The sequence below is a fragment of the Amphiura filiformis genome, chromosome 18, assembly GCF_039555335.1.
Source record: "Amphiura filiformis chromosome 18, Afil_fr2py, whole genome shotgun sequence".
Taxonomy (NCBI): Eukaryota; Metazoa; Echinodermata; class Ophiuroidea; order Amphilepidida; family Amphiuridae; genus Amphiura; species Amphiura filiformis.
In genome coordinates, this window is record NC_092645.1 from 61170661 (window position 1) to 61231608 (window position 60948).

The window sequence follows — 60948 nt, forward strand, 5'->3', positions numbered from 1 at the left end:
ATCTTCCTAATGAGCAAAACACGATAAAACACCGGTTGGGGTTCGACCCCACACAACATTGTGATTATAAAACTAAGCCCGTAACGAAAGGCCACCGCGCCCTATATCCAAACTCCAAAGATCTGCTCTTTAAAAAGTGGCATCCTAACATTTATGAAGGCAATCAAACCATTAAACTGTTACAAGGGATAAATATCTCCCTAGTGGTACATCCAAAACAAGAGCTGGAGAGAATAGGCATTGTTTTTTAGTATGCATTGGTATTGAATCACCATAAAAGCTTCATATTAGCCAAATAGTTCTTTAAGGCAGCTATGTACTCTAGACATTGTTTCTTTCGCAAAATTGAGTTTTTTGATATGTTTGTACTTTGTTATGTTTTTTTATATATACAAGGAATGAAAATCCAGATTTGTAAACTCCAACTGCAATATTTTAAGGATTTTATTTTACTATTCCACTCGTGTTTGAAATTGAAAAGGAAAGAAAATCTTTGTTGTACCAGAAGGGTACACGCGCGCAACAACGCATCGCGTTGCGTATCGCGCAATTTGTTAACGCACAAATACGCTACGCATACGCGACGCTTATCTGCAAGCGCGGCGCATCTTATGGAAACACCACGGAAGCACAAAAACCTAGTGGTCAAATGGCTCCGTTTTAGCTGATAAAATGTGGGTTTTTTCAAGTTCTTTCCCCCCATTTAAATATCAAGTCATGTGCAAGTTATGAATGGATTTCGCTCAAACTTCTCAAGGGGTCGTGGATTTACCCGATGTTTATGTAATGTAAGGTAGAAAAATAAAAACTGCCGCATTCTCCTGCGAGATTCGATGAAAGTGCAAAATGTGACCACTTCAAACTTTATCAAACGGCCATTATTTCAATGTTCATTTTCTCGGTAAAATGACTATTTAGGTACACGATAACTCAATAAATACAGCATCTATAGGTAAGCAAATATGATCATCGTAAAAAGCATGATCGACTCAAGAAACGGTTTTCTCATTTTTTTATTTTTTGGTCTATTTCCGATTTTAGGCATCATTTTGTGCAAATAGGCGTTTGTGAATTTTAAAAGTTCAATTTGATGCCTTATATGGTCAATATCTCAAAAATAAGGCCAATATCAAAAAAATAAAAAACCGGTTTTTGGAATGGAGCCTCAAGATTGAGCTAATAAAAATTCCTTTAAAAAAGGAATGGGCGCCCAATGTGAGCTGGACGGGATATGATGATCAAATACGAGAGAAATGCTTCATGGAATGAAGCTTTCGTGTCAATTTGCGATTATGTGGGGTGGGAGTTCTGTTTTGGGGGCCTATTGTAGTGAAGATATTGCTTTGGATATTGAATATTGTTGAATTTTGTTATGCAGGGCCTAGGGTATATGATGGATAGTATAGAAGATACAAATAAGTAAGCTCCCCCTAGTCATCTATACACTCATTATTGTCACACGACGAATTTCAACAAAGTCATGTAAACGTAATTTCGTTTTTCACCCGACCTCCGTCCACAAACAATCCTGAAATGTTGAAAACCTGGGGTCAGCGCACTCAGGCCAGTTTATCCTAAGGTATACTTTGTGTCTTTTGTAGCCAACCCTGTGGCTAAGCTAAGAGAGGCTAGGAAATACTTAGAACTAATACAAAAAAATCATACCCTCCTTTCATATCAAACAATTCTAAGAAATTGACAGGCCTGTTAAATCAAGGGTAAGATCGATCGTTATTCTTCATGAGACGGGCACAGCCCATTTTTATGTTATTAATTCTGCTAAAAATAGTAATTAATAAATAACAAAATTACGTCATAATTATGACTTTAAATCGGCCATAGAACTCTATTTTAAGCGGACAAAATAGCCATTGGGGTTTCTTTCAATTTACCTTGCTAGGAACCCTTCCCAGCAGTTAGGCATATTACAATAAATATTATTTCATTCAGCATTTTGGGTAAACACTCAAAATGATGTAGGCCTAAATCGTACATTATTGCTTTAAACTGCCCAACAACGGTGAACCACGAGTTAAAAGTCGCCTAATTGGGCTACCATATCGCGGGGTTAGCAACTCGGGTTGCAAATACACTTCTGACCTTCTTTCAACACAATCGTGTCTTTCGAATTTATTCCTTTCTCTGCTGAGCAGAATTGAAATTCGTTAATTAATGTTTTTTATAAGAGATAGTCACCACAAAGATACTGAGCTGTGTTCTAATATCAGTCACAATCAGTTAGCAGTGAAGCACATAAACCAATTAGTGATTTCATGATTGGTCAGTGGTTGTTTTGTTTGGTTTAAGGATTAGGCGTGCAAAGGTCACTATGGACCACAATGGCCTCATTCCAGTGGCATACTATCAATAACCTCAAATAAACAATCATAGTGCAAAATTTGACCTTAAGTCGCAGAGTATGAGTTTTTGTACTTACATTTTCAAAGGTCATTCAATGAATGCACAAATGTATTGGGTTAAAGAACTGTGCCCTGATAGATGAGCATGTTGTAGATTCTTCACACTGTAAACAACTAGTTCATGTGCAAACATGTTCAAAACATACATAATTAGAATGGTCAAATGTCACCGTCTATCGGGTTCTAAGAGGCGGTAAACTGCAGTTTAAACCATATCTGACCATACAAAGGTCACGGTGTATTTGGTGTTTTTATAAGTCCATTAATTTTGTATTTTAAACAAAGAATATACGCACAACATTTTATCCCGTGCACATCAGAAAACAATAATAAAATAAAATCAAAGTATATTGTGGTTTTATTTCTAAGCTGGGCATAATTTTAAGCAAAACAGTTTCGAAGTAAATCTAGCAAGACTGAAATTAGAAGCTTTTTGCAAAGTCAAGCCAAATAATGGGGGACGCCGCCGTAGCGGGCTTCCCAATAATGGGGGACGCCGCCGTAGCGGGCGCCCCAAAAAGCAAAATAAAATATTTTGGCAAGAGCGTTTTTGTTATGATGTACCTAACAAATATTGCCAAAAACTCACTTTTTGTGATTTTCTTCATAATTGTTGTTTTTACCCCAAATCTGTATTTATATTAAGATTTATTGATGTCTTGCCTTCATAAAAATGTATACTTTAATGTCTTGCACGAATAATCAGAAAGTTATTGTACTTTTACTACATGCATGTCTGAGAGTACACAGCCTCCTTAACTAAAGGTACATTTTAAACTCTTAAAACCTGTTATTTAATAAAACAAATACTAGTACGCTTTTCTTATGCTATTGTTTATATTTCTAGGTGTGGTCATATGGAGTATAACAGGTGTGGCAGGATTTTTACTCATTGTTACACTACTGACCGTTATCTTGAGTGTCAGGTAATGTATAGTCATATTACCATCTGTATAATGTCAAAAGTGTGGAAGCGAAGAGCACAACTCAGCCTGGGACATGGCTATCAAACAAGAGGAAATGATGCCATGTGGGAAAGAAGGCTAGACACAAACCTTAAAAGTTGGCATCATCTGCTACGGTGGGTAACACCATACGTACCCACCGTGGTACGGGGAAAGTGTTATTTAGAATGTTGATTAGCATCCCGGGGGGTATTCAAGTTTGGTTTTGGTAGGGACGTGCCGCTGAGAATTTGAAAGTGGACCCATAAATATACCAATTTTTCAAGAAATAAGGACCCCAGCAAACACAAAAACATTTTTAAAACGTTTTAAATAAGTTATATTTTGGCTTTTGGTTTAGGTAAAAACGTTTTAATAACATTAAAATGTCGGGTTATATAAAGGTAATGATAACGTTTTAAAACGTTTTGTATGAAAACACACTACAACAATATTTTTAAATGTTTTCACAAAATGTTATTGTAAACTATTTTTACAAACATTTTTGCCAAATATTGTGTCAATACGTAAATAACATTATGTTAAAATGTTTGAACCCAGCAAACACACAAATGTTCTTAAAATGTTTTTTTCAAACCCTTTTAATAACATTTAAATGTCGGGTTATACAAAGGTCATGACAATAACATTCTGTTTAGAATGTTTTGTATCAAGTTTTCAAGAATGTTTTTGGAATGTTATTAAAACGTTTTTATACCCTTTATATAACCCGACATTTAAACGTTTTCTGTAAAACATTTTTGTTTGCTTAGCAGTAGATTATCATAAAATGTTTTTTAAGGTTATGAAAACGTTTTATACTCTTAATATACCCTTTATATAACCCGACATTTAAACGTTTTCTGTTAACCTTTTATAACCTTTTGCGAATGATGTCGAAAACGTTTTGTGTTTGCTGGGGACCCATAAATATACCAAAAGTCATAATTTTCGGCCGAATTTAACCCAAATTGTCCTAGTTTTTACAAATTTTCCCAAAATTTTGGCTAAATTAACGAAAAATTAGGATATTTTCCGAAAAAATTGAGAAAATTTTGAAAAAAGGACCCATTCATATACCAAAATAGGGTTTGAAAAAGGGGTCATTGATATACCAAGAGGCTGAAAATGCTACCCATATTTGCGGCACGTCCCCGTATGGTCATTTGTACTGAGTACCCCCCCCGGATTAGCATATAGGGATGAATATTTATAGTTCAGCAAATTATTGAAAACTACTTGAGATGTATAATCATATAGATTCACCCGTTTATTCCCGGATACCTCGGCAAGAGCCATTAGAGAAAAACACAAAAACAGTTGTGGTGTGTACTGGTGGCGACATGAGTTTGTCTTACTTAGATAAGGGCAATTCACGGTCTTGAAATACGGCCCCGTGGCCAATTACACTACCTTTATACACAGTGCCACATTATTGTAATTTAAAGTGCTATTAATTTTTACATAAGAGGCTGGTAATATATATTAAACAGCGTGAATGAATTTTTAGAAAAAACACCTGTTTCCGTTTATTAACTTTTAAATAATGTGACAATGACTAAGTGAACACCATTAGTAACAACTTTACATTAAGTTGCTGTATCAAATAACAAACGTGTTCTTATTTCTTTGATTCCAATACTAGGTCAAAGCATAGACGAAATTCAGGTGAACCGGAAGAACATTCTGTTGATTTTGACCTTGAACCTGCAGGTCCTACCGGAACTTATCGACACTCTATGCATAGTCTCCATCTTCTTGATACCATACAAGACAATAAAGAAAACGCGACACAGGAGAAACAAGCGAAGACTGTTATGTATTTAAGAGAAGAAATGAAAGAGGGCGTCGGCATGCAAACTAATGCATTAGCAGTGATCCCATTAAGAGATGAGGAAGACATGGAATGGGATGAAGATATTGAACTTGATTCCGATCTTGAAATTGATCCAAGAACTTCGTCTATCGAGCATGTTGGACGAACTGCACTATAGAATTGACACATTTTGTACCAAATATGGATGGTTGTTTATTTTGCCACATTTTATTGTTGTATAAAGAAAATATCATTATGAAGCCGATCCCCCATGTAGCACAGATAGAGATAATGACAAATTATAATAGTGTCATTTTTTAAGTTCAATGTACGTATAGAAGCTCATAAGAATTATGTAAAATTTACCTAACCTATTTCGATGTTCGTATAAAAGCTCATAACGTTTGCGTAAAATTTTACCTAACCTGTGTTTTGTAAAAAAAAAAAAAAACCTAGCCTGGAATATTACTCAGTATAAATGCAAGGGTTTTGTTATCGAATTGTTAGTTAATGTCTTTACCTAATTACTCTATCATTTTTATGTGATTCGTCGAAAATTTTATTTGTTTATGCGGCTCTATAGACGAATCCAAATACACGCATTCCTACACCTGACTAGCAGCCTTTAGTTGGGTAGCCGTCGGCTACAATGCACTCAAAATGTGAAATGATTCGGCCTTGGCGGAAATTTTAAACTGCATTCCATCACCCGTTTTACACCTTCCGCGAAAACACAGGCAGACAAAAGAATAACACAATACAGTTCCCTTCGACAAACTTCACACAGCTGGTCTATTCGCTGTTGAAGTCACATAATAATCGGATTAATACACGCGGTATCTATGCATTGATGTACTTGCGAACAAAAGGGCTATATGTATATGAATAGATGCGACGGGATTACCTGCGGAATTATCTCCATTATATATATTATTAGCTGTTATTCTATTAACCCTCCTCGTCCTTGCATCTTCTCTAGGTGTTAGACGGCTTTTATTTGCACAATTGGACGCTCAAAGCACCAGGTTGGTGCTAGCGGCTACCCAAAGATGTCCGACCAAATCCTGACCATGACTTGGCTACTTGGATTCTTCTATACGTGTATCTGAATTGTGTGAAATGCATACAGTTTCTGTAATACTTAAGGTCCGTTCATACTACTCCGCAATTGCTTTGCGATTCGGTGCGTTGTCGCGCCGCACCATAGACGAATCCAAATACACGCATTCCTACACCTGACTAGCAGCCTTTAGTTGGGTAGCCGCCCGTCGGCTACAATGCACTCAAAATGTGAAATGATTCGGCCTTGGCGGAAATTTTAAACTGCATTCCATCACCCGTTTTACACCTTCCGCGAAAACACAGGCAGACAAAAGAATAACACAATACAGTTCCCTTCGACAAAACACACAGCATGGTCTATTCGCTGTTGAAGTGATATAATAATCGGATAAACTACACGCGGTATCTATGCATTGATGTACTTGCGAACAAAAGGACTATATATGTATGAATAGATGCGACGGGATTACCTGCGGAATTATCTCCATTATATATATTATTAGCTATTATTCTATTAACAACAACATTTATTTTCATTTTAGACTTTTTATAGTCTATATTTTCTTCATTTCAGCTTAATTTAGCAGTTGTCATGGTTGTGTGCAAATTCCTATTACTATACTGCGTCAGCTACATTGGCTTCCGATCCAGGATCGCATATGCTTCAAGATCCTACTCACCGCTTACAATGTCCGCCATGGTCTTAAACCAAAGTACATAATGTGAACTGTTATCGAAATACTCCGGCAGTAAATCTTCGCAGTTCTTCGCAGCTCCTCTTCAGACCCGGGCCTCTAAGACCAAGTACGGTGATCGGGCCTTCGCCGTCGCAGCACCCCGTTTGTGGAACAACATCCCAAAGACAATCCGGGTGCTTCATCGGTTATAATTTTTAAATCTAAATTGAAAACATTTTGTTGAAATAATTTTGGTCACAACATTTTTTTTTGCTTAAAGAGGAAGCCCCGCCAGAGCAGTTCTTCTGGGGTGAACCAAATGCAGGGAGTGAAATGTCCTTGATCATGTTAAGAAAATGTTGCCAAATAAATGACCATGGCCTGGTATAAATATAGGCATTGGCTATAAATCGCTTGTCAATTGTCACTGATTAATTTGGAAACCAGGCAGGTTTGTTAAGAAGCAATATTAGAATGTGAGCAAGCTTAGAATCATGGGACTCTATGCACCGCAAACTACTAGATATTAGTGAACATTACTGGGGTTGCGTTGCAAATTGACCAAAAAATCAAAGGCTCAAGACGCAACCCCCTTCACAATATTTCCCAAGTAAGTTTAAGTCGGACCATCCAGAAAACAATGAATTACACGAGTTATAAGATTTGATGGTTATACGATGACGTATAATTGGAGAATAAACAGTGATAAAGGCATTGTTTTTAGCCGCTGGAGTGCATCATCATTTTTGGCCTAAAACAAATCGGCTCGCTGTTTTACTTAAAGTAATGATTTCGCCCGTGTTATATGAGACGATAGATGCACGAAAGTGGCTAAAAATATTACCTTTATTCTCATTCTTAAACACTTCAATTCAAATATAAATATAAATATATATCATAAGTATACAAAATTCTAATCAAATTAAATCCTACATTTTACAAGGAATTACCTAGGGCTTAGAATCGATCAGTCCCGTTGTTGCTATGCACGATTGGTTCAAATAGATACGATTCAAATACATACGAGTGCGACTCGCACGGTACGATGAGTTATCCATACAAGCTGCAGCGCCGCCATGGATTTTGCATTTGATTAAATATAGCGCCACACACTACAGACTATAACAATAAAAGTATATACTGTGCATTTGCAATTTCGCTTAAAAAAATAAAAATAAAAGAGATCGTGGCAATAATGTTTTATGCAGTGGAATTAGTAACATCTTAGCCATGTTAGCTAACAGAAAAGCTCGGTTACTTTACTAATTCAGGCTCAAGCGCTATGCTCACAATAACTTAGGGGGTATTACACCCCTGTGGTAATCTTGTGACTATTTTTGCATTTTTCTCAAAAATAATAACACACTGGTAACAAAAGTTATGTATATTATTGGGGCAAGGAATCCACTTACTACACTGACATTTCTGTGACTCAAGACAAGCGGTTTAGTATATATGATAGGAAACGAGGTACATTCTAGCGGTACCTCTTTTCTTATCATAAATAATGAACCGCTTGTCTTGGGTCACTGAAATTTCAGTGTAGTAATTGGATTCCTTGCCTCAATAATATACATAACTTTTGTTACCACTGTGTTAATAGTTTTAGATAAAAATGCAAAAATAGTCAGGAATTTATCGAGGGGTGTAGTACCACCTTAATCGTCCAGAAAACAAGTTGGACCACTTTTGACATTTTCGTGCATATCAAGCTTTTATCGAGTAATATTAACTTTCATTATCAATTGCATTTTTGTTTTTCAGAAAAACAAAAGAGGTTATGACGTAAATTTGATATGTAGTAGAATCAGTTAGACCAAGCTAACAGAAAAAAAACCAGTACTTGATATCTTTCTGAGTTCAGGTTCAAACGCTATGCCCGGTTTTACTTAATCCGCCCGAGTTGGGCTACTTTCGCCATGTTGGCACATATCAAGTTTGTACCACGTAAAATGAACTTTTATGCTTATCATCAACGATTTCAGAACAAAAGCAACCGTTTTCATGTTTTTCTTTTACTTAATTGACATTAGTAAATAAACAGTATGATATTTATTTCAAATTTATAAGTCAAAATAACACTTCAAATGCCCCATCACCATGATCACCGACCAGATGGTTCATAACTCAACTCAATTCAATCACTTTTGCTCATGAAAGTGGCCCAAACTGCTTTTAGACTACTTAACACAATTGGCCATATCTTCGCTTGTAGACTAGTTTTTATTTTATAAGTTTTTATATTAACACCGGAGATCTCCGGTTTATTCAGACTTCACCGACCGAGTGGTGGCTTAACCCAGCAAACACAAAACGTTTTCGACATCATTCACAAAACATTAGAAAAGATTGCCAGAACTGTCGGGTTATATAAAGGACATATTGTGTATAAAACGTTTTCATAATATTCAAAAACATTTGTTGATAACCTACTGCAAATATTCTAACATAATGTTATTGAATTGTTGATAAATATTTGGCAAACAATGTTTGCAAAAATATTTTACAATAACATTTTGAAAACATTTTAAAAATATTTTTGTAGTGTGATTTCACGCAAAACGTTTTAAAACGTTACAAATGACCTTTACATAACCCGACATTTGCTGTTATTTAAACGTTTTTATCTAAACCAAAACCCAAGGTATAATATGTTTAAAAAGTTTTACAAACATGTTTGTGTTTGCTGGAAATAGAACTCGTGCATGTGTATTATTGAATCATTGAATTAGTGCCGTATAAACTGTGTGCATATCGCTATTCGTCTTACGTCTTGCAAGTCGTCCATAGCTATATCTACAACAAGTCGCATGAGCTGAGAGTGTCTGATAGAATTTATTTCTTGAAAGGTCTGCATTTTTCATTTTGGGATATCATTCTCTCTTTCAAAACATTGGTCACAAGCAGGTAACACGGTTTTGTATTTGTCAGCGGATTCTTTACAAATTTCCGACAAAAGCACCACAAACAAGTGTGTACTTTTTGATTCAGCCTGTATTACAACGTAAGTTCCACAACATGCTCATATGTCAGGGCACAGTTCTTTAACACAATACATTTGTACATTCATTGAATGACCTTTGAAAATATGCGCACAAAAACTCTTACTCTGCAACTTGAGGTCATATTTGCACTATGATTGTTTAGTTGAGGTTATTGAACTATGCCATTTGGATGAGGCCATTGTGGTCCATAGTGAATTGGTTTCACACATAAAAGTTGGTTGTTGTTCAGATTTTTGTTTGGCTCTCATATGCATATGCCGTGACGGACCAGGGTTTCAATCTTCAGGTTATTGACATAAGTCAATCCATAACTGCATGAAAACGAGTTCCTGATTGGCTGCCACTGAATGTTGTCGGTGACATTTCTGGATTGTCAACTGTGCGCAATATGACGGTGTAAATTATGTTATGAGGTGTCACTGGAGCTTGAACATCTTTACTTCTCCGGCGAATTATCTTGCTTTTGCATTAAAGAAAACAAGAAATAACAGTGACGTACATTTTCATGTCTGCACAAACCCAACACAATAAGACTATTAATTGTGATGCTTGCAATAACGCGTAATTTGCTCCTCCATGTATAGTCGGTAATATAAATGTGGAGGTGGTGTGGTAGTCGGTGACATAGCGACGGACGCCACCCTTAGGGAGCGCCGAATTGGCCAATTCAGCGTCGATTCTGCGCCCCTCCAAGCGATGAATATCAACATTTTCGCGCGCATTTAGGCACAAAATCACTTGAAAGATCAATTTAAGACCGATATTCAACTTAATTATAACCATAATTATCAGTGATAGGCCCTAATTGTCCAAATTTTTGCGCACTCCGCGCGCAATCGTATCGAAAATGGGGGGCGTTATGTATCCTTAGCCCCGTGCGCTAAAACCTCTAGCTACGACACTAGTGGTAGTTATTGTTCAGATACGATGGTAAGCTGATCAAAGAGCCAAAATTGTTATAGATGTTTAGAATAAAGTCAATCTGGCCGAACCATCAATAAAACCCGTCTATTCGCATGAGTTTTACATAAGAGGAGTAAGTTGAGTTGAGTTGAATTCAGACATCTAAGTTGAAAAATCTACCTTCACCCCAAACTGCCCATACTATAATTATTATTATATCTCCCACCATTCTATATCTATCCATTGAAATTACTTTTCCCATGATTCATCATAATTAGGTAAATCAAATGTCAAAAACAAAATCCCTCTCAGTAGATCACGCGCTAATAAATGCATGTTTAATGACCAGATTTGTCATATAGGGAGAATTGTGTTCAAAGGTAAATGTCAAAAAAGAAAAAATACTTAGTATTTCAATAGATTGCATTTAAATATTTGCTATGACAAATTAGCTGCCAAATTGTGTGAAATGACAAAAGACATTGACGTTGTAATATGAATAGAATCTCGAGGCCCTGGTCACGGTTGCGTTGCGATGAATGGTTTCTGATTTATATGACTTCCTTCACTGGATGTGGGAACTCTCTGTCTTTCCTGTTTAAAGTCATAATGTACGATCTTTTTTCAGAATTTACCTTTATTTTTTTCAAAACCGATTTGTTTGGCATATTTGTAATACTTACACATGTTCTAACTTAAATCTATGAGCAAACTGTCAAATTCGTCCTATTTGTAGTAAAACGGACGATTTTCTGTTGGTCCGACATAAAGTCATAATTTTTAGATTATGACTTTATGTCAGCCACGATCGCAAACCGTAGTCTCGTACAAAACTAGCTTGGTTACGCTCCCTCCACATGTGGAGGGAGCGTAACCAAACTGGCCGCGTAGGAGACTAACTCTGAGGCCGCACTCGCTGTCCTAATCCAAATAGTGCGAGATGTTTCGAGTGATAGAGGTGAAGTTTATGATGTTGTTTCTTTGCAAATTCCCAATGTTTATAGCGTCCAAATGTATTGGGAACTTTCATAATGATTGCATATTATCATTTTAGAAGAAAAAAGTAAAATCTAAAAATTTGAAAAGATCGTACATTTTAAACTGTTGCGATTTGGTAGTTCACAGCATCTTGCGAATGGTAGTGAGCTTTGGCAAAACTGCATTTTATAGCGAATGTGTAGAAGAATTCAAAAATACCACAGATATACTTTTGTAGGTCCTGTGGTTTATCCTGTGAGATATGTTGTAAAGAGGGCTGAAACAACAACACTTTTGTAAAATGTACATTACTCATTAAGCAAATTAAAGTATATGATTTGTAGATTTTGACGCATTGTCTGTCGAAACCCACTTAACTGACTTGTGCGGGGATATCGCATCGCTATATCATAATTCCTGAAATTGCATCCCACTGTCACGGTGGCGCATACCCGTAGAACCCCCCGGAAAATATTTGCTGTCAAGACATATAAATATTGTCATAGATGTGCATAAGTGGTTTAATGTCAAATGCACAGAGACCTAAACTAGACTGGTCCGGTTCATCATCGCGGAGCGCGCCAGCAATATTACCATTTATCATGTTATATATATATTACCTTTTTGGTGTTACCTTTCCTTGAACCTTTGTTGTGTGTATTGTAGACCTTTAAATGCGGCCTTTATTGATATCGGGACCCTAGACACAAGAGTGGATACAAAATCTACCATTGTGCCCTGGAATTTACCCGCCACTCGAATCATAATTGATTGTGTATGCGTCGCAGTAGGTACTAGCATTTTACTTAGGGACCGATCGTTATTTACGGCAGGGGGGCATGGGCGTTTTGGAAAAAATATCGACAACAAATTCCGCGTTCCCCCCTAGCGTCCGCTCAAATTGTCGCGTTCCCCCTTGTTTTCCCAATTTTCTCCATTTAAAATTTAACAATCCCCCCTCCTGGTTCAACTAAAATTTCAGGTTCCCCCTAAAGACAAAAAAAAAATCGTGTTCCCCCTAAATTCGTCCCCCCCCCCCTCTGTCATAAATAACGATCGCTCCCTTAGCAAATTTAATGTCAGTGATATGTATTATTAACACATAACCTGCGGTTAAAGCTCAGGATCATTTACACCATTCATTTACCATGTTTACATGTACAAATAACACAAAGTGCATGAAAATGAGTTTCTCAATGCTGAGAAAGTGTCGGTGACATTTGTGGATTAGCAGCTGAGCACAATATCGCGGTGTTCATTTATGTTATGAAGTGTCACTGGAGCTGGAACATAGTTTTTAATCGTAGTAATAACTTACCGGGGAATTATCTTGACTTTGCGACAAAGAAAACGAGAAATTTTTCATAGAGCTGTTGCAGTAATGATGATAATACTATTAATTGTGACGCTTGCAATTGCGTCAATCGCTCCTACAGCTACAATCGGTAAGATAAACGTGGTGTTATTGTTGTTGATACTAATGGTGGCGGTGGTGGTGGTATTGGTTGCGACAATAAATCAGGAGCCTCTCCCCACCTTCTGACCTAGGTTGTGACTGATGTTATCATCCCTCCTTCCCCTTTCTCCTTGCACTTTTTCATATTATTACACCCCTGCCCAATTTTGTGTATATTTTTGCATTTTTCTCAAAAATTATAGAGCATTGGTGACAAGTAAGATATGTATATTATAGGGGCAAGGACTACAACTGCTACACTGGAAATTTTATTTCAGCACAGACAACAGTTGCGGAGTTACAGTCAAAAATGAGGGAAAACCAATATTTGATCAATAAGTCAATAACTACTTGCCTTGAGTTGCTGAATTTTCAGTGCAGTAGTTGTATAGTCCTTGCCCCTATAATATACATATCTTACTTGTCACCAATGCGCTATAATTTTGAGAAAATGCAAAATAAGCACAAAATTGGCCAAGGGTGTAGTACCCTCTTAACGATTAGGTGTCATTATTTTGATCTCGTATATTGTCGTACGCTAGTTTGTAATTTGAATGTTTCTATATCCCAGTGTAGTATGATGCATAAGTCTCTTCCCTTGTTTGGAAGACTATATTAGGCTGGCGGATAAGCATCATTAATCGATCTCCTGGTGTTTTTTATGTCGGGCATATCTAGGCATTAACATCTGAAATCTAGGAGATAACGCTGACGAAACTTCGGCCAGGCACAAGTAACCTTGTGAACGAAGGGGGTTGCCGTAGATAGCTGGTCGGGGTATTTTTACAGGACAGGCAATTGTGGCCGACAATCAGGCGTTACCCTGATTGGAACCGCCTGAAACGAGGTCTTTATCATGGTACATCTGCCCCGCCATTACCAGATGAACCACGGGGAGAGCGGAGATTTTTTAGTTTTTGGTCCTGCGGGGAATTGAACCCTCTCGCACCAAAGGCAAACACCTTAACCAGTGTGCCACGCTGCTCTCTAAAGATTACAGTGCAATCCAATTCTAAACTAAACTATTGATTTCGAATCTTTCAGATTTATTTTGAAATAAGAGTGCAGAATTGTAAAATTCGACCAAGCCATCAATAAAATCCTTCCCCTGATTTGCTAGTAAATGTGAGGAGTAAGACTGTAGCATACGTGTACGAATATGGCACATTTTCCTACTTAGAGGCGTAGGGTCACGGGTGGAATCGATTTGAAAATTTAGAACATCCCACAGGAAAATTGCCAAAAGACGGGATGTGTCCCTCAACAGCCCCCATCATGATATGTGTCCTCATATAGGATGACTCACGCTAAGCTACTGTTAAATGCTACTTCTTTTTAGTTTTGGTCAACACGTTTTATAATATTTAAATATCGAATTATTATGTAGGTCAACACTGCAATATTCTAAAAATGTATTTTAAAATGTTGTTGTGTAATATTTTATGACAAACATTTTTTCAAAACATTTTGTCAAAACTTATATAACATACTGTTAGAATTAATAACCTTTATACCCTTTATATAACTCGTCATTTACCTTTGTATAAGTTTTGTGACTCGCCCTTAAGACTTGTGATCTTGTGATTCGACTGTTTTCAAATATAGAGTAAATTATTAATTTCTTATTATTATGTTTTATTGTTAAAACAGCTCAAAATCCATGCGCTAATCATAGGTGTCGGAACGGTGGCCAGTGTGTGGCTTACCCCGGATCATTGTTTCAGTATGAGTGTTCATGTGCACCGTGTAACTATGGAAGATTCTGTGAACGCCGTAAGTATAACTATTTTATTTTAAACGTAGTAATATTTTAACCTTAGAACTACGAAGGGGAGGGGTTGTACCAACCCTACGATTTTGTATGCGTCATAAAAAAACCGCGAGTGTTTACGCCCAAACGACCTAAGAGAATCGTAGATCCATCTTTTGCGCTTAGTGATAGTGTTTTTAACCCAGCACCTGGGTTAAGAATTCTTAAGGGTCAGGAGTTCTTGACCTATGACCTTTTAACCTTAGGTCTGACGAAATGGTCATCGTAGAAACTTTTGTTTGATAGTCCAAGGTCAACGCAATGGCATGGCTAGATTTGCCATTTAAAGTGTTTGAATTTCGATTTCAATTGAACTTGACCCCGTCCTTGACTTTTGACCTTAAAACATATAAACTCGTTCGTCCTCATAAATAAATAAATAACATTAGTCTCCAGCAGGAGACTAGCGTTCTAAGTGTTCTACGGCGAATTATTGCTCACGGTTCAATATTCTGTCCAGGAGAGGGCCAACTATGGAACTTGAATAATGCAAAAATGCCCTCCTGGGAATCTCATTATCTCCCGATGTAACCTCTAGGTTAGCCAAATGATGTACATGTATCAATGAGAAAAAAATGATAGCATAGCTTCATAAGTTTGTGTAAGTATATGTTTCCTACTTGTTCATAGCAATTTCTATAATTTTTTAACATGATCTTTTAAAATTTGACCTCTATTTTTTGTGTAGGGATTGATCAATGCCTGAACCATAAATGTAGAAATGGTGCAATCTGCCAACGGGTGCAAAATAGTTGCACTGATTATATGTGTGTCTGCAATGGATGTTTTGAAGGCGAATTTTGCCGTTACAGTAAGTAGTCAATCAAGTTAGCAAGCAAACCTGAACCATTAAGTAAGCAAGAAAAACAATGATCAAATACATGTAGTTTGATCTCTTAATATTACTCTCAACATTCAAGAAACTATTAAAGAGAAACTACATTATTGACACAACATAGCATAAACCCGTTCTCACCAGCAATTAGTTAGTTAATCTTAATAAGTTAAGCATACGACTGTGCTCAAGCTCAAACGAAGATAAGAGTCCCGTCCACACCTAGCGTAACTTAAAGCCATAATTTGCTTCACAGCGACGCCCTCAATTTTACGCGGATTTCTAATTTTTACATAATTATAATGCCCAGTGCTATACTAAAATACCACGTAAAAGACTCAGCCTGAAATGCTTTAATAACAGTGAAATTTACCTTTTTGTATTAAAACCGGGTCGATCCGGTTTTATTCAGAGTTCAACGATCGAGTACTTGCTAACATGTACCGTGGATGTGGATGTACACACGTCGAGCGCGATGCTCCGTGCAGTTACATGTAATACGATCGGCGAGCGTAGTACACGCATTGTAGGCGTTGGAATGAATCGCAATTTTCTTCGTTATACCTCATTTGTTTGGCTCAAAATTAAAAGGGATAATGTGATCAGTGAAAACAAACATTTAAATAAGAATCTATTCTTTATGCAAATCACACATTATTGCTTTAATGAAGATCGAATGAAGTGTGCGCATGTGCAGTTGCATACCCAGAAAACACACAACCATGTGACAACGTTTTTCAGAAAAGATTTAAATGAGTATTTTGTGATCCTAGCATCCTCTTTTTATGACATTTATCAGTAGATATCCACACAAAAAAACTTATTCACAAAATTTCAGTTGATTTCGATTTTCTGTTTTTGAGTTGTGCATGGTTAATTACACTGCTCCATAGCCCACTGTGTGTAATTTCGTTCTGGTACACCAGAACGTAATTCAAATTTTGCGATATTTTTGCTAAACGAATTAATCTGCAAGAAATATTTGTTACATAAACATTATGTAGCCAGAGGTATCCAGTGGTGTAAAAATCTCAACTTTTTAGGGAAAAGTGGGGGATGAGGCTGTGGATCACGAAATGCCCCTTTAAGCATACGACTGTGCTCAAGCTCAAACGAAGATAAGAGTCCCGTCCACACCTAGCGTAACTTAAAGCCATAATGTGTGATTTGCTTCACAGCGACGCCCTCAATTTTACTCGGATTTCTACTTTTTATATAATTATAATGCCCAGTGGTATAATAAAATACCACGTAAAAGACTAAGCCTGAAATGCTTTAAATTAATAACATTGAAATTTAACTTTTCGTATTAAAACCAGGTCGATCCTGTTTTATTCAGAGTTCAACGATCGAGTACTTGCTAACATGTACCGTGGATGTACACCCGTCGAGCGCGATGCTCCGTGCAGTTACATGTAATACGATCTGCAAGTGTAGTACACGCATTGTAGGCGTTGGAATGAATCGCAATTTTCTTCGTTATACCTCATTTGTTTGGCTCGAAATTAAAAGGGATAAATCATATTTCTTCATATACTCAAGAATATTTATGACCGCCTTTCAACCTGCAGTAGTTTTTCACTATGCTCGTTTGTTGTGTAATGTGTAAATGTTTACTCTAGTAGTGTTTTATTTTATTTTTTTCTTTGTAAGTGAAATTGCGCACAATAAGACGTCAAAAACGAAATGCTCGCGCTACAGGAAACAAACTTGGTTGTTTGTTTGTTGTTGTTGTTTTTTTTTGGGGGGGGTTATAATACCAATTTTAAAAGTATAAAGATTAGTACAAACAACTAACATCCACATCCAGCATGTCCGGTCATCTTGGTATCGTATCACTCATACAATAATGGTTTACAGCAATACAACAGTCAAATAATTTATGTCTATTTAGTCTGTTGTAGTCTCAAAAACCATTATATTGGGCTTATACTGTACTCAAAAAACAAATAACCGCGCACTTTGACTGGAAGTTTGACGGGCGCGTAGAGAAATAATACGGAGGTACATATTAAGTTGCCTCCATGAGCGACACACACACATGGTGATGTTGGTACTCTTTTTTTATTGAAAAAAGCAAACCACAAACACATGATTGGAAAAAATTAGAACAAGTATACATAAATCATTAAACATCAATCAAATCACAAACATACACAAATGTTCTGTGACCAAACATATCAGATTGAACCATGCGAACATACAAGATTTACCTGCCACCACAAAAGTGGGCATACTTAAATTACATGTACATGTACAGGAAGAGCATGTAAAAGGTGATTTGTAAACAGTACATTTACAACCAAAAAGTGAAATCAACACTCCATTTACGGATGTGTTGAGATAGTTTCCCTTTTTTCAGAGCAATTTGATACTCAATCTTACGTTTGATAATGATAAAGGATTTAAGACCACTAAACGAAAGAGAGACATTTTGGAATTTACATTTGTAAATAAAAAATTTGTAGCATAAAAATAAGAATGTCAAAAAGGGTTCATCAGGTACACCAAACATTACATCAATCTGGTTGAAATTGTAGTCAGAATGCAGTTTCATATTAATACAATTTTGAAGAGCCTGCCAAATGGGATTTACTTTTTCACAATCACAAATAGTTGGTACTCATTGATTCTACCTCATTGGTTGATATTGATATCATTTCAGCTATTCCAGACCCATGCACCAACCGCCCCTGTGTAAACGGAGGTCAATGTTCACGTGTTCAAGGATGTTGTCATGCTTATGAATGTTCTTGCCCACCTGGATTTGAAGGCGCGAACTGTGAAATCGGTAAGAAAGGAAACTGCTGCATTTTCACAGTAACAATTTTTAAATCGTTCGTTAAAGATGTGATATATTGAACTGTTTGAGAATTATAATCATATAAAAGGAACACGCATAGCCCATTCAGCTCAGATCCACGTGCTGTATAGAATATTAAATCACAAGTCTATAATGCAATGCACCATATCGAGACACTGGCAACTTTCTTTATCTGCGTCAATAATAGAAGATTGATTTAAATAGAATTCAATACATCTCTACATTTTGAGTTCGTACTTTATCACTGAGCGATCTAGCGATCGATTTCTAGCCAATCAGATAGGACTCCTTTTTTTGTGTTCGGTGAAATACCAATCGCCCGTCGCTCACCAACGGAGTATTAAGACGTGATTCATCGCAGGGAAAAAAAGTATTTATAATACATGGTGTCGACACTGTGACCTGCCTATCTCACCATCCTATCCCGGGTGCCACTCACATAAATGGTCTGTACGCATGCATGACCATAAAACAAGTAAAAAGGGGTGTTTTTTAGGCAAGGCAAGTTACGCGCGTGACGCATTGAAGGTCTAAAAACACAAGAATAAGGGTAATTTTCTGTAACTGAACAACTTGTTTAGGGTACTTTTTCAAATTTTTGGTACATTTGTTGCATGTTATTATTAAGGGGCTCAATTTGCGGGCAGGGTAAAACAAATTGAGATTTCTCTCTCCAAATGCATATTTCTAAAAAAAAAGGAAGAGGAACAGTTGAAAGCAACCGCTCTTACTGAATGTCTCCTTTAAAAAAAATGTGGGATTGACACCTACTTTTGTACCATTCGTACCATTCTCATTCGCCGATTGACCCGCATTTCATCCAAAAAATCTATCACCGATTGCACTTTATACTTTGCAGTTCTGACTGATCATCCCTGTCACTTAATGCATAAGTGCTCCCGGTTGCGGGGTATTTGTCGATACGTCATTCAGCCAAGATGTAAACTGTATCACATCAAACAGGATAGCTCCACTAACATAAGAAAAATATCTACCTTCTCCTTTCTTTTGTTTTTAATAATAGAAAGAATAAGCTGCGTAGGCGGGTGTCAAAATGGCGGAACATGTGCTTCCGAAGAATGTTGCACCTGTAATTGCCCACGAGGATATGTCGGTACCCGCTGTGAACAAGGTAGGTAAATGATGTCTAATCTTTATGTTCTTCATTTTTATACAGTTTGTCCACTTTGAAGTACGAAGTAAAGTGCGCAGTAACGTTTCTGCCCACAAATCAGTGTACTTCGGTTATATCTATAAATGCGCTTTTATAAATATCATCAAATTTAAGTATTAATTGAATTGCAAAATTATTACACATTTTGCAAATCTGAATTTGTAATATGTTACCAAAAACAACATTTTGAAAGTATTTGACGACGGAAAAAATTATTCAACAACGGAAACGTTTACAATATAATCACAAAGTTGGACAAAATAGCCAGTTTTGCTGCACATCAGTCTCGTGTTGTTCCGCCTTTGCATTCAAATGTATAGAAAGACCACTCGCTATGTAGAAGGTCACTTTCGAGACTTAAAGATAAAGCGCATTTATATATGTAACCGAAGCACACCACTGCATGGGCGTCTTTTTAAAATACGCAATGCACGATACGGATACGCAAAATGCGTACCTTATTCCGTACTTCAAAGTGGACAAACTGTAGTATAATTCATCAACGACATGAAATTTGGCAGAAATATCGCCTCACATAAAATAGTCCATTTTGCTTCAAAGTTTCAGTACAATTTCACCCAAGATTTAACCTTTATTTTTAACTGATTTTTGTCGGCATATTGATGTCGGGTATAGTTACCCTTTAATTAGAGTACAATCTGTGAGATTAAGGTACCATTTTTTGATACCCTAATGCTGGTTTCATACTTTCTGCCGCTTGCACTTGACTGCAAGCGGGCGGTACACCGCTGAGCGGCAGCGGCGTGACTCTGAAAGCCACTCTTGCCGCTAGGCACCGCTCCAAAATCATATTTTGTTCTCATGCGTCAGAGCGGCACCGCTCCGAGTTTACTTGAATTCCCCGGCAGAAGCGGTGGGGTGATCGATATATGGGTTTGCCGCTGGTCACCGCTAGCGTTTCTGGGGCGACTGCGCAGTGAAGCAAAATTATATTCAGAGCGGCAGGAAAGTATGAAACCAGCATAATGTTAGTTTCATAGTTTCTGCCGCTTGCCGCTGAGCGGCGTGACGCTTGATCATGCCGCTTGCACAAGTCATGTCTTCAAGCGGAGCGGCACACCGCTGAGAGGCAGTGGCATGACTCTGAAAGCCACTCTTGCCGCTCAGCACCGCTCCAAAATCGTATTTTGTTCTTATGTACGTCAGAGCGGCACCGCTCCGAGTTTACTTGAATTCAACTCCTAGCGGTGCTGCCGCCGCGGCAAAGCGGTGGAGTGATCGATATATCGGCTTGCCGCTGGTCACCGCTAGCGTTTGTGGCGCAACTACGAAGTAAAGCAAAATCATCTTCAGAGCGGCAAAGCGGCAAGCGGCAGGAAAGTATGAAACCAGTATAAGCGGTGATATACAACTTGGAATGTAAGTGGCCCCCTGGTTCATCAATAGACCTACGCGATTGTTATGGGTAGTAATTTTACTCATAATCTGTTTCACTTAATTGTTGACAGACTGTTTGCTAGGACAGTTGGAAGATTCACAGGTAATATAATGATGATTTTATTGATATGCAGGGTAAAGTGGAAGTATGGGGCTATTCCATTTCAAATCCACACTCCCCCTGTGGTAGATTTTGGAAATATCTTCCACGGGGAGAGTATGAATTTCAACTTGAATGAGCACATTAGGCAGATCCATTTTAATTACATATACCCTCTGAGAAAAATTTAACCTGAATGTTCCCTGAGGGAGAATGAGTTTCAAATGAAGCTGCTAATGTGTTAATTCCATTTGAAATTCACCTCCCCTTGTGTCAGATATTTTAAAATCTTCCACAAGGGTAGCGTGGATTTTAAATGGAATGACCCATTTGGAAGACCCATGAGCGGACATGAGCAGAGCTAATGATGGTAATAGTACATGTAGAAATCGAGGGTTCAGAACCAGAAAGTCTTTTTGGCCATTTTAAGATTTTGGTACCAATATAATTATCAGTACCCACAGATCCTTCCAATCATAAAACTTTAACCAATCAAAGTTCATATTGCAGATATAGCACAATTCTACTTAGCCTCATCTCAGTATAGACAATTGCAGTTAGCCAGAAAGCCTCAACTCGCTAAGTTGAGGCTTTCTAGCCTGAACTCAATTTGGCCAAACATTGATGTAAGTTTTTCTGGTCTGCACCATTATATTGCTATATACATCAGGCACAAAAAGAAACTCGCCAGTTATATTCATCTTTGCTGTTCAACATCCTGATAATTTTGGATTATTCTGAAATATACATAATGTTAATTTGACTTTGCTTTCTCATGTGACACCCTGTTCGCGAAAATAGAATAAGAATTGACCAAGATATGCGCCTCCATTAAAAAACGTTGAGATTTTTATACCACTGGAAACTTCTGACAACATAATGCTTATGTACAAAATATTTCCCGCAGATTAATTCGTTTTGCAAAAATATCGAGAAATTTGAATTACGTTCTGGTATACCAGAAGAAATTACAACACATTGTTTATGAGAGCAGTATAATACACATATTCATACATAACTCGCTAACGCAAAATCGAAATCAACTGAAATTTTGGGAATAAGCTTTTCGCGTCTGGCCCCAAGGGGCCAGATGCATTTAGTGTCGGGATTAAATCCCCAGGGAGTTCCAGTGACACATTCTAGAAGTTATCTGTTATAACTTAGCTGAAGATGTGATCATTGATACTGAGACAGAGACTGAGGCAGAGATGGGATTTGACCGACCAGCCTTTTATGACTCTTTAGGGTAAGGCGGCTTATGGTGTCATAAATTTAGTAGGAAGAATTGTGGCCATAATAGGTTCATAGGTCAACGCTAGAAAGTACAATATAATAAATCAGAAGATTATATGAACATAGTCCTGTGTTGCCATAATATTAATGTATTACATTATATTGCTGTAATTTTTGTAATAATGTTCCTCCAAACTTAATGATATCCCGGAATGATATGAAATAGTATAATTTGAAACTATTTTTGTTCTCTAATTATATTACACAAATTGTGAAGCACGCTGGTAAAGTAATGCACTTCATTTCACAAAGTGATCATTGAAAGCAGAGATGGGTTTTGACCAGCCTAGATTTAATTAATTAATAAATAAATAAATTAATTAATTAATTAATTTTGTGACAGGGATTGGTTAAATATATTAACCCTTAATAAATGGAGACAGAAAGAGTTTTATAAATAAATAAATAAATAAATAAATAGATTTATTTAATTAATTATTTAATTAATTAATTAATTAATTAATTAATAATTAATAAATTAATAAATTCCATCCGAGGTCAAAGGTTATCAATCAGAAGTCATCCGGGGTCAAAGGTCATATGGAGGTCAACGGGGTGAAACAGAATTTACAGTACCACTATCATGCCGCAACTAGGAGTATACCATTTTGTGCCAGGGTTGCATTATAATATTAACCTTTTTAAAGAAGAAAGAGTAGTCAGTTAAATAAATAATTAATTAATCAATGTCATCAACAGAGGTCATTCGGGGTCAGGTTATATGGGGTCAACGAGATGAAACAGTGTCGCTATCATGAGTACATATCACTTGAGTACATATGTCCAATACTATCAACAATAAAAAGTAATAATTCTCAAAAAATTATTTAAATACCACCAACTATATTCATTTTTATATTTATGTCGATTAATAAAAAGTCATGAGAATATACTAGTACTTGGATCCTGATTCGTCAAGTCTGTTTCCATGACCACAACGCATCCAATCTTTTCTCTGGACCAGACGCATCCCTTTTTAAAGGGATTTTTATTTAGTGCACTCATAGAAATTGTTCGTTGGTATTGATGTAAGTCGTTGCGTCAACTTTCCGAGTACTGCCAACGCGTACTCGTACAGTTTTGAGTAACGCTGACTCGATATCATTATGTTGGTCGCACTCATTTGCACTTACTTTATTGAGTTGTTACAACTCAGAAAATGAAACTAGGTTAGCATAATTTTCTAGAGGTGTGCTATAGTATACAAAATTTTGCACTGATTACAAAAATAAATATTTGAATACTGCTAATTGTGCAGAAAATGATCAAATTACGTGAATTAAGTAACAAAGTACCAAATTGGAATAACTCAAAACAATAAGTACCAGTAACTTAATATGAACGAGTTACATCAACTTACATGTTGAGTTACAATAACTCAACTAATTGGTTCTGAACTTGAATTCCGAAGTTGGCATTACTTAAAAAGTTGACGTAACGACTTACATCAACTTTTTAAGTAATGCCAACAAAGTTGATTAGTTGACGGAACTTTTTGAGCCTTTTCAGCATTTTTTAAGTTCGGATAACTAAAATGAATTTTGTTTTGGCAACTTTTACACTATTTTTGAGTTGTCCAAACTTACTCCTTTTGAATCGCGCCAACAAGGCGAACAAGTCATTTCTATGAGTGTGGTACTGAAAAATGTCATAAAAAGGGGATTCTATGATCTCGAAATACTCCTTTACATCAAACTTTTTATACATTGTTAGTTATAAATAAGTTTAAATAGGTTTAGTTCGCAATAAATATTACAACTTGTTTTTCTCTAAATGGCATTTCTTTCTGGTTCTCAACACTCTTAATCGCGATGGTTGTTCTGTTAAGAGATCGGGGTGGAATCGGGGGGTTGGACCAGCAAAGTATTGTTGTAATTGGAAGCTACCGGGTTGCTACATTAATCTAGCCCAGTATGCCCAGTGGGCTTCCAAATCAAACTTCCGAGGTTGGGGCAAATTAATAAAGGCGGCGATGGTTTTGTTGGTGGAAGTATAATAGTGGTACATGGTCATGTAACCCATATCACCCGTCATGAAATAATTCATTTGTTAACCTTATTTGTTCTATGTTGTTTGTGTTATGTCTTTCTTCTTCTAAAATTATAATATTGATAATGTAAGATGTGTAGTGGTAGCCGGTGGATCCATATTGTATGTTTTTCTTTCAAACCACCAGCTCCAAGTACAGGGAATAAAATGTACGGAAAAAAAATAATGTAAATATACATTTCGAGGTTTCACAAGCAACTGCTCCCACAAAGTCAGCATAAAGTCGCCAGCGCACTGTAAGAAATACAACCCATTAAATAGAAAACAAAAGACATTGTATAGAGGAAATATTGGTTTTTGAAGACAAAAGCAAGGAGCCAACTTTAAGAAAATAAGACTTGTGGTTAATTAGAAGCAAGCAAACCACGAATTTATTTCATTCATACACATTGGACAGAAAAAAATCTATAATTTGCAATAATTGAGACGTAAATGGCATGGCAATGTGTCACCATCACGCGATGTCTATTCAACATGTCCATAATTGTCTACATGAATGATGAGCTTCAACTTGGCATGTTGTTCAATATTCTTTTGAAAATCTAAAAATAAATTCGGTCTTTTAGTTTGATCCTTTCCTTATATTATTTACGACCCTAAACATAGAAATCGACAAACAATGATACATTGATAGATAGGCCTACTTCATATTAAGGTTACACAAAGAGACGTATAAAAAACGTATAAAAGACGTATAAAGTTGTTCTCTAAAACAGAGTTTTCTCAGTAATCAGATATCGCAGCGAGTGAAATGTTGGTGCATTGGATGTAGCTTAACATTTTGTGTGTGTTATATACAAATTATTAGAATAAATTTGAAAATCCTTCGTTTAAAGCATTTTTACCCACCATGTTCACAAGATCAAAAACACGTTCCATGAGGTTTTTTTCAAATGTGCGCTCCGTATAAATCCACACTGAGCGATTGTTTTCTTCTTTTTCGTATTGTATTACAAATCGATCAAAGAAATAATGTTGCCATGGGGAAGAACCAAATGCAGTACCGATTAAATTTTAAAAGCCCGTTTTGGAGGAAAATTTTGGAGAATTTGCTTGAGAAAAAGCTGGTTTGTGAAATTATCGATATCTTGATTACGAGACGTTAATTTAGACATCTGAATACCTACATTATTTCTCAACATTCTGCCAATTGCTATTCCATTTGATTTTCACTCCAAATTGAAGCTAGTTTTGCAAAAACGAGGTTTTCCTCCATCAGTTCGTTCAAAATTTCAGCGCCGACATGCGTGTTTATTCTAAGAGCCATAATGCGGACGCGATTGTAATCATTGTAATTGCATCCAATTATAGAAATATCATCCGCTTTGAGAACAGTCAATTGCGTGAGGTGATATATGGCCGAGTGGATAGAGTTCCGGACTGGGAATCTAATATGAATTTTTTTCGTGGGTTCGAGTCTCCGTGTGGCTGAATTTTCTTTTTTTTCTCTTTTCTCATTTTTACTTCCTTTCTTTCCTCTTTTCTTTCTCCCTTTCTTTTTTATTTTCTTTTTTTTTTTCTTTTCTTTCTTTCTTTTTTTTTTCTTTTTCTTTCTCTCTCTTTCTTTCTCTTTTCACTATTTCTTTATTCTTTCTTGCTCCTTTCTTTTTAGTTTTATTTGATTGATTCGCTGAGTGCAGTGAATCGTGATGGATTGTTTTTCACTTTATATAATTCATAGTTGATTTTAATCCCAAATTCGATTTACAAATAATTGCTTTTTGATATTGTTGTTGTTGCCTACCCTTAGGCCTACATTGTAATCAGTGGAATAGCAGCATTGATTTCATCAAAGATATCAAGGCTATAAATTCAAAATCAACACATTTTCCAGGGCGTAGCTTGACGAAGTGCCCCCAATCAATTTTAAAATTTATAAAATCCTTGTGAAAATTGCCGAAAACGGCTTGTGCCACCCCCGGCATCCGAGCTCCGGGCACGAGCTAAGCCAAGTTTCATAGCCTTTTCATGTCTTGACCGTGGATCGATATTCTATTGTAAGTAGGCCTACGGCCCGGTACGCTTGTTAATTTTCTGCATGGCTGTTTCTGTTATGAACTTACGCCCCTCTGAAATCAAGCGCATGAAAAACTCTCGGCTAACCTTAACAATGAACTTTAATAAATGACGTGTTTGAGTCTCTGGCAAACTGACATGTGAAAATTTTGAGAGAGAAAAACATCAGAACTCAGCGGGGATTGAAGCCCGGTCACTGGATTACCGGTGTGGGGCCCCTTCCATAATCCGTGGTCTACCACTGCACTACGTGAGTTCACAGTCGGCACTCGGATAAGCTCAACTAAAGTCCCCATGATAACTCTCTCATTGTGTCTCAGCGACCAAGTATGTTTGCCCCAGCCCAAACACGTCATTTAAATCACAATTTCTCGGGCTTGCATCGTTTACTTCTGATCCTCGCACATAATAATTTGTGTCTAACAATGAACTTGACACGAAGTTTGATATTTTGCAATAATTAGTACTATTGCTGTGATGCTTAGGTTTAGATTTCGTTTGATAACAAACAAATCTGCCAGCCTACTTATAATCTATTAATAGTAGATCGCTTTCAGGTTTGTCTTTTTACACCTTTTACTAAAATACGTTTATGTTGTTCAAAAAATGTAAACAAATTTGTACAATTAGAAAGAACAGGTATGAAAAATTATCATTATAGGTCTACCTTAACAACATTGGCGAGTTTCACCCCCTTTATTGGAAAAGACCGAAACCGTTACGACAATCACATTTCTAAACCCCGGATATGTCTCTCTGTTGGAAAGGCCCCAGGCTACTTGACTGGCATGGTCTTTCTCCTTAAAACCGTTTTAATTTGATCTGCCGACGTCTCAGGTCGACATCTCACAGTGTCAACACGCTGTATTATAATTTTTTTTTCATAAAGCTCCATTACTCCGTTGGTGATCAATATTCTATTGTTGACACAGATAAAGAAAGTTTACATATGCATTGTGATATACACGTGTGATCGAATTTTCTATTATACAAGCACCTGGATCATAAATGTGTTCCTTTATATAATTGTAATTCTCAAAATTAAATATATCACAATTTTAACTTTTGATTTAAAAATCGTTACGCCAAAAATGCAGTAAAAATGTATCCAGAGCAAACAGTGATGGCCGCTAATTAGTGTATTTAATTTCAAGTTAGTGTATTTAAAACAAAACCTTGGTTTTACTTCAAAACAAATCGAATTTCCTTGTAATAGCAACACCATATGGGATACTAGAGCATGCGCAAATCGTAATAATGTGTAGAATAGAACTTAAAGGGGTCGATCTTTTGTGCGTAATTATAGAGGGCCAGGGGATTCACTCTATCATTAAAAAAATTATTTGAAGAAGTCAAAGAGCCCTAGGAATAAAAACTGTAGTGTAATTCACGCCAGATACAATTATTTCTTTATACGACAAAAATAAATTTTTGTAATCGATCAATAAACAAACGTTTTATATCAATTTTAAAAATAGCCTGAATCCGTAAATATGGTACCTCTCGCCCTTTTTGGGCGAATTACGCGAAGCGTAATTCGCTCTTATTGCGATGGGTTTTGGCATACTTATTTCCTCACAGCGTTGCAGAATAAAAATTAAATAATCGTGCTGCCTATGTAATCAGGAAACTACAGAGGCGATAGTGTACATTTAAATTTGTCACTACTACTTCATGTTGATATTCAAACAGTGCTATAAAGTTGTCTTACCAAGGAATGTGTTTGTATTAAAAGAAATAATTGTTTTACAACTTGGATGAACTAGAATTACTTTTATGCAAATCCGAAAATTGCAACAGATATTTTTCATTTCTTTAAGATTTAGCGGTATTGCCAGAATGTACGTACAGTTGGGCAACATTAATAGCCTCATTATAGTTTTATTGATACTGGCAAAATACTTGCCTGTATGTGCACACACAGTCAATTAATTTATGTCAATATGTCCTTTTCACGAGGCTGTGTTTATATAACTGAATTCATTTACAAACACAACCTTGAGTAAATTAAAGAGAGTACTTAAGGGATCTGGAATGAGCGTTTCGATAGTATTTTTTGTGGGACATGAGAGCACATCAGACATATCGAATTGCATTCCTAATACGAAGAATGTCTTTTTGATATCAAATAATATTCAATTTTTGAAAATCACGATGTAATACAAATTTTATGACAAATTATTAAAATTTGATATTTTTCATATTTTTGATATATAACAGTCCTCGAAGTAAATGTTATAAATCTAATGACATAGTCTTAAAGTGTATGTAGCTGGGAGGAAAAGCCGATCAATTGAAAAAGTTTGACATTTCATATTGAAGATATGGATTTTTTTCTCCAAAAATGACCTAATTGTTTTGTGTTTTGGGAAAAAGATCCATATCTTCAATACGAAAGGTCAAAATTTTCAATTGATCGTCGGCTTTTTCATCCCACCTACATACACGTTAAGTAAAAATCATCATTTGCGAATTTCAAAAAATCTGAATTATTTTATATCAAAAGGACATTCTTCGTATTCAGAATGCAATTCAACATGTTTGATGTGCTCTAATGTCCCACAATAAATACTGTCCAAACGTTCATACCCCACCCCTTAAATGGGGAAACTTAGGCAGAAGATAAGAGAAAATATATTTACTTTAGCACTTATGGATCATGCTGATTGAGAATTAATGTCTGTTAAGTGAGGGCTGTTGTTGACATTAAAACATGTTAACATATTATAAATATTTGAACAGGTCGTAGTGCATTCTCTAAATTCAGTAAATTTCCATCGTCAACCGTGTAATTGAGTGGGATTATTTTGAAATTTTAAAACGCTTGAAATATCACAAATAAATAGGCCTATGTTAATAAATAATATAAATACAAGCTAAAACCGTTGGGGTTCGATAATGAACCCCACACAATTAACAGAGTATAAATATTGGAAAATGCCATACGGCCGGGCGGTGTCACAAGTTGCCGGCTCTATCATGCCACTCGCCGCCTGATAGGTTTCTACCTCTTACAAATGTTATTCGGGTCAAATTTATTGTCAGAACACGGAGATAAAATAGCATGTATCGAGGATGTTACGTTTATGAGCATTAAGACATAGATGTATCAAATTGTTATACGTTTATGAACATTAATAAATAGATGTATATAGAGGATGTTACGCTTATGAACATGATTTTCACATTGTTAACAATATTGCTAGTATGTCAACAAATGAAAGTTCTGTAATTTGTTGAAATTCTTCAATACTAAATTATTTTGAATGTCATCAAATTGTCAATCTCTAGTCACATTTTCGATGTATTAACAACTAGCTATGTAGCAAAGACGTTAACTTCATGACAAAACATTAACGCTCTTATTTTGTAAACATTGTATACCCATAGCTAAATGTTCTGTAATTGTTCATTATCCTTCATTTTTTTTCTCTCTCTCTTTTCCATTGAGCACACGCTTAGCAAGTAGATGTATATATGTATAACATTTAACAGATGTTATTCGTTTGTAAACACTTTTTTCATAAACATGTTAGGCTAAGTAAACGTTACAGTATTCAAATTCTGCCTCAAGGTTCCTGCTTAAATTGTGTTCAAGAATCAACTAAGATTTATTTGGCCAACCTTTTGCCAGTAAATAGGCTATCATGAATTATCCAGTGTATTTTTATTATACGTGCCCATCACTTGGTACACAATAGCTCACCAATCTGAAAGCCTGTTTTAATCACAATGGTCAGAATTAAATAGTCAAAATGATTAGACAAATAGGCTACACTGTCCATACACTGAGTACAGTCTCATTGCAAGATCATGTGCTAAGTACTGTAGTCCTTGTCATTTGAGGTACGTAAAAACATACTCATTATGATCGATGCGAATTATAGAAACAGTTCAAACAATAAAATAAATACACCTTTATCTTGACACTTCCTCATTTGCTCGCCCTGTTCCTTTTTAAAGGAATTTTTATTAAGGTCAAGGCTATTTTTACCATTATGCAGGGAACCATTGTTGAAGCTATTTCACATACATGTACAAAACATTCTAGAGAAAGAATGAGGACTTATAGTGTTGAAATATCTTTTGTTGATTTCGAATGATAATGTCATGAAGTCGTAAATTTTAAGGTCAAATTCCTAAAACCAAAACAAAACATTGCGACGCAGATAATTCCCGACTTACGCAATTTCATCATCACATCAGTGTCTTTATTATTTGTTTGAAACCTTTCCCAAACGTTCGTGCTATTTATGCACAAAACGGCTAATCTATCTTTACAAAGCGCGTCTTTTTTAAGTAAACAAAAGGCTAAAGATGGCATGAGATTGATCTTTTATCATTACACTCATCCGCTCAACTGCCACGGTGGCCGAGTGGTAAAGCGCTAGACGCCTAATCGAATGAAGTTTAGAATCGCTGGTTCGAGTCCCAACGAAGCCTGTGGAAACTTTTTTTCCTTCAAAATTCATAATCGCATTCCGAAATGAGTCACTTGTCGGTAAATCATGTCTCGTATCCTTAATGGTATCTCATATGATAGTCGTACTATGCTTAGCCTGAGTCGCTCGGCCTATTTCGAACAAAATCGCCATGCGTAGCAAGTGAAAAACGAGAGGATTCGCCGTACTATCACGGCAAATCTTTGACACGAAGATATAGGGATGATGACGTTGTGCATCTGTAGGTCGTCGGTATATTATTCATGAATGGTCTCCAAAAGCTGTGTGTAAGGGGGTGGGTAGGGGTTGTGCGATGTTCTGTGCGTGTTTTAAAAATCATGAGCTGAAAGGGGGATACGCCACTGATGGCTACTGCTATCTTGTCTATGATGTGTCCAATCTGATATGATAACTATGATGATCACTGACTCTCAACAGGTCCAGGAGCTGCAAACAAACCTTGATAATTTGATTGCTGACATGGGAGGTCAACTCGACGTAACGCGCTTAGCTGAAGAGGAGTTTTACAGTCGAACTTTGGTCGCTTTTACTGAACCCCAGGAGCAAGATATTTTAAACAGGTACCGTATAAATGAAAAGGGGTTACTCCCCGGTTGGGTCGGTATTCCCATTGAGTTCTCTAGAATTCCTTTAGAATAGGCCTGTCTATATATGCACAGCACACAAGAGGGCACACATACAGCCTATATAGGGCCCATTTAACATGATCTACATTGCGATGTTTCTTACGAAACATGAAGATGATGAGAACTAGGCCTATTCCTTTTTTTTTTTTTTTTAATGACGAGAAATTTAAGAAAATTTTCATTTAAATCGGAGCACTGTTAGTTTCTCACCCCTGAGTGGGCCAAAACACTGACCACCCTTTGAATAGGCCAACAATCAGCATGATCAGCTACAATGTCGGTATGGAACCTATAGGCCAACAATCAGCATGATCAGCTACAATGTCGGCATGGCACCTATAGGCTAACAATCAGCATGATCAGCTACAATGTCGGTATGGCACCTATAGGTCAACAATCAGCATGATCAACTACAATGTCGGTATGGAACCTATAGGCAAACAATCAGCATGATCAGCTACAATGTCGGCATGGTACTTATAGGCTAACAATCAGCATGATCAGCTACAATGTCGGCTTGGCACCTATAGGCCAACAATCAGCATGATCAGCTACAATGTCGGCATGGCACCTATAGGCCAACAATCAGCATGATCAGCTACAATGTCGGTATGGAACCTATAGGCCAACAATCAGCATGATCAGCTACAATGTCGGCATGGCACCTATAGGCCAACAATCAGCATGATCAGCTACAATGTCGGCATGGCACCTATAGGCCAACAATCAGCATGATCAGCTACAATGTCGGCATGGCACCTATAGGCCAACAATCAGCATGATCAGCTACAATGTCGGCATGGCACCTATAGGCCAACAATCAGCATGATCAGCTACAATGTCGGTATGGAACCTATAGGCCAACAATCAGCATGATCAGCCACAATGTCGGTATGGAACCTATAGGCTAACAATCAGCATGATCAGCTACAATGTCGGCTTGGCACCTATAGGCCAACAATCAGCATGATCAGCTACAATGTCGGTATGGCACCTATAGGCTAACAATCAGCATGATCAGCTACAATGTCGGTATGTAACCTATAGGCCAACAATCAGCATGATCAACTACAATGTCGGTATGACACCTATAGGCCAACAATCAGCCTGATCAGCTACAATGTCGGCATGGTACCTATAGACAAACAATCAGCATGATCAGCTACAATGTCGGCATGGCACCTATAGACAAACAATCAGCATGATCAGCTACAATGTCGGTATGGAACCTATAGGCTAACAATCAGCATGATCAGCTACAATGTCGGCTTGGCACCTATAGGCCAACAATCAGCATGATCAGCTACAATGTCGGCATGGCACCTATAGGCCAACAATCAGCATGATCAGCTACGATGTCGGTATGGAACCTATAGGCTAACAATCAGCATGATCAGCTACAATGTCGGCTTGGCACCTATAGGCTTAATCAGCATGATCAGCTACAATGTCTGTATGGCACCTATAGGCTAACAATCAGCATGATCAGCTACAATGTCGGTATGTAACCTATAGGCCAACAATCAGCATAATCAACTACAATGTCGGTATGACACCTATAGGCCAACAATCAGCCTGATCAGCTACAATGTCGGCATGGTACCTATAGACAAACAATCAGCATGATCAGCTACAATATCGGCATGGCACCTATAGACAAACAATCAGCATGATCAGCTACAATGTCGGCATGGCACATATAGGCCAACAATCAGCATGATCAGCTACAATGTCGGTATGGAACCTATAGGCCATCAATCAGCATGATCAGCTACAATGTCGGCATGGCACCTATAGGCTAACAATCAGCATGATCAGCTACAATGTCGGCATGGCACCTATAGGCAAACAATCAGCATGATCAGCTACAATGTCGGCATGGCACCTATAGGCTAACAATCAGCATGATCAGCTACAATGTCGGCATGGTAGCTATAGACAAACAATCAGCATGATCAGCTACAATGTCGGCATGGCACCCATAGGCCAACAATCAGCATGATCAGCTACAATGTCGGTATGGCACCTATAGGCCAACAATCAGCATGATCAGCTACAATGTCGGCATGGCACCTATAGGCCAACAATCAGCATGATCAGCTACAATGTCGGCATAGTACCTATAAGCCAACAATCAGCACGATCAGCTACAATGTCGGCTTGGCACCTATAGGCCAACAATCAGCATGATCAGCTACAATGTCGGTATGGAACCTATAGGCCAACAATCAGCCTAATCAGCTACAATGTCGGCATGGTACCTATAGACAAACAATCAGCATGATCAGCTACAATGTTGGCTTGGCACCTATAGGCCAACAATCAGCATGATCAGCTACAATGTCGGCGTGACACCTATAGGCCAACAATCAGCATGATCAGCCACAATGTCGGCATGGCACATAACAATCAGCATGATCAGCTACAATGTCGGTATGGAACCTATAGGCAAACAATCAGCATGATCAGCTACAATGTCGGCATGGTACCTATAGACCAACAATCAGCATGATCAGCTACAATGTCGGCTTGGCACCTATAGGCCAACAATCAGCCTAATCAGCCACAATGTCGGCATGGCACCTATAGGCAAACAATCAGCATGATCAACTACAATGTCGGAATGACACCTATATGCCAACAATCAGCATGATCAGCTACAATGTCGGCATGGCATTTATAGCCTCACTATCAGCATAATCGGCTACAATGTCGGCATGGCACATATAGACAAACAATCAGCATGATCAGCTACAATGTCGGCATGGCACCTATATGCCAACAATCAGCATGATCAGCTACAATGTCGGCTTGGCACCTATAGGCCAACAATCAGCATGATCAGCTACAATGTCGGCATGGCACCTATAGACAAACAATCAGCATGATCAGCTACAATGTCGGCATGGCACCTATAGGCCAACAATCAGCATGATCAGCTACAATGTCGGCATGGCACCTATAGGCAAACAATCAGCATGATCAGCTACAATGTCGGCATGGCACCTATAGGCAAACAATCAGCATGATCAACTACAATGTCGGAATGACACCTATATGCCAACAATCAGCATGATCAGCTACAATGTCGGCATGGCATTTATAGCCTCACTATCAGCATAATCGGCTACAATGTCGGCATGGCACATATAGACAAACAATCAGCATGATCAGCTACAATTTCGGCATGGCACCTATATGCCAACAATCAGCATGATCAGCTACAATGTCGGCTTGGCACCTATAGGCCAACAATCAGCATGATCAGCTACAATGTCGGCATGGCACCTATAGACAAACAATCAGCATGATCAGCTACAATGTCGGCATGGCACCTATAGGCCAACAATCAGCATGATCAGCTACAATGTCGGCTTGGCACCTATAGGCCAACAATCAGCATGATCAGCTACAATGTCGGCATGGCACCTATAGGCTAACAATCAGCATGATCAGCTACAATGTCGGCATGGCACCTATAGGCTAACAATCAGCATGATCAGCTACAATGTCGGCATGGCACCTATAGGCAAACAATCAGCATGATCAGCTACAATGTCGGCATGGCATTTATAGCCTCACTATCAGCATAATCGGCTACAATGTCGGCATGGCACATATAGACAAACAATCAGCATGATCAGCTACAATGTCGGCATGGCACCTATAGGCCAACAATCAGCATGATCAGCTACAATGTCGGCATGGCACCTATAGGCAAACAATCAGCATGATCAGCTACAATGTCGGCATGGCATTTATAGCCTCACTATCAGCATAATCGGCTACAATGTCGGCATGGCACATATAGACAAACAATCAGCATGATCAGCTACAATGTCGGCATTACACCTATATGCCAACAATCAGCATGATCAGCTACAATGTCGGCATGGCACCTATAGGCAAACAATCAGCATGATCAGCTACAATGTCGGCATGGCACATATAGGCCAACAATCAGCATGATCAGCTACAATGTCGGCATGGCACCTATATGCCAACAATCAGCATGATCAGCTACAATGTCGGCATGGCACCTATAGGCAAACAATCAGCATGATCAGCTACAATGTCGGCATGGCATTTATAGCCTCACTATCAGCATAATCGGCTACAATGTCGGCATGGCACATATAGACAAACAATCAGCATGATCAGCTACAATGTCGGCATGGCACCTATAGACAAACAATCAGCATGATCAGCTACAATGTCGGCATGGCACCTATAGGCCAACAATCAGCATGATCAGCTACAATGTCGGCATGGCACCTATAGGCAAACAATCAGCATGATCAGCTACAATGTCGGCATGGCATTTATAGCCTCACTATCAGCATAATCGGCTACAATGTCGGCATGGCACATATAGACAAACAATCAGCATGATCAGCTACATTGTCGGCATTACACCTATATGCCAACAATCAGCATGATCAGCTACAATGTCGGCATGGCACCTATAGGCAAACAATCAGCATGATCAGCTACAATGTCGGCATGGCACATATAGGCCAACAATCAGCATGATCAGCTACAATGTCGGCATGGCACCTATAGGCAAACAATCAGCATGATCAGCTACAATGTCGGCATGGCACATATAGGCTAACAATCAGCATGATCAGCTACAATGTCGGCATGGCACCTATAGGCCAACAATCAGCATGATCAGCTACAATGTCGGCATGGCACCTATAGGCAAACAATCAGCATGATCAGCTACAATGTCGGCATGGCACCTATAGGCCAACAATCAGCATGATCAGCTACAATGTCGGCATGGCACCTATAGGTCAACAATCAGCATGATCAGCTACAATGTCGGCATGGCACCTATAGGCCAACAATCAGCATGATCAGCTACAATGTCGGCTTGGCACCTATAGGCCAACAATCAGCATGATCAGATACAATGTCGGTATGACACCTATAGGTCAACAATCAGCATGATCAGCTACAATGTCGGCATGGCACCTATAGGCAAACAATCAGCATGATCAGCTACAATGTCGGCATGGCACATATAGGCTAACAATAAGCATGATAAGCTACAATGTCGGCATGGCACCCATAGGCCAACAATCAGCATGATCAGCTACAATGTCGGTATGGAACCTATAGGCCAACAATCAGCATGATCAGCTACAATGTCGGCATGGCACCTATAGACAAACAATCAGCATGATCAGCTACAATGTCGGCATGGCACCTATAGGCCAACAATCAGCATGATCAGCTACAATGTCGGCTTGGCACCTATAGGCCAACAATCAGCATGATCAGCTACAATGTCGGTATGACACCTATAGGCCAACAATCAGCATGATCAGCCACAATGTCGGCATGGCACCTAACAATCAGCATGATCAGCTACAATGTCGGTATGTAACCTATAGGCTAACAATCAGCATGATCAGAATGTCGGCATGGCACATATAGGCTAACAATCAGCATGATCAGCTACAATGTCGGCATGGCACCTATAGGCCAACAATCAGCATGATCAGCTACAATGTCGGCATGGCACCTATAGGCAAACAATCAGCATGATCAGCTACAATGTCGGCATGGCACCTATAGGCCAACAATCAGCATGATCAGCTACAATGTCGGCATGGCACCTATAGGTCAACAATCAGCATGATCAGCTACAATGTCGGCATGGCACCTATAGGCCAACAATCAGCATGATCAGCTACAATGTCGGCTTGGCACCTATAGGCCAACAATCAGCATGATCAGCTACAATGTCGGCTTGGCACCTATAGGCCAACAATCAGCATGATCAGCTACAATGTCGGTATGACACCTATAGGTCAACAATCAGCATGATCAGCTACAATGTCGGCATGGCACCTATAGGCAAACAATCAGCATGATCAGCTACAATGTCGGCATGGCACATATAGGCTAACAATCAGCATGATCAGCTACAATGTCGGCTTGGCACCTATAGGCCAACAATCAGCATGATCAGCTACAATGTCGGCTTGGCACCTATAGGCCAACAATCAGCATGATCAGCTACAATGTCGGTATGACACCTATAGGTCAACAATCAGCATGATCAGCTACAATGTCGGCATGGCACCTATAGGCAAACAATCAGCATGCTCAGCTACAATGTCGGCATGGCACATATAGGCTAACAATCAGCATGATCAGCTACAATGTCGGCATGGCACCCATAGGCCAACAATCAGCATGATCAGCTACAATGTCGGCATGGCACCTATAGACAAACAATCAGCATGATCAGCTACAATGTCGGCATGGTACCTATAGGCCAACAATCAGCATGATCAGCTACAATGTCGGCTTGGCACCTATAGGCCAACAATCAGCATGATCAGCTACAATGTCGGTATGACACCTATAGGCCAACAATCAGCATGATCAGCCACAATGTCGGCATGGCACCTAACAATCAGCATGATCAGCTACAATGTCGGTATGTAACCTATAGGCTAACAATCAGCATGACCAGCTACAATGTCGGCATGGTACCTATAGGCCAACAATCAGCATGATCAGCTACAATGTCGGCTTGGCACCTATAGACAAACAATCAGCATGATCAGCTACAATGTCGGCATGGCACCTATAGGCCAACAATCAGCATGATCAGCTACAATGTCGGCATGGCACCTATATGCCAACAATCAGCATGATTAGCTACAATGTCGGTGTGGCACCTATAGACAAACAATCAGCATGGTCACCCTGATCACCAAAAACTTAAATTTCACATCCATTGCTTTTTTTTGTTTCATGACGAAAATCGTTTTGATTGATAAAACCGTCGATTCTTTCTTTTCAGTTGCGTCGGTGCCGGTATCTTTCGGCCAATAAGTGAGTTTGATCAGACTAGCCGCAAAAGACGGAATAGCCATATTTCCAGGGTATGTCCAGTTGACGAACCTAGACCTGCTAATTTGGTGGCGCTACAAGGCAACACTGACCGTCAGATTGCGCAAGTTGCCAGGGTAAGTCTACTCTCTAAATGGGCTATTCCATTTAAAATCCACATCAGACGCGATTTGGTCTTTTTTTATCTCTGTCTTTCATTATAGGAAATTTGCTTTCCAAATATGTGACCGTTCACGGCGAATGAGCCGTAAAATCCTCCCCGGTCAATTTTGTTTTTATTTCGTGTTTAAAAATAAACATCATAAACTTAAAAATGGTATATCATTTGACTTCAAACGATATCCAGAAGCGGGGTTATGGTTTGTTAAACTTTGCTCCTTCAACAAAATTATAGTTTTTTTCATTTATACATGCGTCTCTTTTTCCACATTGCTGGCAATAAATATCAAACAGTCATAATTGGCGGTCATTTCAAATCATGCCCAAGTCAACGAGGTTTAAGAAGGTTCCCTCATTGTTAATTGTTGGTTATGCATACCTATACTAAATGCAATGTCTGGTAACCCACCACTTGAAAAGGATTTAGCAAAAGCAAACAAAGACCAGAGCTATTAAAAGTTCTATAGCCATCTAAGGTAGAAGCTTATTATCCACTTCAATAATAGGATTATTGATTGGTGTTGTGACTCAAAATGAGTCAGATGTCGCGCCAGCTTAAGTTACCGATGAATACGACCTTTGTACACATTTTATACCGTAACTCAGAATACAATTTAGGGAATTTACGGCTCATTTGTGCTGGCGGGTCACATATTAGAACGCCTAACTTGAAATTATTAGTCTTAGTACAAGTCTTTGGGCTTGATTGTCACAGCATACAAACGCACGTATTTCCATCAAGAAGTGGCCAAATTTGACTTTTATTGTCAGTTAGGACTACTATTATTTTGATTTAACTATATGTTATATTTGGCAAGACAGGATAATATTTCTTTAATTTTAAATTTTTTTCCAAATTTTGATGAATTTTTGAACATTTTAAAAGACCCCTGTTTTTTGGTGTCTAGGCTCTCACCGAAAGACCTCTAGTTTCGAACTGCTGTCCGCACATCCCCGTCACTTCCAAAGTCAAGTGCCCCCCCCACCGACTAAGCTATAATGAACGGCAATGTATTGAGACATAGTCTGAGTTCTAACAATATGTTTCTTTTATGTATAATTCTATTTTAGATGGGCAACCAAGTCCAAACTAATGTGTACAACGAGGAATGCATGCCCTCTAGGCTTGAATGCGGAGGATATGGATGTTCCTGTACTAAGGTATCTCGTACGGTTACAGCTTTAGTGTTGGTTATTCCGATGACTGCTGAAGCGTACAATGTGACACTCGAGAGTGTTGAGGTATACAGTTGTGCTGCTTTGGACAGGGATTGATTTAATATCGCGTTGATAGAATTCTCGCGTTTCACAATACGATGCGCCGCCAGCGGTTGCTTTTGGCAGTCAAATTTTCGACTCCAGAGTCGACATTGTAGCTGCTATTGAATTTTCACGCGAGTGTGATAATAAATATAATGAAAACAGCTCCACGAAGGATTCCTTGTGATCAATAGATAGAAAATGAATCTACTATAGTTGTAAATTGTTGTTTTAGTGTGCATCGTTATAATGACATTTAAATTCACAATGACGCATGTTCCTGTATTGTATTCGTATTACGCGGGCTTTGGATGTCGACTCATTTTCCCATGATGCACTGCGTATTTTGGCCTAGACCCAGCGACCGCTGGAGGCGCATCGTATTGTAAAACGCGAGAATTTCTGACCCGACTTCACTGATCCTACGTCGGTGACCACTTTCTCCCTTTAAAACTATAAAACTACTCATTTGAGTTTCATTTTCAGCGAAATACAAATTTAAAAGGCAGTCTCTACTTAGTAGAGCAAGAATTGTAATTTAAAAAAATATTGAACTTGTAAATTCATACGTAGTGGTATAATTTAAATTAGAAGAATTTTTTGACTTCAACACTACTTAAAATTTGATCGCTTACCGGGAGCGCTTTCACAGTACCAACTGCGTCCTCAGCCGGATGTTATGGCTCTGATGGTTTATGGCTTGTTGACAACCTTCTATGACGTCACACTAGAAGAAGATGACGTCAAAGGTGTTGTCCTCGTCCCCTGGTGGTCTTGGGTATGAGTAGGTTGTCCCAAACTGGATCTAAATCCAGTCCAGTGTCTCTGTTCAAATTGGGTCCTTTTTCCTGATGTGAATGGCTTCTAGGACCCTTCTGGAAAATTCTTTGGGTTCTTTTTCCAGCACATTTACGTTTTCCCAGTCTATTTGATGGGTGTTTTTGCTCCTGGAAATATGCTCATGTACAGCAGATTTGGAACCGGCAGCCTTTGATTTATGTTCAGATAGCCGTTTTTCCAACTTTCTACCTGTTTCACCAATGTACATAGCATCACAGTCTGAACAGGAGATTTCGTAGACGGTCCCTGACTGTTTTAATTTGTCTACTTTATCTTTCGGTGACACAAGTGTTTGCCGGAGTGTGCGGTATGGTTTAAAGGCTGTGGGAACACCTGCTGTTTTGAATGCTCGGCGAAGCTGCTCGAAGTTCCTTCCAAATAAGGTAAAGTTATTGTGAACCCCCTGGAAGTTTCACTATCCGGTTCGTCCTGTGAAGCTGATTTTTCACGCTTCTCCTGGGCTCTGAAAAAGGTCCAGTCGCGATAACCGCAGTTTCGGAGCGCTCCTTTTACGTGTTCAATTTCCTCAGCTCTATCCTCCGGATCCGTAACAATTTCACTCCTATAAAGCAATGTCTTGATCACACTTAGTTTGTGCTCTAGTGGGTGGTGGGAAGCGAAACTTAAATACTGGTCAGTGTGAGTTGGTTTTCTAAAGATCTTGACCTTCACACTACCATCGCTAGCCCGCACGATCAGAGTGTCTAGGAAAGGAAGTTGCCCGTCTTCCTCTTCCTCTCTGGTGAACTTAATGTTATTATCTTGCGAATTTATGTGATCTGTAAATTCATCCACGTGCGAAGTTTTTATAACGCAGAATGTGTCGTCGACATAGCGAACCCACATGCGTGGTGGATGAGGAGCGGATGACAAAGCTCGCTTTTCAAAATACTCCATATACGCGTTGGCCACCAGCGGACTGCAAGGACTGCCCATTGCACATCCATCCTTCTGTTGGTAGTATTTCTCTCTGAACACAAAATATGTCGTGCTCAAGCAAAAGTTCAAGAGATTGATGATGTCGTCCACCTCTAGATCTTCCGCTGTCCCTACTTTCCAGGTTTCGTCATTTTCCAACAAACTGCGAACGACGACGAGAGCTTCTTTCACCGGGATAGAAGTGAACAATGCCGACACGTCAAAGGACACTATGGACTCATCAGGCTCTACTTTTAAGTCTTTGATCTGGTTAACAAAGGCCTGAGAATTAACGATGTGATGTTCCGTTTTTCCTATCAAGGGTGATATAATGTCCGCAACAAATCTCGCAAGATTATAGGTCACAGCACCGATGCTTGACACGATGGGTCTTAACGGTGCCTCGGCTTTATGTATCTTTATGAGACCATAAAATCTGGGAACATCAGCTACGGTAGGATATAAGTCCCAATATGTCTTGCTAGTTATCGCACCTGTTTCTTTGAGTTCTTTCAACAACTTGATAAGTCTGCTTTGAAATTTCTGAGTGGGGTCTTTTTTCAGAGTCTCATAGACACTTTCATCTTGCAGTAGAGCTAAAGCTTTCTCTTCATACAGTGAATTGTCTATCACAACAGTTGCTCTTCCCTTATCAGCTGGCAAGATTTGGATGCTTGTGTCTTTCTTTAAAGATTCAACCGCCGATCGCTCTGCCTTATTGATATTGCTTACCGGGGTTTAGCATTTTTGCAATGTTCACAACACGAGCACGTAATTCAGCCGCTTTATCGTTTGCAATTTGTTTACATGCACTTTCAGTGGCAACTACAATGTCATTGATGGGCAAACTTTCTGGACTTACCGCGAAGTTAAGACCGCGTTCTAACACATTAACTTGCGGCTGCGTAAGCTTCCTAGATGACAAATTCACCACCCACTTGTCTTTGCTCCTCTTATCTGCTGTAAAACCGTCTTTACCCAAATTATCGGCGTTCTCTTTCTCTGTTTTTAAACGTCCAAACTTCCGAATTTGGCGATCCTTTACCAAGTCATGTTCTCGCTTCTGCGCATGGGCGATGAACTCCGAGACTCTCAACCATGCTGTTTCCGGTAATAAACCGCGTAATTTGGTTTCTAATTCTTGATGTTTTTGCTTTAAAATATCCAAAGTAAAATTATTTTGCCGTATCCGCTCGTTGAGTAAAGATCTTTGTGCTTTTTGGATGATATTTCTCGCACGAAATCCTTTTACTTCCGGGGTCGGCAGACGAAGATATTTTGGTGTCACACGATTATTAAAGCACGTCAGGTTAAATCGTAAATGATTCTTGAACCGAGCGAGTTTGAGTGATGTTTTTTCAAACTGTCTAACAAGCCGAAGGCAATCACTGCCGAATTCAGTCTTGATATAAAATTGTAAATTCATACGTAGTGGTATAATTTAAATTAGAAGAATTTTTTGACTTCAACACTACTTAAAATTTGATAACCAGATCAAAGACTTAAAAGTAGAGCCTGATGAGTCCATAGTGTCCTTTGACGTGTCGGCATTGTTCACTTCTATCCCGGTGAAAGAAGCTCTCGTCGTCGTTCGCAGTTTGTTGGAAAATGACGAAACCTGGAAAGTAGGGACAGCGGAAGATCTAGAGGTGGACGACATCATCAATCTCTTGAACTTTTGCTTGAGCACGACATATTTTGTGCAATGGGCAGTCCTTGCAGTCCGCTGGTGGCCAACGCGTATATGGAGTATTTTGAAAAGCGAGCTTTGTCATCCGCTCCTCATCCACCACGCATGTGGGTTCGCTATGTCGACGACACATTCTGCGTTATAAAAACTTCGCACGTGGATGAATTTACAGATCACATAAATTCGCAAGATAATAACATTAAGTTCACCAGAGAGGAAGAGGAAGACGGGCAACTTCCTTTCCTAGACACTCTGATTGTGCGGGCTAGCGATGGTAGTGTGAAGGTCAAGATCTTTAGAAAACCAACTCACACTGACCAGTATTTAAGTTTCGCTTCCCACCACCCACTAGAGCACAAACTAAGTGTGATCAAGACATTGCTTTATAGGAGTGAAATTGTTACGGATCCGGAGGATAGAGCTGAGGAAATTGAACACGTAAAGGAGCGCTCCGAAACTGCGGTTATCGCGACTGGACCTTTTTCAGCGCCCAGGAGAAGCGTGAAAAATCAGCTTCACAGGACGAACCGGATAGTGAAACTTCCAGGGGGTTCACAATAACTTTACCTTATTTGGAAGGAACTTCGGAGCAGCTTCGCCGAGCATTCAAAACAGCAGGTGTTCCCACAGCCTTTAAACCATACCGCACACTCCGGCAAACACTTGTGTCACCGAAAGATAAAGTAGACAAATTAAAACAGTCAGGGACCGTCTACGAAATCTCCTGTTCAGACTGTGATGCTATGTACATTGGTGAAACAGGTAGAAAGTTGGAAAAACGGCTATCTGAACATAAATCAAAGGCTGCCGGTTCCAAATCTGCTGTACATGAGCATATTTCCAGGAGCAAAAACACCCATCAAATAGACTGGGAAAACGTAAATGTGCTGGAAAAAGAACCCAAAGAATTTTCCAGAAGGGTCCTAGAAGCCATTCACATCAGGAAAAAAGGACCCAATTTGAACAGAGACACTGGACTGGATTTAGATCCAGTTTGGGACAACCTACTCATACCCAAGACCATCAGGGGGACGAGGACAACACCTTTGACGTCATCTTCTTCTAGTGTGACGTCATAGAAGGTTGTCAACAAGCCATAAACCATCAGAGCCATAACATCCGGCTGAGGACGCAGTTGGTACTGTGAAAGCGCTCCCGGTAAGCGATCAAATTTTAAGTAGTGTTGAAGTCAAAAAATTCTTCTAATTTAATATTGAACTTGTTCGCTCTACCTCCCTGGTCCATCTCGTACGTCATTTATTTTGCTAGTGATGAAGTGACGAAATGAGGAGCAGAGGAGCGGGATTCAAGTATATGATACACTGCAAAAAACAGTCGAGCAACACCAAATAAACACTTTAACACTTAAAAAAATAGTGTTTAAAATATGTTTTTAAACACTATCTTGTGTTAAAAAACAAGCATCTTCATATTTTCAAACGTGTTTTGGTGTTCATAAATTAACATCCCTATACCTTCACTGTACAAATAAGTCTTTATGAAGTGTTAAGTGTTTAGCAAGTGTTGCTCTGCTATTTTTGCATGCGTGACCTATTGTTTTCTGGACACAACTTTAAAGGAGTTTCGCTCCAAAAACCAATTTAGTTTTAGGACTCAATTAATAAACATTTTGGAAAAGGTATACAAAACAATGCATGTTTTAAAAAATATCGCTTTACAACTCAAAAAAATATGTAACATTATTTGCCTGGTCTAAAAAAAAAATCACATTTTACTCGCTGTTTCGGTCATGCATGTTTTCAGTACATGTCTTGAGTGCCCTTCCCCTGGAGAAAAAGTGCACTTAAACAAGTACCTAAAGTGAAAAGGTCATACTTATATACCCAGATTAAACTTTTATGAAACTCAATTTTTCTTGTGTTTGATAAAAATTCCTATCGTTTATTCTCTAAATTAAAGCTGCATATGACAAGTCTATATTCACTTGTTTTCTCTGTTCTTCGCTCAATTCTCTAGCTTTCTCTGTTGTCATAATTATTTGTTTCATTTTTACCCCATGAATCTACAGAATGTTGCTGAACATTAATGATAAAGAAATCATTAGCAAATGTTCTATTCAGCGATTTGTAATTTAAGCTGGAAATATGGGGACTGGCCGCTAGTCCGAAGGTTCTCTAGTTGGTTCACTAGTCCTAATGTTTGCTATTCCTGAGGTTCGCTAGTCCAAAGGTTCGCTAGTCCTAAGGTTTGCTAGTCCTGAGGTTCGCTAGTCCTAAGGTTCGCTAGTCCTGAGGTTCGCTAGTCCGAATACGAAAAATGTCCGAATACTTGCAAAATGAACTCAAATGACCCCTGCATGACATTTGACCTTACACCTGTTGACCACATACCATTAATATTCGCCTAATTGCGCACATGGGTTCCTTGGGTAGGAAAATTTTTAACGTACAAATAGAGAGCTCCATCTGAAAATCTCAAAAAGAATTTTAGGGAGGGAGTTTAGTTCGAAGGAGGGCCTAGTGTACACATAGCAAGAAAAAGAAAAGCTATGTTAAAAAATTCAAAATGTGTCCTCAGTTGTCAACAGGGGTCAAATTTGATACAACAGGGTTGACATTTTTTCTGGCCACACAGATGTCAAAAACTTAAAGTGGTTCGATTTCAATGAAAATGCTCTTACATTTTTCGTCATGTAAAATAAACTCAAATAAGGAATAGTTTGCACTTTCTAAAATGCTTTTTTTATTGCCAGGATCCAGCAATGTCAACCCCTGTTGACCATGACCTATTTTATGATGTTTCCTAGGTAACGAAACATCCTAAAAGGTGAGAACTATTCCTAAGAGTTCATTTTATATGACGAACAATTTGAGACCATTTTCATTCAGCACGTTTAGCTTTTTACCAAAAAAAAATTTGACCACCCCCTATTTTGATCTTTCTGTATAGAACTCAAGAACGGTATACATTTTCTGAATCGTTATGACCAGAAGTATACTTTGGCATGGTTTTTGACAAAATCTGAGCAATTTTGAAATTTCAACACCGTTGTATGACATTTGACCCCCTGTTGACGCCTAGGAACACTTTTTGAGTTTTTTAACATAGCTTATCTTTTTCTACGCATGTTTTCTGATTAGAAAAAACGTTGATTGGAAGTATATTGCCGAGGGTGTACGCTAGGCCTTCCTCTCAAACTAAACTAAGGGCACTTTTGGTGTCAGTGTATAAACCTAAAATTCAAGTCAAGTCATATGCGCCATTAGGAGAATCTTTACGGTATATCAATGTACACAAGGGTCATGACTTCAAATCCCATTAAAATCCATCAAAGCATGCATACTGCAGTTACTGTCCGTTTTCCTATACACAATACACAGTGCTCTCACCATTGACGCGTGACCCCTACAAATGATGTACGTTGCAAGAATGGGCACTTGCCTAGTTAACATCACTGTGTGAAAAATAACCAGCCAATATGTTAGGTATTCTCCAAACTTCTAGCAAATATATTTCTCTAACATGACCTAAAATTACAGCTAGGTTAGATGTACAGAAATAGTCGCACTTTTGTAAAATATGAGTGAGGTCAAGGCATAGCTAGCCAACTCCCCGTGTTAATTGAATGGAGATTTGACCGAAAATATTGGTATCGGACCGCTCACTTCTGAAGGATGCCACAAGAAAACGGTACAAGCTACATCTTAACTATTCTCTGGCAATCATCATGATGAGTTTCTTATATAGTATGCCGAAATTGGGTACTGTAGGTGATAGACAAAGGGTCGCACTTTTCTGATAAATAAGTGACAGTGAACATGAAATATCAGCGCCCATAAACCCAAGTTAGTAGCTAGTTAGTGGAGGCCGTCACGGGACTGATTATTGATTATTGAAGTGCCTTATTAATAGATACGCACGATTTAGGGCAAGAAAAACAAACCGGGACACTTTTAGAGACATCATCATCATCATCATCATCATCATCATCATCATCATCATCATCATCATCATCATCATCATCATCATCGACATCATCATCATCATCACTTTCTACATTTTTTCTAAACAACATAGGGCCTACCGTTTTAATAAGATTTTTTTCTTGAAATGCATGTAACTATAATTATTGTTTAGAGCGTGATGAAATAAAACATCACGATTTTCATCACAAAACAAATATAATGCATAAGCAATCGTTTGTTTTAGAGCGTGATGATGAAATAAAACATCAAAATTGTCATCACGAAACAAAGTAATACATGAGAAATCGTTTGTTTTAAAGCGTGATGAAATAAAACATCACGATTTTCATCACAAAACAAAGTAATAGGCCTACAAAAGAAATACATTTTCGAGAGTGATTAAATAAAACATCACGATTTTCATCACGGAACAAAGTAATACATAAGACATCGTTTGTTTGATTGCAATCAACCACGACAGTTCGTCTCACACACATAACAATGCACTGCGATCAAATAGGTTGATGACAACATTTGATTGAATGGACTGCACTGCGCCATGATTACGTGCACCGGTTCAAATCCTTGTTTGGAGCCAATCAATAATTTCACGTACAGCCTCTATGCAAATTAGAGTTTACACACGCTGCAGCTGGGGTAATCGACCGAAGCTGGTTGCCGTTAGTGATCGAATGCATGAGCTTATTTGCTTTACTGAATCGATTTACTGGATTAATTTCCTGTTAACTGGGTTTAATGCCACAAAGGTCGAATCGCCTTTGCCATGGACCATGACTGCATCATGGTGCGTGAAATGAACAAAAGAAGCCACGGGCTAATATGTTTGACCTAGGTTTAACATTTTCTGCACATACACACAGACATCGGAACTCATTTTATAGCCCCATTTCCCAACTTCGCTCAGTGGGAACAAAAAGAACCACAAAAAAATAAAATAAAATACCATTAGAAATTAAACTCGGGCAGTGCATGAATGTATTAATATTGATTGAGGATATCGTACTATAGGGTCCACAACTTATAAGTTCCGCCCTAAATACTTTTTAACATAACTGGCATAAATATTTCACGAAATGCAAACGTGTAAAATGGTATTTGTTGTGCACATTTGATCCAAATTTTAGCGTCACACGTCATTGCGTTTAGTCACAATGGTTCATTATGTAAACAAAAGAGACCGTTTTTAACAGTGTTAAAAGTTGCATCTGAGTCCATAGGAGGCAACTCTAAAACAAGACAGGCCAGGAATATTCATGTGTTTGTTAAAGAAAACTTAATCTTTGTTTTTCTTCTTTTTCAAATGCAAAGCAGGTGTTTAATTTTTTTCTCTTTAATGATAAATGGCTGAGTTGGGCGGGATATGCACTGCGGTGAGAATAGACCATACATCGCCAGTAGTTCATCACATGTGAAAAGTAATTGTTAAAATGCCACGTTTGCCCGATTTCTTCGCGGTCGACCAATAGGTTTGCTGGATGAAAATGTACCAGTGAAAGAAATTGCTCGTCGTATGGGATTTGCGCCAATGCGATTCGAAAATTGAGAACAAAATTTCAGGTGACATGAGAAGTAAAAAATCAGCCGACAGCACCTCGTGGACGTGTCACGTCTGTTCGTCAGGACATGTCAATAGTGAATTTGGCTGAAACCAGCATCGGATCCGGACTTTAATAAACAGCATGCGCCGACGTTGTAATGTACTTGTTTTACAGTGTAGGAGGACACATTCCCTACAGAACATCTACTGAGACTTTCAGTTTTATTTCCATTTCAAACACATGAACAGACCTGACATACTGTATTGCCTGAAAATTGCCTCCTATGGACTAAGGTGCAACTTTTCATACTGCCTCTGTTTGTAAATATTGACCCATTATGACCGAACGCAATGATGTGTGACACTACAAATTGGTCCAGATTTGTAAAACAAATACGGTTACTCATAACTTTTTACAATTTTACTTTTCGTTAAATAGTTTTCGATTTGTTTCAAAAAGCATTAGGGGGAACTTATAAGTTGTGCACCCTATAGTTTGCCCTGCAGAGCTTCAAAAAACCACTCACCATGCTCACCGCGAAATATGGATATCCAACTAGTTTGCCCCGCATGGCTACAAAGAACCACTAACCGCGAAATATGGATATCCAACTAGTTAGCCTCGCATGGCTCCAAAGATACACTAACCGCGCAATATGGATATCCAACTCAAAAAAAAAAATCATTAAGGGGTTGTTTGGAATGGCAGGTGAGTCAGGGGTCAAAAACAAAATTGTTACCTTTTTGACCTCAGCACATGTGTATGTATGATGTGCCATACAAAAATTTTAAAAACACATTTGAAAGAAATGTTTTGTCGGAAACTTGTTTTGTATTTTAACGCCCAATCTAGACATAACTGATGTGGCTGAGGAATATACATGATGCAGTCATGTCTACAGTAGAATTCACCACGACTTTTGCAGGACTTTTGCAAACCCCATTAAAAGCTATTAAATCAAGATATTACTCATTGAAAACAGCTCAACTGATTAAATCAGATCTTCTCTGGTTAAATCCACATTACACATGTTTCTGTTTTACCTGTGCAATGAGCAATGAGCTGGTATTATAGTTTCAGTTGGGTGAACGATTATAAAGCACACACAAGGTAAGAACAGTGGCGGCGCCACGGGGGGCATGGGGAAAATGCCCCCAGTCAGAACTCTTGCCCCCAGCAAAAACCCAAAATTACGAAAATTTCCACTTTCTACGGTACTTTTGCGCAAACTTTGTTGATTTTGCCCCCCCTGAAATTCACTTTTTCCCCTAATGCCCCCCGAAAAAATTTCCTGGCGCCGCCACTGGGTAACAATACTGTGTGAGCTTTTGTTTACGAAATGAGACAATAGTCTGCTTATTGTTAACCAGCATTCTTGAAAATGAGAAGCATAATGGCTGCAGACTTAACACGGTTTGAAAATAATTTCTTCATATATTTTGGTGTTATCTGTCGTTTACATATCCTTTCTAAAACACCAAAGTGCGAATATTTCCAAACACCAAAATTAGCTAAAGTAGGGCATGTTACACAACTAAATTTCAGAGAATACTTTAAATATTCACACAGTGACGTTAACTAGGCAATTGCCTATACTTCTAACATACATTATTTGTAGAGGTCATGCGTCAATGGTGAGAGCACTGTGTATTGTGTATAGGAAAACGGACAGTAACTGCAGTATGATCAACTATCACATACTTTTTGAATTTGGCAATTGATCACACCGTTCTTGAAATATAAGAATTTTACGAAACTACCTCATTTTCAAACCGTTCCACGGATTCACATATCAATCAATGATATGTATTAGGAGTGCCATAAGGCACTGCGTATGAGGCGTCTACATTGTCATTGATTGATATTTGACACCGGGGAACGGATTGAAAATGAGGTAGTTCCGTAAAATGCTTATATTTCAAAAACGGAGCTGTCAATTGTCAAAATTCAAAAAGTATGTGATAGCTGTTTTATTCCTTAAAGTCATAATGTACGATCTTTTTTCAGAATTTACCTTTATTTTTTTCAAAACCGATTTTTTGGCATATTTGTAATACTTACACATGTTATAACTTAAATCTATGCGCTAACTGTCAAATTCATCCTATTTGTAGTAAAACGGGACGATTTTCTGTTGGTCCGACATAAAGTCATAAATAGATTATGACTTTATGTCGGCCACGATCGCAAACCGTAGTCTCCTACAAAACTAGCCTGGTTACGCTCCCTCCACATGTGGAGGGAGCGTAACAAAACTGGCCGCGTAGGAGACTAACTCTGAGGCTGCACTCGCTGTCCTATAAATCCAAATAGTGCGAGATGTTTCGAGTGATAGAGGTGAAGTTTATGATGTTGTTTCTTTGCAAATTCCCAATGTTTTTCGCGTCCAAATGTATTGGGAACTTTCATGATTGCATATTATCATTTTAGAAGAAAAAAAGAAAAATCTAAAAATTTAAAAAGATCGTACATTAAGGCTTTAACCCCATCAACAATTTAGTTCTGGTTGTTCTGGTTGATTCAAAAAATGTCCAATGTAGATGTGCATCAGGTGGGTGGGTTTTTGTTGCTAGCTTGTTGTTGCTAGCTAAATTGTTGCTGAAAAATACAGACATTTGTGTTTGATTTTCTGCCAAAACAAAATTGAGCATTTGGGCAAAGGTGCCCTTAAACGCACTCAATTTGGGTGCTATTTGGGTGTTTTTGTGTAAAATTGGTATACTGATGGGTTGCAAAACGAGCAAAAAGTATGTATAGAGTATAGTATTATGTAGTCTCCACAGCAGCCAGTTTGGTTCCGCTCCCTCCACACAAACAGTCTGCCAATGATCACGAACTGGTCCTTTTTGATTCGCTAAAGGTTTTCTGCCGACGTCATCCAGCTTGACGTCAAACAAAGCTTTCAATTGGTCGATCGGCTAGACGGCTACTTTATTATTCATGAGCAAGTTTGACCCGCCATCTCGCCCTGATCTCGCCAGCTGACTGAGGTCAATCAAGTTCCCGTATGTACAGCTCTACGGCTATATTCGTGCAGCTAATCAGAAACGGCGTTTAAAGTGGCAATTGGCAGACTGTTTGTGTCAAGGAGTTTATATAGGAAGGAGAAGAAATAGATTATGTAACTCTTATTGTTCCTTTGTGCCAATTGGAGTTCCCGACACGCTATTCATCGAGAGGTACCTTTTGTTCGAGATAAAGGGCTTCCGCCATTAAATCGGTAACTGACCTGACCAGCGTATTAACGCTATAATAGGCAGGCTACTGTCAATAAGTGATGAAACGAAAGTCACGTAAAAGCGCCTATACGTACGAGAGGTACCTTTTGTACTAGTCCATCCCAAGGGTGTGCGTGAGTTGTCGCAAGCACACAAAACAGAGGTTCACCTACAATAAAAACCTATTGTAGCGCCCAAATTGGTTTGGGCGCTCATTTCATTATACTCAGTGAACACGCTTTGCTCTACCATTTCGCTACGGACAGTTCAGCAGCATAAGCAAAGTGTGCGCTCTGTATGGCGGATATAAGAGTCTACACAAGTAGGTTTTCTACATTGTTTGCCAATAGGTCTACATATAAGGATTTGAAGTAATTATGATATCACTCCTACTCTAGTATTTTTAAAGACCATTAGCCGCGGTCCACATCGTGTTTTATTATGTATAGGCCTACCATAGTATTTTACATGAGCATCGCGTATAGGAGTCTACCCTGGACCTCAAATGTGATATATTTGCTGGAGCATATAGCCAAGGGGGTGACACTAAATTCACGGTTGTTCTATTAGCAACGCAAAATCTATGAAAAATTCAGCTGGTTTACTAGCTAGAAAGTGAGGCCAGTTATCGATCCGTTATAGCTCGTTATGAATAATTCATGTTCGACCCCTTGGATCATGTTAATTGAGTTTGGCAAATAACAATGTTGTTAGTTTTGCGAACTTTGCCTGTTCAATGAGAGTTTAGCACGCCCCCAATACATCTGGGCACAAACCAGGCGAAAACGATCCAGTTTAATGAAATGTCTACTAATTTGATATGAAATGACATTTTGCAGTAGCAAAGTCAAAATTAGGACTTGCTGTCAATAATATGAAGGAAATATGTGACAGAGGCAAGGTGGGAAATACAAGTAGTATTTAAGTTATAATAACCTTTGATACCCGACCTGACCTTCCATCATGGCGCCATGATTCGTTTTATGTATTTCTATTATGCTCTCTAGTAAAATAAAATACCAATCTGCGCTGAGCAGACAATGTTACTTGGCTCCCAGCATGAATTATTGATTTTATACGAAGGTAAAGAAATGCACAGTGTATGTGCATGATGTGCAACCATACTCCAAATATTTACGGTAAATCTGAAGTGGTCACATGGTGACATATCATGTGTTCGGGAAAACACGTGGTAACATTTTAAGATTTCAGGATTGTTTACTAGTTAATTGCCATTTGTACTCTTTATTATTTATCTTTGTTAATTAACATATATTTTAAATGCTGATAAATCGTGGTTGGCTGCCCATGATATCTGTTAAATTCAATGTTTTATGAATATAATTCTACCACGCAGAGGGGGTCACGCAGCAGAATTTCACATCACCTGACTTAGCTAGATTTCGAAGCTCTGCTCTTCAAATTCATGTAACTTTCAAAGTTTATACATTTAATATATTTAATAAGATACTAATTTTTTTTTATAACCAACTGGTACACGAAATATACTAGCTTATCACCTATACAGAAAGGTGATTATCAGCCTTCACTCAGCAAATTCACATGCCCGGCATATATGCAGCCATTCTCCGTCTGGATAACATGACTGTCGCCCTCAATACGTCTGGGCGCAAATTTAAATAACAATACGCTATTTACATATCAATGTGGCCTCATGCTAATTTCTAGCGCCGCTTCCAGGCCTATTCGCCACTTGCACGGTTCCGCCATTATGCACTATGTGCGGGGAGAGCCTCGAACTGGCAGCATACATGAATGGGAATTGAACCAGTCATATAACTTTCTGTGTAAAGTTACGTAATTCTTCCTTTCATGTATGCTGCCAGTTCGAGGCTCTCCCCGCATATAGTGCATAATGGCGGAACCGTGCAAGTGGCGAATTCCGTGATATAGCCATACTATTTCTGAATCAATCAATAAAGCAAAGCAAATCATACTTGTAGGCCTATAATACTATATTAAATATAATTGCGGATCAACCGATGCAGCTCGATACGCCCAATGTATTAATAAAAGCACCTGACAATAAAGTCGCCCAATTGAACAGCTGTAGGTGTTGATCGCACGACTTCATGAATATTGATTGGCAACATTTTCCAATATGTCAGCGCTCAAATCGGAAACAATAGAACAATAGACCCTTCAGTGCGTTGGTTTGTGTGGAGGGAGCGTAACCAAACTGGCTGCGGAGGAGACTAAGTATTATGTAGAGAAGGCCAACATCCAAAAGTCAGCGTGGCACATCCTCACACAAACCATTTTTCGAAGAACCCCCCCCCCCTCCCGTTCTGTATTGAAACAATTGCTAGAATAGCATCCCTTTGTGCTATTAAGACAATTCTTGCATTTCTGTAATGTGACAATTGCCAGAATAGTATCCTTTTTTTCATAATTGCACATAATTTATGACCTAAACAGAGTTACACAGAATTACAGAAGAGAGCAATTGTAATTGGTATATCAAAATTGCACTATTACAGTAATTGTCTCTTGTGACAATTGCTAGAATAGCTCCCTCTTGTGCTATTAAGACACTTGTGGCAATTCTGTAATGTGACAATTGCTAGAATAGCTCCCTCTTGTGCTATTAAGACACTTATGGCAATTCTGTAATGTGACAATTGCTAGAATAGCTCCCTCTTGTGCTATTAAGACACTTATGGCAATTCTGTAATGTGACAATTGCTAGAATAGCTCCCTCTTGTGATATTAAGACACTTAAGGCAATTCTGTAATGTGACAATTGCTAGAATGAGCTCCCTCTTGTGCTATTATAAACTTCTCTACGGTGTTCCAACTGTCACAATTATGACAATTATGGCAATTCAGAAATATAACAGCCCCTGCAGCGGGGGCAATTGCGGCAATTATGGTAAATCTGAATATAACAGTCTCTACAGTGAAATTAGGGATTACTATTGATATAGGGACGCAATCACAGATTAATATCCCTTGATCGCGAAAATAGTCGGCGCTAGTGGTTCGCCGCCTTGGTTTGTAACCGCTGAATTTCTACCCGAGAACCATGAAAGACGAGGACCCAATATTTAGAGCCCCGCAGGGCAACATAGCCACTGTATAACCCATGTGTAGATTTAATACTTTTGAGTACTGATTTTGCTAATGCTACCTGAAAACCATGAAAAAGGGAGACCTATGATAGCTTATGATGTGGAGAAGAGGGCCATGTAATGATAATCATCATGAGCTCGATCGCGAAAGCAAGTGAGACTAGTGGTTTGTGAACCGCTTTGGTTTGTAACCGATGGATTTCTACCCGAGAACCATGAAAGACGAGGACCCAATGTTTAGAGCCACGCAGGGCAGTTCGAGTGCACCATCAAAGTGAGGTCGCGTGTTTAGCAAAACACATACAAACCGAGGATTTACGTAAAAGCGAGAAACAAAGTGAGGCACCAAAGCGAGGATGCCGTTTATAATGCTTCTGACGTAGCGAGGAGGTGTATAGGGGGTATAAGCATACTCCTCACTTCTAATGTGCAATGCATATTTCCTCGGTCTTTATGCATGTTTCTTTTTTATCCTCGCTTTGCAGTGTGTATAAGTGTATGTAAATCTCGCTTTGAATGTGGGACCGGATAGGTGGGAAAATAGCCACCGTATAAAGCATGATTGTGTTAGATTTTACTTTTTGGTACATGTAGAGCGCACACTTGTTCTTTTACATAATTGCCATAGTGCCCCAATTGCAATCGCTGTAGTGATCCTCCAATTGTTGAATTGCCATAATTGCCGCAATTGCACCCACTGTGGAGGCAGATTTCTTGTACTGCATAATTTCCTTAATTGCCGCAATTGCAATCACTGTCATACCAAACGCACAGATTTGTTGCTTAATTGCCACAATTGTACTCGTTAACTTTTAAAAATCCTCTCATTGTAGAATTGCCATAATTGCAGCAATTGCACAATAGTCAGATGTAAACATCTCACAAAGAGTAACTAACCCCCCTTAAATAATCATGCCATTATTCCAAAACGGGTAATTGTATTACAAATCTGACAAATGTGTTGGAAGCAGAATTTATTTCTGCACATTTGGATACCTCATTTGTAACAATAGACTAAGTATTGACGTCACAGCGTACTTAAAAATCAATGTAACCCAAGATTTGAAAGTTGCAGTAAATTGTATTGGTTTTGTACTCAGAGCCAATCCATGTCAACTCCAGGGATGTGCACCGCAGCACCTCTACATTTTTTTCTTTTTCTGTTTGGTTGTAGATATTGATGAGAAAGTAAAATCCTGAAAATTTGAGCTTCATACTCCATTCCGTTTTCCCGTGGCATCAATTTGAAATGTAGGGGCGTCAGCGTAAAAAATGTGTCGCAACGCGAAAGACGACTTTTGGAGGTCCATAAATGTATAAAGGGAACCCTTTACAACTTTGAAAAGTATGTATCCTGGGGTACTTTTTGGTGTAGAATTCAAATCTGGTATCAGGAAACTTATAACCTCTTTACTTTAAAAGATATAGGGCCCTCAAAATACAGGCTCGTTATTCCGAATTTACAACTAGGCTCGTTAGTCCGAAGGGTCATTACTCCGAATTGAAAATTAGGCTCGTTATTCCGAATTTAAAACAAGGCTCGTTATTCCGCAGGGTCATTTCTCCGAATTTAAAACAAGGTTCGTTATTCCGAAGGATCATTACTCCGAATTCACCTTTTCGGTAAATCCATAACCCTTTGCGAGTACACCTGAGAACTCGTCATTTGACGTCACGCCGACTTGCAATGCGAACTAACGATGTTCCATGAACGGTGTGCGCATCGACGCAGATCGGCGTGACGTAAAATGACGAGTTCTCAGGTGTACTCGCAAAGGCTTATGGGATTTACCGAAAAGGTGAATTAAAAGAAGGCGCGTTATTCCGAATTTAACACTAGGCTCGTTATTCCGAAGGGTCATTATTCCGAATTTAAAATTAGGCTCGTTATTCCGAATTTAAAACAAGGGTCGTTATTCCGAAGGGTCATTATTCCGAATTTAAGTACGCGACAGACATTTGAGAAATAATGTAGGCAGTTAGAAATTAAAATTAACGTTCCACAATCCAGATATCGATAATGTAACAAAACAGTGTTTTGTGATACAAGATTCTCGAAAATTGTTCCCAAAAACGGGCAAATAAAATTTAATCGGTACTGTATTTTGTTCTTCCCCATGGCAACATTATTTCTTTGGTCGATTTGTAGTACAATACAAAAAAAGAGAAAATAATCACTCGGCATGGTTTTATACGGAGCGAACATTTGAAAAAACTGCATGGAACGCGTTTTTGATCTTGTGAACATGGTGCGTAAAAATGATTTAAACGAAGGCTTTTCAAACGGATTCTAAAAATTTGTATAAACACACAAAAATAATGTAAAGATACATCCATGCACCAACATTTGACTCACTGCGATATTTGATTGCTGAGAAAACGCGGTTTTAGAGAACAACGTTTTTTATACGTTTCTTCGTGTAACCTTAAATGCCCTAAATCCCAACTTCGTCGGACTAGGATGTTCCCACAAAATCACGCACTGGCAATTTAAAGGGGCATTTTGTGATCAACAGCATCATCCCCCAACTTCTCTTTAAAAAAAATGGGATTTTTACACTACATAATGTTTATGACAAAAAATGTCCTGCATACACATTAATTCGTTAAATTTGAATTACGTTCTGATCTGGTCAACCAGAACAAAATTACATAACCATGCATGTACATGTAAAATTGAAGTCAACTTAAATGTTGGAAATAAGCTTATTAATTTTTCTAGGATATCTACTGACAAATGTCATATAACAGAGGATGTTAGGATCACAAAATACTTTTAGTATTAAACAACACAATACTGAAAACGTTATATTTTAATTTATATTTTAATTCGCAATGAGTTTATTGCAAAGTGCAACATCATATGAACATATTTTAAACAAAATAACTGTGGTATAAATATTTACATTCTTCCATTATTATATTTGTATATCTGAACACACAAACACATTTAACTGTTATTTTTTTACGTTTTAAAATTATTAAAATTTGATTATTTTTCAAATTTTGATATATAACAGTCCTCGAAATAAATTTTATAAATCTAATGATATATTCTTAAAGTGTATGTAGCTGGGAGGAAAAGCCGACGATCAATTGAACATTTTGACCTTTTATATTGAAGATATGTATTTTTTTCCCAAAAAGACCTACATGTATTTTTTTTTTTTTTTTGGTGTTTTGGGAAAAAAAAATCCATATCTTCAATACGAAAGGTCAAACTTTTCAATTTATCGTCGGCTTTTCATCCCACCTACATACACTTTAAGTATAAATCATCAGATTTATAAAGTTTACTTCAAGTACTGTTAAATATCAAAAATATCAATTTTTAATGATTTGCCATAACATGTGTATTACATTGCGAATTTCAAAAAATCAAAATTATTTGATATCAGAAGGACATTCTTCGTATTCAGAATGCAATTCGATATGTCTGATGTGCTCTAATATCCCAAAATAAATACTGTCCAAACGTTCATACCCCTTCCCTTAAACATTTATGAAAACATTTACTTTCGACTGTATAAAATATAAATATCTCATTATGTTATATGATACAAGTTGCAGTTTTATGTTACATTTCTGTATGAGCGTCCGAGATGAAATCAAGAAAATAAGTTAAATGTCGTATAATGACGTTATAAGCTACTAGTATTATACTTGGATAGACATAATACTGTGTATAGTAAAATAAATACAATAAATATTGAAAGTATTGAACCTTATATAAATATGCGTAGACCAGCACAACTAGCAAAAAGGAATGATCCTCTCCGTGACGCGTTTTTCACCCGGGGAGGGCAATCGACTTTGGAATAGTGATGGGGATGTGCGGACAGCAGTTCAAAACTAGAGGTCTTTCGGTGAGAGTCTAGACACCAAAATAGGGGGTCTTTCGGTGAGAAGGCCCCCGAAAGACACATATATCCCCGACACCTGAGCCTTAGACCACTCGGCCACTTGTCTTGTTGTTATCCAGTTGCAACTTATTTGAACATATAATCGCAACTTCAACATAGGCCTACCACGTGACAAGCAAAGGCAGAAAACGTATTTTATTTTGGAATTTATCTGCTTAAAACATTAATGTGTATTGGGCTATTCCAGAAATTAATGGCACCCCCCCTAAAGAAGACATGTGAATTTGTACCATAAATTTTTGGGAATTCCCAGAACAAAGTTTTATCCCAAAAAATTGGGAATTCCCATTTTGATAAAAAAATGCTTAAAAATATTGGAATTCCCAGTGACCCTAAAGAAGACATGCAAATTTTTGCCAAAATTTTGGGAATTCCCATACCAAAATTTTAGCAAAAAAAATTGGGAATTCCCATTTTGATAAAAAAAATGCTCAAAAAACTTGGGAATTCCCAGTGACCCTAAAGAAGACATACAAATTCCCAAGCCTAAAAAAAGGGGCACTTTTCTTGGGAATTCCCATGTCTTCTTTAGGGTTTCATCAATATGCTGTCCCTTTTTTTTGGTAATTCCCACTGTCAGAAAAAAAAATGCTTTAAAAATTGGGAATTCCCGGTGTCCCTAAAGAAGACAAGCAAATTTTAGCCAAAATTTTTGGGAATTCCCAAGCCTTAAAATTTAGACACAAAATTTGTTCTGCCCTGCCCTTTATTCAGAGGTGTAACGACCGGGGAGTGTTTTCCCGAGAGTGTTTCCCCAGGAGTGTTTCATGGTGGAAAATGGGAAATCACACTGAAGCAATTTTTCTTTTTAATTATTTCAAAATGTTTTTCATTTTGTTATTATAAACATATTTGACATATTTCCACTTTCATTTTTCTAAATGCGTTTCGATTTTAGATTTTTCCAGTGATTTTACTTTTGTTTTAAATATTGTTAAAGCGATTTTTGAATATTTCTCAATTTCACTCTTTTTTTTAATTGTTGAAGCCATTTTTGTGATTTTACTTATATTTTACCCATTTTGAAATATTTACTGTGTTTTCGCAATTTTTGGGACATTGTAAAAATATATCCTGGAATTCTACAAATGTTAGGATGTTTTCAGATTATTTCCTGTGATTTACAATTGTTTGCATTTTTTAAAAATATTTCCTACGATTTTAATAACAACTTTTTGGCATTTTTGTAAATTTATATTAACAATTGTATAATTATTTGGGAAGTTTTCAAATAGGCCTATTCCTTGGTGTTTTACCATTTTTATAAATATTTTATGCGATTTAACCATATCTTTGGGATTTAAAAAATTCTTACAATTGTTTTTTTTTTTTTGGGGAGGGGACTTTTAATCATTTCCTGCACTGTAGGCCCTAACTCTATATCGCCTACCCCATGGAAGAAACACAAAACAAAACAAAATGTGTTAGGTCCTTTTTTCATCAACTTATTTTTTTCCCAAAAAATATAAATATTATTATGTTAGTTGTTTAAAGTTCTGGAAACTTCATCTCTTTATTGTGTGGTATTGAAATATCAAGTATGACTTTGTGTCCATTGCCCAACATTTAAAAAGACTTCAAGGGGCAAGGAAATTATATTTGTCTGCATTGTGGAACTTTTTGTTTCAAAAACAGACT

The 60948-nt window shown here is 38.1% G+C and overlaps 2 protein-coding genes across 2 annotated transcripts in view; both read left to right on the plus strand.

The window, feature by feature from the left end:
- Positions 1 to 5436, plus strand: part of LOC140139276 (uncharacterized) — a 6045-nt gene extending 609 nt beyond the window's left edge. The window contains exons 3-4 of the mRNA XM_072161057.1: positions 3268 to 3346; positions 5010 to 5436. Of these exons, the coding sequence (XP_072017158.1) occupies positions 3268 to 3346; positions 5010 to 5358 (428 nt within the window). The 3' untranslated portion in view covers positions 5359 to 5436. The remainder of the gene's footprint in view (positions 1 to 3267; positions 3347 to 5009) is intronic.
- A 7527-nt stretch (positions 5437 to 12963) lies between these two features.
- Positions 12964 to 40545, plus strand: LOC140138891 (uncharacterized). Its single transcript, XM_072160675.1, has 9 exons — positions 12964 to 13250; positions 14912 to 15034; positions 15760 to 15882; positions 18572 to 18697; positions 19755 to 19862; positions 21374 to 21405; positions 31641 to 31783; positions 38676 to 38841; positions 39956 to 40545. Exons 1-9 carry the CDS (start codon positions 13187 to 13189, stop codon positions 40157 to 40159), a joined length of 1089 nt encoding a protein of 362 aa, XP_072016776.1. The 5' UTR covers positions 12964 to 13186; the 3' UTR covers positions 40160 to 40545.
- Positions 40546 to 60948: the final 20403 nt, after the last annotated feature.

Coding starts and splice junctions, on each gene's coding strand:
- LOC140138891 (XM_072160675.1), top strand. CDS start 13,187: ATGATGATAATACTATTAATTGTGACGCTTGCAATTGCGTCAATCGCT. Junction 15,883..18,571: donor AGGCGAATTTTGCCGTTACA/GTAAGTAGTCAA, acceptor ATATCATTTCAG/CTATTCCAGACCCATGCACC. Junction 19,863..21,373: donor CGGTACCCGCTGTGAACAAG/GTAGGTAAATGA, acceptor AATTGTTGACAG/ACTGTTTGCTAGGACAGTTG.